This window comes from Pyrus communis, chromosome 5 (assembly GCF_963583255.1).
Source record: "Pyrus communis chromosome 5, drPyrComm1.1, whole genome shotgun sequence".
Taxonomy (NCBI): domain Eukaryota; kingdom Viridiplantae; phylum Streptophyta; class Magnoliopsida; order Rosales; family Rosaceae; genus Pyrus; species Pyrus communis.
Genome location: NC_084807.1, coordinates 18,532,591 through 18,604,679, shown reverse-complemented (window position 1 = coordinate 18,604,679; position 72,089 = coordinate 18,532,591). Strand labels below are relative to the sequence as shown.

Genomic DNA, 72,089 nt, shown 5'->3' with positions numbered 1-72,089 from the left:
TAAACAAGTGTCTCTTTATCCTTAAAAATGTATATAATTACAGCAAAAACTATAAAATAGAATGATATATATATTATGAAGTAATGGAACATAATGAAGGCATGGGGAATAAACATATAATGTGTGTTCATTTAAGTATTCAACAAGTCTCTTACAATTTATTGAAAACAATAAAATGCAAAATGAAAGTTATTTATTTTCTGTCTAAGTGAGTCGCAACCTAGACGAGTGCCTAGACAGGTTTGGGCGGGTGCCGAGGTAGTCTAGGCGGGGATTTTTAGAACAGTGACATGAACATAAAGATTAAGAACCTTGAATATATAATTCTCTTACTATTACAATGTGCAAGTGCAAGAATCATTTAGTTATCCACAAATGATTGTGCAAGAATCATACATTGATTGTTCTCTTATTTTGGTCTTAACTAGTGGAAAATATATAAGTGTTCTGCAGAGTTCTAACTAGACTTGTATATAGCTCAGGTGGGCTCTTATAGCTGGGAGGCTTCCAGGCCGGCAACCGGAAGAAATAGAGAGGTTCTGGTTAATGAGACATGAAGAAGTATTTGCAAGTAGAAGAAGAACAGAGCTTAAGACGACCAATAACAGATACAACAACTCCTGAAGATTTTTCCCTTTTCTCTAGCTAGGAAGTAATTAGGTTTGGCTGTTTAATGTTGTAGCTTACCTATCTGGCTAATTTATTGAAATGAGACTACTTACCCTCTCTCTCTCTCTTGCATATACAAAGACAACATTGGAGAATGATTCGATGAAAGATCTTTGACATTTTACCATGTACATAGCATTAATGGTTTGCCCCCCATACTGATGATTGGTCTCTATCTTCCCCTCGTTGAGTTTAGGGTTTCATTCAAATTATACATCCATGCAACTTCAAGATTTTAACTCTGCAACCACCCCCTTCCCCCAACCCCACCTCCCCACCCCACCCCCACCCTGGTCTCTATCTTCCCCTCGTTGAGTTTAGGGTTTCATTCAAATTATACATCCATGCAACTTCAAGATTTTAACTCTGCAACCACCCCCTTCCCCCAACCCCACCTCCCCACCCCACCCCCACACCCCACCCCAACCCCCACACCCCCCCCCCCCCCCAAAAAAAAACCCCTCCAAAAAAAAAATTGTAAGTATCTCCCTTGTCATGTTAATGGGCGATGCTATGGTCGTTGAAGTTGATCTAAATGGAGGACCATTTAATACTCTTAGAGTATCATAATTTTTTCGCTTGTTTGTATATATAATTCATTCATCTTGGCATTTGATTAATGGAACGTGTAATGAACTTCAGTTTACTTATACATTATTACTGTCACCCGATCCTTATCGCTAACACTCTTATATTTAAAAAAAATGTATACAACCAACGATTAGTCTGCAAATACATGAAACATCTAAGCAATGCAAGATGAACGTAGGGGGATGTGTATCTCGGTTTGCATGCAAGTGGCATCTTATCGGGCTTTACGTGTTTATTAGGCTTAGAAATGAGAGTAACGGTAATGTCCGATTGCTAGAAATGAGGAACTGGGAACTATAATAGAATTATTCTTTAGAACATATACGTCTATGTGAGTGACTTTAAAATATGTGGGAATTGTTAATACCTTGAAAATTCTCATGCTAGTACACTTAATGGATATGACATGGATTTATAAAATGTGTTTTCTGCAAAATCGTTGCTTTTTCATTTATAGATCTATTTTTATGAAATGTGGTTTGCTATACATACCTGAAATGTTTGTGAAATGAGAGGGTTAGTAGAGGATCGTTAACCTAATGTCAAGGGCAGTTGTCACATCGAACTCTTATCATGTCTAGTTCATTGATTTGTTACGAACTATATTCCTAAAATTCTATTAAGTTTCGTTGTGTATTCCAAAACCGTGTTCTGCTAGGGTTTAGTTGAGTGGTCCAGAATCCTACTCCATCTAGATTCTGTTGAGTGGTCTGGAATCTCTCTTCCTCTACGATTATGTTGAGTGGTCCGGAATTGTGTTCTGTTAGGATTCAAAATCCTTCTTCCAATTCGGTTCTGTTAAGTGGTCCAAAGCCCTAACTCCGTTGGATTCTGTTAAGTGGTCCAGAATCTCATCTCCTATTTTCATTGGATTTCGTTGAACGGTCCGACATCCCTTTTCTTATCAGGTTCGTTGAGTGGTCCGGAACCTATCTTCATTTAATTTCATTGAGTAATCCGGAATCCCATTTCATATTTGGTTCCTGTGAGTTGGTCCAGAACCCTAATCTGTTAGGATTCCGTTGTGGTCCGGAATCTCATTCCCTATTTGGTTTAGTTAAGTTGGTCTAGATCCCTCCACTGTTTGGATTCCATTGAGTTAGTTTGGAATCTCATTTCCTGTCTGGTTTGGTTAAATGGTCTGGAACCCTGTCTTCAATGGATTCCTTTGAGCTTGTCCAGAATCTCATTGTCTTTTGGTTCGTTTGAATTGGTTTGGAACCAAATTCCTAGGAATCTTTTTGGGTCCCCTTAAGTTGGTCTAGAAAGCGAAAACTTAGGATGTATAGGCTTTGGCTGAATTGTGTTGTTCTAACCCTTGTTTTTTAGCATATTTCTGAACGAAATATTTGAGAATCTTTGTGAACCGTTTTAGAAAAGCCAATGGATGTTGTGTGATTCCTTTGGGATTTCCAGGGAGTTTAGTTATGATTTTATAAAGTATGGTTTTATGAATTATTTTTTATTTGATTGGTTAATCAATGTGGTTAAAGGTAATTTGTGCATAGCTTGTTCATTGAAATGTTATATGTTGTTGATTGTGGTTTTGTTGATGGAAAACGTTGTGATATATGTGAATGATGAAATCACATATTGATGCATCACGCATGTTAGGAGTTGTTTGGAACTCTGTCTTTGTCCAGTGATGCCATGAGAAATTTCAAACTTAACAAAAATGTGAACTATAAATGGCTTGATCCCCTTTTTTAGTACGTAGGCAATCTAACATAAAGGTTAGATGCAGCCATAAAATAGAAGGAAATGATATCGCGTTGTTGAACTATTGGGTCATTTTAGTCATGCCTTAGGAGCGAGGCGTGTTGTGGTATAGTTACATTATGACGTCACGTGTTGGTCCTAGAAGTATCTCGGAATTTGGGTGTGACAATTATTCTTATCAATGTCCCATGAACTATTAATAGTGGGGCTCGATAATTTTCTATTTGAAGGATGTTCTACAAAATTAATGAATGGTTTGGAACCACTTAGTATTACGATATAGTGTTATTCCTTTTTACTTGTAAGGAAGATATCTTAGATTCAAATCTCATGGACGGCGAGTTCGAAACTAATTTATTCCCCCACCTCATTATTGAAAATATATCATTGAATAAAAACAAAAAACAAAAAACATTTCGGATCATGAGATTACTTTGTTGAGCGTGATTTTTTGACAAAGTTTATTAATAAGTTTTTTGTTTTGGCACATTCTTTTTTTTTTTTTTTTTTTTTTTTTTAAATGTTGGGATTTTGTGGCCACTTCTTCCATGACTGCTAGTTTTTTTCGTGCACAATATTTTACTAGTGCCAATCAGGTGTGCTCTTATTATAAATGGTCTTCTACTTGGCGTGATTTACAACCTTTATTTGTAGATATTAGTCAGAACTCCAAATGGCTGGTGGGCAATGGTGCTTCTATTAACTTTTGGCCTGCAAATTGGATTGGTGATTCAATTGTTAAAAGCTTGGATATTCCGCAATCTCTTGGTAAATTGTTGTTCGCACCTGTTTCAGACTTCATTCATAATGGAAATTGGTTTTGCCCTATTGATATAACTAGTGCCACCTTTTCTGCTATATGGTCTGAAATTTTGACAATTAAGCTTCCGTTGTCAAGATTGGATGATAAACTAATTTGGTTGACTGTTTCCGATGGTGTACTGCCTTTATCTTTGGCTTATGACTTTAAGCATAGTAAGCAAGCAATTGTTCCGTGGAATAGATGAGTTTGGCGTAGATGTTTTCAACCACGTAATTCTATTTTATTATGGCGTTTTCTTCATGGTAAACTTTTCACCGATGATTTATTGCTTCACCAGGAATTCTCTCTTTTGCGTCAAGGTGTTCTTTGTATTATAAGGCTACTGAGTCAGCTCAACATTTATTTTTCGAGTGCTCATTTTCTTTGGAAATTTGGCTTAGGGTTTTAGCCTTATTTCAAGTTTCTACTTATTCTCCGATATCACATCATTTTTTTCTTATCCTTTGCAGGGTGGGTTCGGTACTTAACTTCAATTATTGTGGTGGGGTATGATTGGGGCAGGTTTTTACACACTTTGGCAAGCTCGAAATTTAATCCATTTTGAAGGAAAAATGTTTACTATTGATCAGTTGGTTAATGTCATTTTCTTGCAAGTTTGTGAGGCGAATTCTTGGGGTCTGGGTTTTATGTTAAATTCAATTGATGAGCTTTGCATTCTTAGAATGCTTGGAGTGCATGGAAGGCCTTCAAGGGCACCTAGAATTCATGAGGTTATTTGGATTTCTCATTATTCTTTTCAAGTTAAAGTTAACACTGATGGTGCGGCTCGTGGTTCTCCGAGTATGGCTGGTTTTGGTGGTATTTTCCGTGATCACTTGGGTCATTGTCTTGGATGCTTTGCAGGATTTTTTGGTATTGCTACTGTCTTGGAGGCAGAACTTAAAGCTATTATTCATGTTGTTTATATGGTTTTGGAGAGGGGTTGGCATTCTCTTTGGATTGAGTGTGATTCTTGTTTAGCAATGCATTTTCTTTCTAATGGATCTTCTTAGGTGCCTTGGTGTCTATCGGTTGATTGGACAAATTGTTGTACCATCCTCTCTTCCATGCAAGTTTTGTTTTCTCACATTTATCGCGAAGGAAATCAAGTGGCAGATTGTTTGGCAAACTATGATGTTGATCATGTTGGGGTTCATAGGTAAGATTCTTGTCCGCCGTGTGCAATTGCAGCTTTTGTTTATAATCTTTTGGGGATTCCAAATTTTCATTTCTCTTAGAAGTTCCCTTAATTGATTCTTTGTTTCTAATAATTTTCCTTTTCTTGTTAGGGTTTGGCTTCATGTACCCTTTAACTTATTGTATCTTCACTTTTTTTCTTTAAAATATTTTCACAATAATGTCTTTTTTCATGATAGCAATGTTGGAGAGGATGTGACATTATTGTTTTAATTAAAAAAAAAATTATTAACTACTTATCTAGGCTGGGAATTATTGAAGGTAAAAACAAATATTGAAAAAAAAATTGATAATCAAACTGTATTAGGGAATTGAACCCATGATGGTTCTAAGTAACATTCCAGGATCCTTGTTAGATCTAGGATCCCAGAGATCATTTAATCTTGTCATTTTATCATACATCGTGCGATCAGAAATTATTTTAAATTATATTATTTAAAATTGAACACAAACAGTACCTAACAAAAACTGACCGCACGATGTACAATGAACGAACATGATTAAAGAATCCTTGGAATCCTCATAAAGAGGATCCGGTGAGGATCCTATCTCCTAAGTAACACCATCCATATAGCATTGCTACCAATGGCTGAATATGTAAATTTTTATGACAAAGTTTATTAATAAGTTTCTATACACAACTTCTGCAAAAATATGCCGTTGTTGTGGCCTATTTTATCTGACAAGTTTAGGGTGGCAAGCGGCAAGGAGAAGAGAGAGTGAGAGAGATGTGTTTGTAGAATTGTAGAGAAATGTGTGTTGTTATCCCTCCTATAGTGTGCCTTTATTTATAGTAGTAAAAGAAGAGAAGATATTTCTTCTTCCCCAAGTAATACAAGTTGTGTAATAGGAAAAGATAAATAGAATCAAATCTAATCTAGGATTTACACAATCACACTTAAAGTAGGAATGTTTACAACACTCCCCCTTGAGTGTGTAAATACTCAAGGTAGATTTAGCATCATGCAGAAGTTGAGGAAGTCGACTTGTCGGCACTAATTCCAAGGAACAACGTTTATTCTCAATAAGGTAGGAACTTGCATAAGTAGTAAGTCTCTCTAAAAAACCCTAAGGCTATGACAAAAATCTGAGGACGGACAAAATCCATAGTCTAAGGAAAAATGTATGAGAAATGCAAAGTCAAAAGAAACATCTGCGGGATGTCAACAGGGATATGACTAACCCAAGGTGGGTGCCTCGTTAAAACCTAGTTAGGTAGCAAAAATCCAGTGAGAAAAATGCTTCTAATCATATGGAAAAAAAGTACATTAAGATCAAGCATCTTTAGGATACTCATCCTAAGTTTGACATAATTGCAAAAAGAAATAGCAAAGTTACAACTCAGAAAGTTTATGCATACGAATTCCATGAATAAGCTTATGAAACGTCGTCTTCGGCAGTGATTTGGTGAAGAGGTCAGCTAGATTGTCTTGTGAACGGATTTGCATGACTTCAATCTTTTGATGCTTTTGTTGTTGATGTGAAAAGAAAAACTTCGGCACAATGTGTTTGATGTTGTCTCCTTTGATGTAACCCTTCTTGAGTTGTTCGATGCATGCTGCGTTGTCTTCAAAGATCGTCGTCGGGATATCAATGACGGGATAAAGGTCACAGGAGCTTCGAATATAGCCCACAACTGCTCTCAATGTAAAGCATTCCCGAGTTGCTCCAAGAGATTGCGATGCCTTCAACGGTACAGACATAATCCGTTTGAAAATGGCCTTATGCGGATCAGATAAGTATCCAGTGTCGGCATAGCCAACAAGGCGAGAATCGACTTGAGGAGCATAGGTTACGGCACTATTCGAGGATTCGTAGAGATAGACCAAACCTAAACCCGTAGTATCCTTAAGGTAACGGAAGATGTCATTCATGCCAGTCTAATGTCTGTGTGTTGGTGCATTACTGTATCTTGCCAAAAGATCAACAGCGAAGGAGATGTCGGGTCTAATGCATTGAGCTAAGTATAATAAAACGCATATCGTACTTAGATAAGGATTGATGTACTAGGATTCCATCCAAACAATGCTCTATCTCGAGACCGAAACAGTATCGAGTCTTACCTAGATCTTTCATCTCAAATTCTGACTTCAGGTGTGCGGCAATTCTCACAAGCTCTTCAAGAGTTCCGATGAGATTCATGTCATCGACATATACTGCAACAATCACAAATCCAGAATGTGACTTCTTAATGAACACACAAGGGCATAATTCGTTGTTCACATATCCCTGACTAGTCAAATACTCACTCAGACGGTTATACCATATTCTTCCGAATTGTTTCAAACCGTAGAGTGAACGCCTCAGTTGAATTGAGAGCGTGTTCCAGGGTTTGGAAATATTTGAACCAATCAATATAAGTCATTCAAGAATTTTTATATAGGTTTCTGTATCAAGGTCCCTATAGAGATACGCGGTTACTATGTCCATCAGCTGCATATCCAGTTATTCGGAAACTACCAAATTGATAAGGTAGCGAAAAGTAATCACATCCATAATAGGTGAATAAGTTTCATAATAGTCAATCTCGGGGCATTATGAGAGCCTTGTGCAACAAGACGAGCTTTGTAACGCATAATTTTGTTCTTCTCATTACGCTTCCGAAGGAAAACCCACTTGTACCCAACGGGTTTCACATGTGAAAGAGTAGGAGCTACAGGTCCAAACACCTTATGTTTCGTAAGCAAATCAAGTTCGACTTGGATTGCTTGTTTTCAGTTTGGCCAATCAGTTCTACGTTGACATTCATCAACGAAACACGGTTCAATGTCATCACTCAACATGATCTCAGTAGCTACTGCATATACTAATGCACCGTGAACAATCATCTCATTTCTACGCCACACATCATCTAAGCTAGCATAATAGACCGAAATCTCACGATTCTTCGGAGAATGATTCATCTCTTCAAGGACGCTTCCATAATCTAGAATTTCCTCATGAGTTGAATACAATGAGTAAGTGATAGTCAGATTGACGGTAGGCTCTTCGGGACCTTGTGCCGTGGGTTTCATCTTTCGGGGGTGTGAATCCTTTAAACCAAGGGCTCTGCCACACTTTTGTGTAGGGGCAGATGATTGGCTAGCCGTTAATGTACGTGGATCACCAATATTGGCGTCCTGGACCTTTAGGAGGGAAGTCCGTTATACATTTGGTACATCCATCTTTGCATGCGTATTTGCAGCTGGAATATGTGATCTTGTCACGCGCGCTAGATCAATGAAAGCATTTGGCATGCTTTAAGCTATGCTCTGGAGATCTAATATGCGCTGCACTTCAGTTTCAGACTGAGCGATGCAGGGATCTAAATGAGACAAAGTGGGAGACATCCACGATAATTTGCATTGTTCTTTAGGAATATTGACTTTCTTATCTCCCCCTAACGACGGGAAGACTGTTTCACAGAAGTGACAATCCATAAAATGAACGGAAAACAGATTGTCTATCAAAGGTTCTAAGTAACAAATAATCGAAGGAGAATTATGTCCAACATAGATTCCCATCATTCGCTAAGGCCCCATTTTTGTACATAAGGGCGGCGAGATTGGCAAATATACCGCACAACCAAATATGTGCAGATGCAATATGTCGGTTTAGTATCTGGTAACCAACTGAAGGGCACTAAATAGTCATGTCGTAATAGGCCTCAGGCGGACCAACTTTGCTGCATGCAATATTGCATGGCCCCAAGCAGCGATCGGGAGCTTGGTATATATGACCAATGATCGAGCAATCATTTGTAAACGCTTAGGTACCGTTTGGTACGTGGGACGGGACGGAACAGAGTGGGACAAGGCGTTCCGTCCCACGTTTGGTGCGCCTAAAACAGGTGGAACGAGCTGTTCCACGGGACGAGTTTTGGGTGAATTTTCGTTCCACCTCACCCCCTGGAACGACTCATTCCACATCCGTGGAACACAAAATTATAACATCTCCGTCTCCTTCTTCTTCCTCCTTGTTTCCATCTGAGGGCATCTTTGATCTCGCTCCATTCCGTTCCGTCCTGTCCCGTTCTGTCCCGTCCCATTCCGTTTCGTCCCGTCCCGTCTGCATACCAAACGATACCTTAATGAAAGCCTCTGCCAGGCCATTTTGGGTTTGAACATGGGGTACAGGATGTTCAACTTCAATCCCAACCGACATGCAATAGTCATAAAAAATTTTAGATGTGAATCCAATCAAATAGATTTGATTGAATAATTAGGGTGGTGGGCCCTGAGCTTGATATCCTAATCTAATAGTTTGGAGAATGCAACGTTCCTTGTGGACAACAAGTACATGTGTGACCAACTTGTGGAAGCATCAACCAAAACCATAAAGTATCTAAATGGTGCACAAGGAGGGTGAATCGATCAAAAAATGTCCCCTTGAATATGTTGTAGGAAAATGGGAGGATTCGAACGAATCTTGTCATAAGAAGGCTTGGTAATAAGATTTCCCATTGAACATGTTTGACATGCAATTCCTTGGATCGAACCTAAACTTCGGGTTAGTGGATATCCGTGTGAAGATTTGAGAATACGGCGCATCGTTATTCGTCTAGGATGTCCCAAACGATCATGCCAAAATGTAATTTTGTGCACGATCCCAATAGTAGGGCCAGCCACATAGTGGCATTCGATGAGGCGTATGGTCGTAGTACATAGACCACTCGGGATATGCTTCATCTTCTCTAGAATATGCTTCTGGCGATATTCGTAGGAAGTTATGCATAGAAATTCAACTCCGTTTTCTACGTAGGCTTTAGCGTGGTAATTGTTATCTCTAATGTCCCTGAAACTCAACAAAGTTGTTCCAGAACATGGAGAATAGAGTGCCTTAGCAATGGTCAAGATTGTGTCATTGGACAACATTATACGTGCCTTACCGTATCCTTCTATCAAGTTAGATGGGCTTGAGAAGGTTGTCAGAGGTGCATTCCTAGGTATGAAGTTAGTGACATAGATGCGTTCATTCAAAACTATGTGCACTATCTGTCAGACAACTAACTTTCCCACTAATCATACCTACAATGAAAAATTAATTTGAATCGGTCACATGCATAAAAGTATATAAAAACAAATATCAATTGAAAATAATTTCATTTATTCAAGGATGGTAACTAATTAAAACTTAATATCCAAAAACAAATCACCAAAAATAATCCAAACATAAAAGGAAAATTGTTCAAAAATCAACCAAAAACAAGGAAGGTTCACCCACTAGGTGGAATTCGGCCCCAGTGTGCAATTTTAACTAACTAAAATTGTTTATGTCTAAATTCTAATTTTCCATAGGGGTGGTATCCTCCTGAAAATCAGAAACCTCTATCTTTGTAGTCTCCGGTTCGTCCACTTGCACAAAGTTTGATTCAAACTTCTTACGACGAGAATGATATTCTCGACAACCTTCTTGGGAGTTGGGCAAACACGGGACCAATGATCCTTTGAACCACAGCAATAACACATATCCGCGTCTATGGTTTCAGGTGCTTTGCCCTTATTCTTGAAGTTTGGGGCATTGAGAGCGAGGTTTGGGTGCTTCTAGGCTTTGTTTCCTCCCTTAGATAGGCCTTGACTCTGTTGACCTTGGTGGGATGGCTTCTGGGCGCCATTACCATGCATCTTTCAACATTTTGGGTGTTGGTTTGTGCTATAATGTGCTTCAAGCACAGTAATTACCCCAGTAGGTCGAGCTTGATGATTCTTCATCAACAACTGGTTCTGCTTTTCAGCGAGAAGTAAAACAGAGATCAAATCTGAGAACTTAGTGAACTTCTAAGCTCTATATTGTTGTTGCAAGACAATATTATAAGCAAAGAAGGTCGAATAGGTCTTCTCCAGGAGATCCTCTTCGATTAAAGTTTCGTTGCAAAACTTGAGAAGTGATCAAATTTGACAAACTTCATAATTATATTCATTCATAAACTTAAAGTCTTGGAAGTGCAAGTGCTACCAATCATGTCTTGCTTCAGGCAAGAATATGTCATTTTAATGATCAAAACGATCAGCCAAAGCAACGTAGAGTACACGTAGATCCTCTTCAGCAAGATATTCAGTTTGTAAAGCATCATAGATATGTCTTCAGATGAAGATCATAGCAGTGGCTTTTTCAGCTTTGCTAACAGGGTTGTCCGTCTCTTCTTCAATGGCAGGATGCAAGTTCTTGGCAGTGAGGTGGAGCTTCACATCTTGGACCCAGTTGAGGTAGTTCCTACCAGAGACCTCTAAAACGGTAAAGTCGAGTTTGTTCAAATTCGACATGTTCCTATCATAAAATAAATGGACAAGATGTGGTAAGTGTAATGGAGAAAAATCAATCCATTCACATAGGAGTAGAACATACAAGTTCTAATAGACATATATTGGTTTAATTTTGCATAAAAAAACTTCGAGTTTTCATGGGTGATGTTTTTAAAGTGAAAACTTCAGGTTTTCAAACAAGGCATATTTATAAGAAACTTCAGGTTTCAAAATAATTATGAACTTTAGGTTCATATATTCCTGCAGGTAAACACAGAAAAATTCAACAAGAATGTGCAAAAAAAAAGAAGAAGGATTTTTAGGTCTATAATTATAATTGAATTAAATTATTTGGACTTTGGGCCAAATTAAAGTGTGGGTGAAAAAATATAAAACCCATTGGGTCTAAAATGATTAGGAGAATAAAAATCGGGGCCCAAAGGAAAAAACTAAGCCACATGTGGCTTGAAAAACATGTGGCCCATGTGACTTAGGCCCAAGAATTGGGCTGGGGGATCTCATGTGCAGGCTGCAGGGCACGGGGAAAAAAAGAAAGATTGGGTCGCTGAAAGCGAGCCCTCACAAAAAAAAAAGGCACACGGATTGTGGTTTTTTTTTTTTTTTTTTCTATAGGCCCGGGAAACAATTAGGCTAAGATAGGTGGGCCTAAAGGATTTCTGGGTCACTGCAGGTGAGCCCAAGGAGGAAAGAAAAGCAGGTCGAGGAGGGTTCAGGCCCAAAAAGGTCGTGGGTCACAAACCCAGTTGTGCTGGGTGTGCTTTGCCAGGGAAGAATGCCTGAATTAGTTTCACCGCGTCAGACGGTGTTTCCAGGGTCGGGGCAAGCCATGGTTTGTCCAAGAACCATATGTTTGTCGACGGAGTTGAGTTCTCAACGTCGAGAAAGAGAAAACCAAATGAATGCAATTGAATTTGAAAAAAAAAAAAAAAAAAAAAAAAAACCTTGAAATTATTTTGGAATTTCGAGAAATCGTTGGTGAAAATGATGGGTTTTGTCCAATTTTCACAATTGTCAGTTGTGTTTTGTTCAAAAAACCGACATGGAAGACCTGGGCTTCAAGCCGTGGGTCGGGACGGTGCTGCATCAAACGCACTATTTCGGTTCAAGGCTTGCGGCTTGGGTGTGGTTTCGGGTTGGGCTTGCCAAGCCGTCGCAGGCTACTGGTAGCTTGCACGGTATGGCCCATCGCCTTTGGTAGTGCAAGGCACAGGTTCGAAGAACCCTAGGTTTCCCGATTCCATTTTTTGCCTTTTTTTTTTTTTTTTTTTCAATCCAATTATATGCATATAAATAATTTAATGTAATTCATGTATAGTTCAATTGATGCATATATATATATATATATATATTTGATGCAATTCATGGAAAATATCAAATTCACATAATTCAACAATTATGAATATAATGCATACACAATTTATGTAGAATCTAAAATTCGAAAAACGTAAAGTTAGGTCATGCATTATAGTGAATGTTCATGCTATCATGACTGCAAAAATATCGAGATAAAAGCCGTTGTTTTGAAAGAACCTGATTGCGTGATGATATGGATGTTGGTTTGATGCAGAAAAAAATTTATTCAACATCAGATTCCTGAGCATAGCGGTAGGAGTGTGCTGATAACGTGTTGTGGCCTATTTTATTTGACAAGTTTAGGGTGGCCGGCGGCAAGGAGAAGAGAGAGTGAGAAAGATGTGTTTGTAGAATTGTAGAGGAATACGTGCTATTATCCCTCCTACATTGTGCCGTTATTTATAGTAGTAAAAAGAGATAATATATTCCTTCTTCCCCAAGTAATACAAGTTGTAATAGGAAATGATAACTAGAATCAAATCTAATATAGGATTTACACAATCACACTTAAACTAGGAATGTTTACAACAACCGTTTAATAATAAATAGACATTTTTGACGAATACTAACCATTCTCAGAAATACGTAGACATTCCTGACAAATACTAATTTCCCTTGCAAATATTACATATGTATTTCCAACAAATAAAATTCCCCCTCGAAGGTACGTAGATATTCCGAAAAATACCAAGCCCCATTGGAAGTAGGTGGCCATTTTGGACGGCTGGCTATATCCTTAGAAATAACACTCGTTATTTGTGACGACTATATATTGGTCTATAAAATTGATCGTGAATAGTACTGGCGCCAACTACTCCCGCCAAAACATATTCATTTCCGAAGACAATGAAGCCCTTTTTCGAGCGCATTTTGTGCACCGAAAATAATATAAAAAATTAGTATTCAGTTTCTAGTTAGTAATGTTCATTAATTGAGATCTTATTTATTTTCAAATTTTAATCGAAGTCCATAGTAATGTATCAATGAATTTACATGTCAATTATATATTTTTTTAAACTAAAAATTAGTAATTGATTTAGGGTTTTATTACTCACACATTTATTAAACTCCTAATTAATTCCAATTCAAAACATTTTCAAGATAAAATAAAAATAAGTTTGGACTCATTAATTTTTTATAAAAACAATTTCAATTTTTTAATCTTAAATGTACCCATTCACATAATTTTTCAGTCTTTAATCTTAAACGTACCCATTTTGAAATGTACCAATTTGTTATATGTACAATGTACTATTATTTTAATATAAAATGTACTCATGTTTTGGTACAATAATCTTTTGGTTAATTTTGATGAATGTACCCATGTTTATATATATATATATATATATATATATATGAATGTCTAATATGTTGGAGAGTGTATATATATATATATATATATATATATATATATGAATGTCTAATATGTTGGAGAGTATCATTTATCTTTTAATATTTTCAATCCCACAAACCATGGATTTTTATTTAAAATTTTATTAATATAAAGTAACTATAAATTTCAAATTTTAGTTTAAAAATTATAATAACTTATTTAGAAATGTATTATTGTATTAATTTCAAGGACTTCAATTAAATACGGAAAATAAACAATATTTTAGTAAAAAACGTTGATAAATAGGAATCGCATCCAAAATCATCCAAAATAATATGAACTGTAGTGACTTATTTCCGACAGAAGATGTTTTGCCGTCGAAATGGTGCTTTTTCCGAGGATGTTCAGGATCCTTCGGAAAAACTTGGTTGCAATTTTCAAATGACCAATTTTATGTCTCTCTGTAGCTAATTTATTGAATTCAGACTACTTGCCCTCTCTCTCCTGCATATACAAAGACAATATTGGAGAATGATTCAGTGAAAGATCTTTGAGATTTTACCATGTACTTGGCATTAATGGTTTGGCCTAATATAGCTTTGTCTTGTTCTCCTATTTAAACAGATGATTGGTCTCTATAATCTTCCCCGCGTAGAATATTAGGGACCTAGATCCTCTTCGGATCTTCTTCTTAAGCATTCCAGTAATCAATTAATATCAACCGTTTATAAAAAATCGTGTGACCATAGTTTTTTTTCTTTTTTATATTGTTCATGCAAAACGAGGTTGCCTTATTGTTGAAAAATAAAAAAGAATTTTTTTTTTTTAATGGATGGTTGTTATTAATTGATTCCGAGATCCCCAATGAGGAGATCCGGAGAGATCTAATTCCGAATTTAAGGATTTCATTCAAAATATATATCCATGCAACTTCAAAGTTTTAACTCTCCAACAACCCTCCTTCCCAAAAATAAATTTAAAAAAAAAAAAGGAACCAATTAAAAGTATATCTCTTGTCATGTTTATGGGCGATGCTATAGTCGTTGGAGTTGATTTAAGTGAGGAAGCATTCGATATTCTTAGAGTTTTGTAAGTTTTTCGCATGTTTATATCGACAATTCATTCGTCTTGGCATTTGATTAAATAGAACGCATAATAGACTTTATTTACTTATGCATCGCTACTTCCACCCAATGGTTATCGCTCACATTCGTACACACAACAAATGTATACTACCAACGATTAGTCTACAAATACATGAAGCATGCAAGCAATACAAGATGAATGGAGATGCATGCACGCACTTGATTTCTTTGAGAACCATGAGCATCAATAACGAACACAAATCTCTTATCAAAGAGTATAGTGCTCATTCATTCAAGATCAGGGAGACAAGGGTCACAATTTTGTTATGTCATCGTACGTGCAATACGTAATTAAAGCCACAAAACGATGCAACAATATGAATACAAGTTGCTAAAGCTAGTTGCATGCGGTCTAATATTCTAGTAAATAGAGTATTTAATTTTGACTCATACGTCGCAGGTTTGAAATTTTCTCCTCTTCGTAATTATTATAATAGTTTCGAATCATTTCCTCTCTTTAATAATAATAATAAAATAAATAAATAAATAAATAAGAAGCTAGCAGGCTCGACTGTGTTAATGGGGTCCTTCTTTAGCCATCTTGAATGTAATTTTGGATTTTGTGGTGTCATATAAATGACCTAAAAATAAAGTTACATTTGACCAAAAATATTAGGCACTGTCTACTTTCTGACCACAACCCCCGACCCACCCATCCATATTTCACCACCACAACCGCCCAATCCCACACAAAAAGGAGATCAGGGTTCCATAGTAATTGAAGAGTGGTTTGACTCCTTAAGATTTTTTAACTTTTCGACATGGGATACTTCTACATATTTCTCACGCATCCTAATACTTGAGTCAAACACTTGAAAAATACGTAGCTTGTGATGTGCAGATTTATGAACTAATTTGTATTGATATCATAAGATAATTGAGATGGCACCCTGAAATTAATTCAATTGACAATGAAAAAAATACTCAATTTCATTTAATTTCTGTAAACTTCCTTAATTTTCTGATATAAACAACTTTCCATATGCTCATGCCTCCCTGAGCTAACCCCAATAACTTCCTTTGGAAATTATTATTCCTCGGAAGATGAAACTGCTACTTTTCGACTTGTAAAGGAACTCATTTGGGATTTGGTCTTTCTTTAATATTAGGAAAGTGTTATTAACACTTTAAAAATCTCATTCTACACTCCTCATAAGTATATTTTTCTTTCTAAATATAGAAAGTTCGAAGTGTAGAATGAGAATTTTGAAGTGCCAATAATAATTCTCTAATATTATTCACCACTAAACAAAAGCTATTGAAGAATTTAGTATATTGGCAGATGACGGTTACTGCAGTGGTGAAAAGCAATCATACTTATGCACCCTAATGCAGTCCCATCAATTTCCATCTCCCTTAACAACTAACAAGTTAGCCAACTAATGGCACTTGGGTGTGGGAAAGTTTAAATATTGAATTTGGAAGTGTATGATGACAAATTAGGAGTGTGAATAAGTATTTGTAATCTGGTAGCAATCTATAGCATGGGTTATCATCATAACCCAAATGTTGAATTAAGAGAGATTTAAGATTAAGCCTAGACCATAATGATAAAATTTGGGTTAAAATTCTCAGTAGCTCAAGGCCTAAGAATAAGCCCATTGTGGATGTAAATTTCTTCCTCCTTGCTCTTGGACAAAATTGCACCTACAAAACAAATAACACCTTAAGTCAAGGCCAAGAGCCTCATGCGCTCACGATGAATTGGGGGGGGGGTGTTTTGGCCAAAGAACCTCCGATGCTAAAGTTAGAATTTTGAGGGAAAAATGTTTGGAGAATTTAGAGAATTTAGCAAGAGAATTGGAATTGAGTTTTGGAGAGAATGTGGGGGTTTATATAGGGGTGTGGCCGGCCCCCTTGGGAGAGGAAGGACCGGCCACTTGGATGGTTTTGTGGGTTAGGTTCTTGATTTGTGGTTACTTAGCTAATTAATGGAATAATTAATTAATTAATCAGCTAATTAATATAATAAAAGAGGAATGATTTGGGGGCTACCTTGTGGAGAAGATATGATGAGGATAGATGAAATAGGTTATGAATAAATACCCATTTTGGGCACTTTTGACTTGATCGAGGGATGATTGTCCACTGCTCACGCGTAGGAATTCCGGTGTGCCTCGAGGGTAATTTTGTCTCTTTTACCCAAGAATCCACGTGTTACCTCCATATTCTTCTTGATTATTTTTGGCTCCACAAATGCCCCTACACCTGTTGGGCTACTCGCAGGAAAAGGTAGCAAGTGTAGAGATCTTCTTGCTTTAGGAAACTTAGGCTTGTTTCCTATTTTGATGTAGATTCCCTTTTTAATAGGAAATTAGATCCTTCTAGGAAAGGGAAATAAATTTCTCTCAAAGCCTATTTAAGTCCACCTTAAGTGGGTTATTAAATCAACTTTGGAGAGCGATTTATTCTACCCTACAAGAGAGAGATAGCTAGAGGATATTTGTTCCCCCTCCCCTAGCAATCTTCTACACTTGCTCGTGCAAATGACCGTCTTTCATTGCTTTCTTCGTCTTCTCCGCGCCGCACCGAGGTAAGAAAAATTTAATTTTTCTCGTCTTCTCCTTAGATAATGCAGTCGCGGGGCAGCCGTTGGGGTGGCGCGGCAAGTCGGCTAGTAAGGGCCAGGAGTCGGCTTGGCATAGGCCGAGGAGGTGTTATGGTAGGGACCACTGCTTGGGTTGCTTAGCTTGGCTAGAGCCAAGGGCAACTTGTGCAGCTGGGGCTACGGATTGAGGCGTCGTGGAGCCTACTATGAATGAATATGGAAAGAAGAGATCTTCCTCAACTGCTCAACATATGCCAGTTGAGAAAAAATTGAAAACTTCATTCACTGCTCGTAAGGGTCCGCCTGCTGCCAAAAAACCTGTAATTGACATGACTTCTTCCAATGGGAAGAAAAATGAGGTTGCTAGATCTGAGCATGTGGCACATGTCGTGTCAAGAATGACTAGTACGATTACTGATAGGATTGCTCAGCGTAGAGGTCCTATCATACCCCTAGTGCCAAAGTCTATACTAAGACATCCGTTGGGAGCTAAGTCCGGTTCATCTTTGGAGAGGCTTGCTATTATGAAGAACAATAATGTGGACTCTGCTTCTAAAGTGGTGCCAAGGCCCACTCCCCCTGCTGCTGAGACTGATTCACCTGCTGGGAAGGAGGAGACTGCTTGCGTGGGTAGCTGTGAGAAATCCACTAAACCTGATTCTAAGGAGGTTGCTAAGATATATGTGCTTTTGAAACCAAATTTTCTTGAAGACATGGACACTTGTGCCAAGTTTGTCGATGACGTTAGAAAGGTTGTTTGCCCAAGTTCCTTTGTGAAGTATATGGCCGAGTATAGGAAGACTGCTCTACTTGCAATGATGCAGAAGACGGCTATTCTGGCAGCTGAGTTTATGCTCCTTGACCAAAAGGATACCAAGGCTGCCAAGGAGGTGGCAAAGGCTGTGGTAGCCGAAGCTTATTCTTTTGCCGATAAGATCAAGAGGTTGGAATCTGAGCTCGTTTCTTTGAAGGGGTTTAATATCTCTGCCCCCACTTCTTTGCAGCTTGAGACCGCTCGCCAAGAGATCGTTAACTTGAAGACTAGGCTTGATGCGATCCAAGTTAAGTATGAAAATGCAGAGAATGAGATCGGATGTTACATACCTCATATTCAAGATCTTGAGTGTGTCGTTTCTGAGCTTCTTTCAGCTGCTTATGCAAAGGATGAAAAGTTGACTGCTTCTTATAACCGAGTGATCCACTTCAAGCAAGTCATTGATAGGCTTGAACCCCAAGTGTTAGAACTCCAAGGTGCGCTGAAGATCAACAAAAGTTTGAAGAAATAAGTGGAAGAGCTGCAACGCGTCCATGTTGGTCTGTTCGAGGAGAACGAGCAGATGAAAAGTGAAAAGGCTGGGCTCGAGGCTTTGCTTATTCAGAGTCAGGCTGATTTCTACAAGCTGGGTTGTGTAGATCATCTATTTGGTAGGCCGTCTAACTTCGAGTTTGCTGGGAAAGACTTCAAAACCTTTTTTATTTCTCCGGAAGACTTATTTGCCTGTTCTTTTCTGGCTTCCATTAGTGAAGTAGTCGAAGAAGTTAGTGTCCAAGTTGAGGCAGTCAGGGATGAACCGCTAGATGGTGCCATTGATGAGGGTGTCGTGGCTGTTGAAGATGTGGCGATCGAGTAATTGTGGAACGTCCAAGCTGCTGAGGAGTAGCTTTCTGTATAGTCTTTAGGATTTTCTTTGTTTTCCTTGTTGCTTTTGCTTGAACTTATTCGGTCTTTGCTAGTCGTTTATCAATCTTGCTTGAAAATTTAATAAACTTGCTTCATTCGCTTTTCTCTATATTCGCTTCTTTTGTTCATGCTCTAACCTTTAGACTTTATAGACCAGTGACAGACATGCTACTTTTCTATAAGCAGACAGGTCGCTTAGCCTATGCAGCCATAGGTGTTGGTGTAGAACTTTGCAAAGTTGTTAGCCATCGGGTTAGTAGCCAGACGCCTTACTTACAAAAGCAGACAAGTCCGCGTGACCACTAGGCTGTTAACCTTGGCTTTCTTCAATTCCGTAGGTTGCGTAGCAAGTATCATAACATTTTAGGACTTGGTGTAGGTAATTCCACGCTTGGCAGAGGTGAAGCTTATTAACTACGTAGCATGTCGGTAGTGGATAAAGCTTCGTATATGCACGCTAGCTTGTTTAACCTTTCACAAGATTGTGCGGTTGTATAAGTCTAACGTGGCTTTACTGCTCGAAAGGCAAGCCGTAAACAGTTTTTTGGAAATTGTAGGCTACCTTAGTGCACTCAACAGTAGCTTTAGGGTTCCAGGGAAGCCTTCCATGAGGCATACTATGTAATGTGCCTTATCTGTCTCTGAGGCCAGGTTCCCTACGGATTAGGCCAAGAGACCCAAAATCCCTCAACTAGCTAAGCCTTGAAAAAAGCCATTGTGGCTACTTCTAGGAATCCTGGCGCAAGCCATCGTGCACCTAGTTATACCAGGGCAGCCCCGGCTCATCCACGTCAGGATATTTGGAGTGTAAGTTTATCCTCCCGCCTTTGAAAGTAGACCCATGTGGGTGTCGGGGAATTGGTTTACCTTTTCGCACTGGAGAGCATTTAGTTTATCATCTCACACTAGAAAGCAGACCCATGTGGATGTCGAGGAATTGGTTTACCTTCTCACACTGGATAGCATGGTTGGTCTCTAAGAAGGGCATGGTCTTCTTTTGAAGTGCATAAGTGATCAGTTGTCGTAAACATGCAGCCGAGCCAAGTTGTAGATTACTTCTGAATTCCTCATTGAAAAATGAGCGAAACAAATGAGAATTTTAGTTGTAAGGTAGGAACTGTGTAATAACTAGATAATCCCCGGCTGGTGAGGTGGTGCCCGTCAAGCTGCTTGAGTCTTCAGGCTTTGGTGTTGCGAGAGGTCGTACATGGCTCTTCCTCATATTGTAGGTGTTTCACTATTTTTCGATCTCTTTGTCGTTCATGGTGGCATAAGTGTAACTACTTTTGCCGCCTACTCTATTAATCTTGTACAGACCTTCCCAAATGGCATCCATCTTTTTGGAGCCTTCTCTGCAGCCTGTGATGAAAGATTTTCTTAGGACTAGATCTCCAGGTTAGAACTGTCGGATCTTGGCCCTTTTGTTGTAGCTGGAGATGAATTGCTACTAGTAGGTTGCGATGCAGGTGATGGTCTACTAGCGTTTCTCATCTACCAAATTTAAGCTTGTGGTCATCTCCTTACTGTTCTGCTTAATGTTTGGCAGTAGAGTGCTGATACTTGGCACAGTGACATTTGAGAAGAATGGTTGCTTCTAAATGAAATGCCAAAGAGAAAAGAGTCTCACCAGTTGCTTGTCTTTTGGTGGTGCGATATGCCCATATTTATTTGGGGAGTTCGTTTAGCCATTTTCCCTTCTTGTCAGTAAAGGACTTCTTGAGGTAGTTGAGGATCGTCGTGTTGGATGCTTTAAAGCTTAGAGTGATTGACTGCTCAGGCATTGAACCATCTAGGGTTACAAGGACCACGTCTGTTCCCGAACCTTTGTAGTTGGATGCGCCATCGACATGCAAATGCCAGAAGTCTCCATCAGGTGGAGTAGGCGTGGCTAGGGCATGCTCGGTTACCTTCGGGGTATCTTTGGGCTGCTCTGTTGCCCTACCCAGGCTAGGCATGAAGGTGCAGTAGGGAGCCGTGGAGCCGTCGTTGGGTTACTCTAGAGTTGAATTATGGAGCAAGGGTTGGTTAGGGCCATGTGACACGTAGCAGGAGGTGGTGTTCAACTGCCGGTACATGTTGCTCCTATGTAGAATCTTTTGGGGCAACAAGGACAAAACTTGTTACCGAGTATGTCCTTCTAGTGTTCGTCTACCCTTAGCACGCATTTTGGGCTGAGTTGTAGCTTTCGTAAGAAAGCTTTGCATCTACCAGTGTCTACGTTTTTATCGTCACGCGTCTGGATTGGGCGGAATAGTATGTCATGAAGATGATTGCGTGCATTTGAAGGTAAAACTTGAGCTTCCAGGTTGCAACAATTGTCGTCAAAGTTAGCTTTTGAATAGTGGGCCCCTAACTCTTCTTGTATGATGGTAGAGCTTATTGCTGCTTCAAATACCATCAAACATACGAATAAGTCTTCCGCTGCTGCCAATTTGAATAACAGGGGGGTGATGTCAGGTACTTCTTCAAGTCTTTAAGTGTGTATCGACGAGCTTCGTCCCAAAGTGCATGCTTCTTTGCCAGAGCCAAAGAGTCTACTAGAGTTAGATCTTCTTTCATGATTAATTTTTTGAACAGTGGGTGGTCTGTTGGAAGTCCTTTTTGGAAGGTTGCTCTACCTATCGAGTCATTGCATCTGACTATCTTTACCTTCTCTGCTTCAAACCTTTCACATAGTCACGAAATGACTTCTTTGGGCTCTTCTTGACGTTGAACAAGTGGTCGGACTTCTTCTTAATCGAGTGATAAGATGAATATTCTTTGGTGAAAACCAAAGAAAGTTCATTGAAACTCCGGATGGATGGTGGCTGCAGGGTGTAGAACCAATCTTGTGCCTCGCCTTGTAGAGTGGTAGCGAATATCTTGCACATGAGATCGTCGTTGTTTCGATAGAGGATCATTGCACTTCGGTAGTGCTTCAAGTGTCTCTCCCGGTCTTCATCTCCTTTGAAGGATGTGAAATGTGGTATGCTAAACTTGTGTGGAGGCTTTACTTGCTCGATCTCTTCTATGAAGGGTGGCCTGCTTATGTTGGTCATGTCCCGTCATAGTGCCTTGTCGGTGACCTCATTGATTTGGAAATCTCACAATTCCTTGGTCAAAAGGCTCTTTACTTTTTCCTGAATTTGTTTTTGTTGGGGTAACTCCACTTGTGTAATTTTATCTTACATTGCGAGTCCCAAGCTCAGATAAAGGAGGTGGGGGAGGGCGTCTGGTAATCGACAGCCAACACTCCTAGGCTACGTCAAATCCTTATGAAAATGAATCCAAATCGAAATCGCGCTAAAGCTAGGGTGCAACTCGTAAGTGGCGCGTTGTGTGGCCCGAGTACAGTGATAAGTGAGCAAGAATCGTTGTATCTCCATCTGCACCCGGATGCAGTGTTAAATGAGCAAGGGGTTCATAGAAACTTCTTTTTGAACGACTCCACTCGAAGTTGTTTGGGAGCATATGCTTCTATCAACTTTATACATGACACACAAAAGAAATACTTTGATCCTATTAGACGGGCGAATGTGAAGAAGCTAGGACAGAAGGGTAGAGTTCTAAAGAGTAGAATGTATTTAGGAAGGTGGAATATAGGAACCTTAACGGGAAAATATTTGGAAGTGGTGGAAGTTATGGTGAGGAGAAGGATAAGTATTATGTGCCTACAAGAAACTAAGTGGGTTAGTCTTAAGGCAAAGGATCTAGAAAACACAGGTTTTAAACTTTGGTATTTGGGCACAAATAGAACGAGAAACGGTGTTGGCAACATCGTGGACAAGACCTTGACACAAGATGTTGTAGATGTCAAGAGGGTAGAAGATAGAATTATGGCAATCAAGATTGTAATAAGATAAGAACTCATCAATGTGATTAGTGCGTATGTACCTCAACTAGGGTTGGATACGAGTTTGAAGCAGAAATTTTGGGAAGATCTTGGAGACCTGGTGCAAAGAATTGCTCAGAAGGAGGAGGTATTTATAGGAGGAGATTTAAATGGACACGTGGGCAAGCAAACAGGCAACTATGAAGGTTTTCATGGTGGCCATGGTTTTGGGGAGAGAAACGAGGATGGGGAAGCCATCTTGGATTTTGTAATGCCATATGATCTATTCTTAGCCAACACTTTCTTTAAGAAGAGAGAATAACATACGATCACCTATAAGAGTGGGTCGTCAAAAATATAAATAGATTTTCTTTTAATGAGGAAAGAGGATCGTATAACTTGTAAGGATTGCAAAGTTACACCAAGAGATAGCTTGGCTAATCAACATCACTTGTTGGTGATGGATGCACATATCAAAAGAGAGAGAAAAGAGAACAAGACTTGGAAGTGGCCAATGACTAAATGGTGGAATCTGAAAGGAGAAAAACAAGCCATTTTCAAAGAGAAAGTAATCACCCAATACGTGTGAGATAGAGAGGGGGAAACTAGCCAAATGTGGGATTCGATGGCTAGTTGTATCCGAAAAGTAGCAAAAGAGGTATTAAGAGAGTCTAAGGGCTTTGCTCCATACCAAAAGGAATCATGGTGGTGGAATGAGGAGGTACAAACAAAGGTGAAGGCTAAGAAGGAATGTTGTAAAGTCTTATACAAGGATAGGATCGATGAAAATGGTGAAAGGTATAGAATAGCGAAGCAGGAGGCGAAGAAAGCTGTGAGAGAAGCTAAGCTAGCAGCTTATGATGATATGTATAAGCGACTAGATACCAAAGAAGAATAGTTAGATATCTATAAACTAGCTAGAGCAAGGGAAAAGAAGACAAGGGACCTAAACCAAGTGAGGTGCATCAAGGATGAGGATGGAAAAGTTTATGTGCAATCAAAGACAGATGAAGTGATTATTTTCATAATCTTTTCAATGAAAGACATGAAAGGAGTACTTCTTTGGGGGAGTTGAGTAACTTAGAAGAGTGTAGAAACTACTCCTTTTACCGCCAAATCAGGAAGGAAGAAGTGGTTGTAGCTTTGAAAAAGATGAAGCATAGAAAAGTAGTGGGCCCAGATGATATACCGATTAAAGTGTGGAAAGTCTTGGGAAAGACGGGTATAGCATGGCTCATAGACCTTTTCAATAGGATTTTGAAAACAAAGAAGATGCCAAACGAGTGGCGAAAAAGCACTTTGGTGCCTATTTATAATAATAAGGGCGACTTACAAAATTGCATGAACTATATGGGTATTAAGCTAATGAATCATACAATGAAGCTTTGGGAGAGAGTCATTGAGAATAGATTGAGGCAAGAGACACGGGTTTTGGACAAACAATTCGGGTTCATGCCAGGGCACTCAACTATGGAGGCAATCTATCTCTTACGAAAATTAATGGAAAGATATAGAGATAGGAAAAAGGATTTACACATGGTCTTTATAGATTTGGAAAAAGCGTATGACACGGTCCCAAGAGACATTCATTAGAGGATTTTAGAAAAGAAAGGAGTACGAGTAGCATATATCCAAGCTATAAAGGATATGTATGATAGAGCAAAAACTGTCGTAAGAACTTATAAAAGACAAACGGAAAGCTTCCTTATAACTGTAGGTTTACATCAAGGCTCATCCTTAAGTCCTTACCTTTTTGCATCGGTAATGGATAAGTTAACGGGACATATTCAAGATGACATTCCTTGGTGTATGCTTTTCGCAGACGATATAGTGTTGATGAAACTCAGGAAGGGGTAAATGCGAGCTTAACTTTTGGAGAGAAGTGTTGGAATCTAAAGGTTTTCGCCTAAGCTGATCAAAAATAGAATATATGGAGTGCAAGTTCAGTGCAAATAGAGGCCAAAATGAGTTAGGGGTAAAGATCAGAGATCAAGAAGTACCAAAGAGTGACCACTTTCACTACCTAGGATCTATCTTGGAAAAGAACAGAGAATTAGATGGAGACCTCAACCATAGAATACAAGTTGGATGGATGAAGTGAAAGAGTGCATCCAGCGTGTTGTGTGACAACCGTATGCCACTGAAGCTCAAGGGAAAATTTTATAAGACAGTAATAAAGTCGACGATGTTGTATGGCACGAAATGTTGGGCAATGAAGCATCAACACGTACATAAAATGGGTGTAGCGGAGATGAGGATGCTTCGTTGGATGTGTGGGCACACGAGAAAAGATAAAATTAGGAATGAGGATATCCGAGGTAAAGTAGGAGTAGCCGAAATTGAAGGAAAGATGAAAGAAAATCAGTTATGATGGTTTAGACATGTGCAAAGAAGGCCTACTAACGCTCCGGCTAGAAGATGCAACTACGGGACAGAGGTCCAAGGCTGAAGGGGTAGAGGAAGACCTATGAAAACTTTGGAAGAGACTTTAAGAAAAGACTTAGAGTACTTGGATCTAACAGATGACATGACACAGAACAGAATGGCGTTCTAGGATTCATATAGTCGAGCTCACTTAGTGGGAAGAAGCTTTGTTGTTGCTTTTGTTGGGGTAGCGGAGCTCTCGGTTGCCCCCAGTCGTGACCTGCTGGTCTAGACTACTCTTCCATGTATTCGACTCGTCTATACCGGGGCTACGGTGTATATGGTATGTTCCTAGCAGACGAGCGAATTTCTCGTAAGCTGTCGATTGAACTTGAGCCAAATTGAGTGACTAATTTTCTCCGTCCATCGTGCTACCTACTCCGATGTGAAGTGGATGATGCTTCTTGTGGGCTTAGCCATGAATGAACACTTTACTTGGAAGGTTGCTCATGTTGACTATCGAAATGTGACCCCAACCGTGAATGTATACTCATCTGTGGGCCTAGTCGAGAGTCCCCGCTTCTCTGCGCGCTAAGACGGGAGTATACGTTATCTTGAGGGCCCAGTCTAGAGTGTACACTACCTGAACGCTCGGTTCCTGGCTGGTCGAGTGGCTGCTTGTCGGGACGCTGTTAGAGAGTTATTCATATGCCCTTGTCCTACTTCAGGACACCTCGTCTAGGGCACATTGTATCTCTGTGTGCTATAAGAGCTAGTTTACCAAGGTTGTCTGCTATGCGAAGGCACTTGTCAACTCTCTAACTTGTCGAGAAAAATGTTGTTCTCTATTTGGGTTGGAAGAGCTTGGAATGAATGTATCTCCTTAAGCAGTGGAAGTGTGATAGACTTTGGGCGTGAGATTTGAGTTGGAAAATGTCAAATTCGCAGAAAAATGTGGTGAAAATGCTCCCGGTTCGATCGTCGGTCCGAAAATTTGGAGCCTGGATGGTTGAACTAATCTTGGACTGATTTAGACTGCTTAGAAGGCCACGGGAGCAGGCTGGGCCGCGGGAGTAGTATGGGCCACGTGAGCAAGCTGATCAGCGTGCGGCGCACATGGGTGCGAGGCTAAGGCTCGGCTTGGCAAAACGTTAGGTTCGCGTCTGGTTTGAGTAGCTCGGGCTGTCTTGCCTTGGGCTTGGGCCCTTGTAGGCTTGAATGGCACGACTTGGGCCGTGATTGTGGTGCTGTGGGATTTGCCAAAGGTGGTTGTCGTGGTGGTCACCATGGTGGTTTCCACGGTGGTGCCTCGTGGGGGTGCCGCTCCATTAACCACTATGTTGAGCTTTGTAGATTGCCAAGGTCCTAATCCTTGAACGTTGGAATTTCCATTTGTTAAGGTTTCCAAATCTCTTGCCATTGTACTTTTCTTTTACATTTTATCAATGGATTTTAAACAAGAAACCTTAGATGCGAGAGTCTTCTACGAGCGTGTGACCCAACTCTTAATGAAAGCATCAATTTGTGGATGCAAAATTCTTTCTCCTTGCTCTTGGGCAAAATTGCACCTACAAAACAAATAACACCTTAGCTCAAGGCCAAGAGCCCCACACGCCCACGATAAATGTAATTTTTGGGGGGGGGGGGGTGGGTTTAGCCGAAGAACCTCTGATGCCAAAGTTAGAATTTTGAGGGAAAAGTGTTTGGAGAATTTAGAGAATTTAGCAAGAGAATTGGAATTGAGTTTTGGAGAGAATGTGGGGGTTTATATAGGGGTGTGGCCAACCCCCTTGGGAGAGGAAGGACCGGCCACTTGGATGGTTTTGTGGGTTAGGTTCTTGATTTGTGGTTAGTTAGCTAATTAATATAATAAAAGATGAATGATTTGGGGGTTACCTTGCGGAGAAGATATGATAAGGATGGATGAAATAGGTTATAAATAAATACCTATTTTGGGCACTTTTGACTTGATTGAGGGATGATTGTCCATTGCTCGTGCGTAGGAATTCCAGTCTGCCTTAAGGGTAATTTCGTCCTTTTCACCCAAGAACCACGTGTCATCTCTATATTCTTCTTGATTATTTTTTGCCACACACCCATGTAGGGGTCCAACATCAAAACCTCGAGCCCATCATGAAAAGATCATCGTCCTTGTAATGCTGTGGTCTTGTAAAGTAAAAATTGGGTGGCGGGGGTTTCGGCCGTCAAGAAAGAAGTCCCTTTTATGACAAGATTAGGTGGGGATTGGTTTAGGCCGAAGCTTTGTTGTCATAGTCCCTTAGGGTATGTTTTGGATGAGGATTTTTCGAGTACTAAGGAATTGAGGTCAAGCTATGAATGAATAAATAGAGGGGATTCGAAAAAGGTCCTCCATGAACATTACAATGGCACGTGAGACGGTTTTGTAAATAACACCAGAATTATGCCTTTCCGAGTACGAAGTTGTAGACACCTAGGGTTAGTTTGTCGTGCAAATTTGTAATCAAAGAAATTGTAATCTTAACTTTATTGTACAATTGCGATGATGCTTGGTTTGATCAAGTTTGTTGACTTTTTAGTGACAAGTCTGTATTGTCCTTTTTGAAATACCGATCGTCTTGAACTTTGAATGAAATTTTCATTTGATTCAAAAGATAAAAATTGAAGCTAAAGTGGATATGAACTAATTAATCCAAGATCACCAATATGTGACCCAACTCCCATGCCTAAAGGTGCTCACCTGCTCGAAATTCCATAAACTCAGTTAATGAAATGTTTTGATTTTGATAGAGACCATTTGATAATCATTTGGTTTTTTGTTTTTTTTTTTTTTTGTTTTTTTGGTTTTTTTCACTTTTTGTTTGAAATCTTGTTTGATAATTATTTTCATTTTTTTAAAAATAAAAATAAAAACTAAAAACCAAAAAATGAAAACTGAAGGCCAAAATTTGAAAACTGACAGAAATAGTTTTTAGTTTCCATTATTACTTTTTAAAGTGAAAGTAGTTACCAAATAAGATTTAAGTTTCTAAGTTTTCAAGAGAGTGAAAATTAAAAACAAAATGGTTATCTAACGGCCTGTTAATGTATTAAATCTAATGAGAGCATTTTTGCTCACCATAATAACTATGGTGTATGCTCACCATACACCTAATCAATTGACACATGTCATTTCACCTAACTCTAGTTAACTTTTACATTAAATGTTTGTTTTTCAATTTTGAAAAAAATTAACCAAGATTAAATAAAATAACACGTGTCAATTGATTAGATATATGATGAGTATACACCATAATTTATGACGGTGAGCAAAAATGCTCCCAAATCTAATTAGCATCAATTGATTTCAATTATTCACAACTTATGAAACTTCGAAATTCCCACCAGAGAAAAAGAAAACATGAAACGAATTGGCGAAGTTGAAACGTTTTGGCTTTATAATGATTATTATATATATATATTTGCATGAATAGTTAAGCATATGTAATCAAGGTGTAAATGATTGTAAAAATAGAAACTAGATATTATATTTCTCCTCACCAAACTAGATATAGGCTTTCCAATCCAAACATTTCATGATCACTTAATACTACGGTTCAGTGATATTTTTCTTCACTTGTAAATGAGAAATTTTAGGTTCGATTATCGCCAAAGGCAAATTTGAACCATATTATTGCTAGCCTATTGTGAGGCTAAGCCCACCCCTTCATCTACGTGTAAATAATATCGTTTTTTAAACATTACAAAACAAAAAAAAAAAAAAAAATCTATACAATTCATGTATGTCCTAGAACCTGCAATGGGGTACCCCATATATTAGCTCAGATTAACATTTCAATTAGTAACAAAGTAGTTTGGTTCGAGCTTGACACATCCCGACCCGGAATGTCCACTAGAACTCCAAATTGAGCTATGATGGCCGACACCTAGAAGGTGACGAAGCCATAAAGTGTAGTGATGTGGAAAATGTGAATAAATTTAAACCTAAAAATGCCTAAATATAAGAGTGCGCTGGCGAGCGGGAATGAACTTATTTCACACATGATGTCAGAGCATAAGTACAGTACAGTAAAATAGGGTGAGAATTATACCATCGAAGGAATTCGTCTGCACCAAGATTTGCCAAAAGCTCTGCTACTAGAACCTGGAGGGGCGAAAAATAAGGGTTTATAAAACACATTTATTTTCCAAACATACTAACCCCTCGCTATAAATCATGTACAGTTTCCAAAAAATCGTACTACATATAAGTATGAAACCAAATGCATGTCAACAGTAAATCCAGGAGTATGCCACAACAGAATATCTCAACGGCGATATAAATATAATCATGTGCTCAACAATCTATACTAGCATGCAGGTGGAAGTCTAGGTGGACGATCCGGGTCGAGGTATGTCAGAGCTCATCCAATATTTATTGTAACCTTCATTTGAACTCAATAATATATCAAAAAAATTATCTAGTTGGAAATATACTCACTACTACAAAATTGGCTTATTGTGCCGGTTAGTGGTGGCGATTTTATACTGTTACTGTCAGATAAAATGTTTTCCAACATGTTTGAAAAGTGCCGGAAAATAAAATATTACTGTCGGTTATATCTTACAAGAATAATGAAGTGGGCCCTTAATGTCACATCCCACCTTGGGCCCTACCACATCCCGGGCTCGACTCCACCGGAGCACGATATTGTCCGCTTTGGGCCCCTACCACACCCTCACGGTTTTGTTTCTGGGAACTCACGAGCAACTTCCTAGTGGGTCACCCATCCTGGGATTGCTTTCGCCCAAACTCACTTAACTTCGGAGTTTCGATGGAACCCGAAGCCAGTGAGCTCCCAAAATGCCTCGTGCTAGGTAGAGATGAGAATATACATATAAGGCTTACAAGATCCACTCCCCTGGGCGATATGGGATCTAACAATCCACCCCCTTAGGGGCCCGACGTCCTCGTTGGCACACTTCCAGTCAGGGATTGGCTATGATACCAAATTGTCACATCCCGACCCGAGCCCCTACCACATCTCGGGCTCGCCTCCACCGTAGCACGATATTGTCCACTTTGGGCCCCTACCACACCCTCACGGTTTTGTTTCTGGGAACTCACGGGCAACTTCCCAGTGGGTCACCCATCTTGGGATTGCTTTCGCCAAACTCGCTTAACTTCAGAGTTCCGATGGAACCCGAAGCCAGTGAGCTCCCAAAATGCCTCGTGCTAAATAGAGATGGGAATATACATATAAGGCTTACAGGATCCACTCCTCTGGGCGATGTGGGATCTAACACTTAACTCCATTAGATACATTTTTTAAATAATTTTAACCAATTCTAGCGAATATATCCTACATGAATAAGTAATGTGTCAAATCTGTTAATTATTTTCGAATTTTTTATACTAACTCTGGCGGTTATAACCGACACAAATATTTTCAAATTTTTATACTAATTCTGGCGGTTATATCCGACACAAATTGTGTCAAAATATTATATTATTTTCAATTTTTTTTAACCCATTACTTTTGATTAAACTTTCTTAAAAAATACTATATTATATTAAAATAATAGTGATTTTATTTTTTATAACCGTCGAAATTTTGGGTCCCGGTACCTAATTTTTGAATGTTTTTTTTTTTTTTTTTTTACTTTTTAGACATGCTATCTCAGAGTACATACAAACATATTTGACGGTTGGATCGTTGAAACTAGTTTCGTAGAATGCATATCATGTCAAATTGATAGATTTAACAAACACTTAAGAGTTAATATTATACTTCCATTAAGTATAAAATAAGATTTATCCACTAGTGTAAATATTTTAAATTGAAGATCGAATTCATTCATTGCATTCTTATAGAGTCGAGGAGTGTAGCTGTAAAAAAATCATCAAATTGGAGCTAAAATAACTGTTAAATTGTGATTTTTTGTTTATAACCATCGAAAACTTTTGTCCTGTTACCTAATCTCTAAATGTTTGTTTTTTGCGATTTTTTACGTATGCGACCTCGGAGTGTGTACGAACAAGTTTGACGGTTGGATCGTTGAAAAATGTTTCATAGAATGTGTATTGCATCAAAACGGTAGATTAAAAAACACTTAATGTTATACTTCCTCATCAAGTATAAAATAAGATTTTATGGTATCCACTAGTATAAATATTTTAAATTGAAGATTGAATTCATTCAATGCATTCTTAGACCAACTCCAATGGTGGGCTAAAAGCCAAATTACCCCCCAAAATTTCCCCCCAAACCCACTCCACCCAAGAGGAAATTTTGGGCTAAATGCTAAATGCTAAACCAATGCCAAATTCCCCCCAAAATTTAGCCCAGAAATCGGAGTGGACTCTACCCAATATTTATCGGAATTTAAATTTTTTTAGATTAAAATGTTCATAAAATTAATTTACGATGGTCTACATATTTTTTTTTAAAATTTAATTTAACAAAAAAAATAGCCTAAGTTCATTCTTTAATAATTCCGGGTTAAAATTTTAGGCTAGAACGGTTGGAGCAGAAAAACTATTTCTGGGCTAAAAGCTAAATTTTCCGGGCTAAAAAATTTGGCTTTTAGCCCAACCATTGGAGATGGCCTTATAGGGTTGAGGAGTGTAGCTGTAAAAAATCATCAAAATTTGAGCTAAAATAACCGTTAAATTATAATTTTTCGTTTATAACCGTCGAAAACTTTTGTTCCGTTATGTAATCTCTGAATGTTTTTTTTTTGTGATTTTTTACGTATGCGAACTCGAAGTGTGTACAAACAAGTTTGACAGTTAGATCATTGAAAAAAGTTTTGTGGAATGTGTATCACGTCAAAATGGCACATTAAATAAAAACTTAAGAGTTAATGTTATACTTCCATTAAGTATAAAATAAGATCCACTAGTGTAAACATTTTAAATTGAAGATCAAATTTATTCATTGCATTCTTATAGGGTTAAGGAGTGTAGCTCTAAAAAATCATTGAAATCGGAGCTAAAATAACCGTTAAATTGTAATTTTTCGTTTATAACCGTTGAAAACTTTTGTTCCGTTATGTAATCTCTGAATGTTTGTTTTTTACGATTTTTTATATATGAAATCTTGGAATGTGTACAAATAAGTTCGACAGTTGGATCATTGAAAAAAGTTTGGTAGAATGCATATCGCGTCAAAACGGTAGATTAAACAAACACTGAGAATTAATATTATACTTCCATTAAGTATAAAATAAGATTTTGTGGTATCCACTAGAATAAATATTTTAAATTGAAGATTGAATTCATTCATTGCATTCTTATAGGGTCGAGGAGTGTAGTTGTAAAAAAATCATCAAAACCGGAGCTAAAATAACCATTAAATTGTGATTTTTCGTTTATAATCGTCGAAAACTTTTGTTCCGTTACCTAATCTCTGAATTTTTTTTTTTTTGCGATTTTTTACGTATACAATCTTGTAGTATCTACTAATTAACAAGTTTGATGGTTAGATTATTGAAACTAGTTTTGTAGAATGCATATCTCCGTTAAATTTGCCTAAATTTTGAAGTGGGAAAAGTAATTTATGCTAAATTTTTATTTATATTTTTCAAGTATTGATTAGACAATATTTAGTTTGTGTCATGACATTTTCATTGTACAATTATCTTTTTGCTTCTTTTTCACATATTTTACATGGGTTATTATCTATTAAACCAAACAATTATTTATTTAATTTTTAAAAACGTGTTCTATTTAAATATATATTATTTATTTATTTATTTATTAAACCAAACAATTATTATTTTATTTTTTAAAATCATAACAAAATTTTGGGGGGAATTTAAAATTTTGGGAAGGAATTTTGCCGCCATTTTTTTATGTCGGTTATAACCGACAGTAATGAAAATGTTTTTGTCCGTTTGTATTTAAAAAAAAAAATGTTTCTGTCAGTTTTAACTGACAGAAATGAAAATTTTCCAAAATAAAACCCTTCCATCTCTTCCTTGTGCCGGTGCCTTCTCCCTTCCCCCTTCCTTCCCCCTTTTCTCCTTTCCTCATTTCATTCTCCTTCTCTTCTCCCCTTCTCCTTCTCGCTTCAATCACCATGGATGAACAATTGAGGAGCAACATTCCGAAACCAGTACGTTTTAAATTATTTGTATTATGTTCAGTTTGTGTTGTAAATTTTGATTATGTTATTAAATCGAGTTTGTACTTTGAATCTTGACTTGAGATACCTTATCAAATATTATGCATAAATTGAAAATTGGTCTTTGTTTAGAGCTTTTATGTAGGTTTTCTTTTTGTAAATATGCATTACCAATGTTTTTTTGTTATTAACAAGGAGCAATGCCTCAATGGAGAACTCGGAGCTATGGAATCCCAAATTGTATATTTTTCCTCTGACGAAGAATTGGTGCTTGATTAAGGAAGATGAAAAGGAAGTCAAATATAGGTATATTTTTTCTTTTTTTTTACAAATTGTATAAATAGTAAAAGATTATAATCATAATTAACGAACTGATATATATATATATATATGAATATATGTTTTATTTTTAGTATTATTTATTCAATTATTAGTTTTGTTTATGTTTATTTAAATTGTCCTTTTTATATTTTTTATTATTAATATATTTTCTGTCGGTTTTATCCGAGAGAGAATGCTCTTATTTATTCATTATTAATAAATTCTCTATTGATTATATCCCACACAAGTTCTGTCAGTTTTAGAGTATTTGCTGTCAGTTTTATCCGACAAAGAATGCTCTTATTATTCATTATTAATATATTCTCTGTCGGTTATATCCGACACAAGTTCTGTCGGTTTTAGAGTATTTTCTGTCAAAAAATTCATTTCATGACGTTAGCAATTCTATCGCTTATTATATCCGCCACTGCATCCATTTTCTGTCGGATTTTGCTTAATATCCAACAATAATATATGTTTATTATCAGTTTTCATAGCGACACTAATAAATGGTTTCGTAGTAGTGACTTCCTTGATTTTTATTCTGTGGCACATATGAAATGCAAATGAAAATAATATAGGTAAATATAATTAAGACAGAGATAAGAGAAGTATGACGTTTATCATTAACGGATTTTTAAAAAAATATTACTCATATAAGAAGTGTATAATTAAAATTTTAAAATATCAGTAATAATTCTCTTGTTAAATAACATTATTCTCTCCAAATTGTTCCTTTGCGGAAATTTTATTCAATTAGTGTGTTGCTCTTTGAATAGTTAGATTAGATCAGTACTTTTTGTTTGGCATGGGGCAACTTGACTTTGTCAATGTATTCTATTATATATCTAGCAAGGTACGCCTGCCGTATTTATTTTACAAGGATGGCACAACGAAACTAAGAACTTCAAAAGAGCGTATTTGTCAACCCATAAAAATACAAGTGCCATTTCGAACAAGATTTGGGTAAATAAAGTGTACTTGTTTCTAGATGAGTCATGACATGCGATTACTATTGCAACGTTTTTATTTTGCAGATAAACTTAGGCAGACTAGAAGTTGTACTCGTAATATGGATGCGAGTACTGTCCTTAATTAATCTATTGCTCGATCTTTTAACCGCTTAATCACGAAATTTGGTTAACCTTGTTGACTGTATGGATGAATGATGGATCTAGTTTCTTAATTAATCTCCAATTTGGGAAATGATGTATCCATTTGTTTGTTTGTTTTTTTTCCGAGTAAAAGCAATAGTGATTTATTGATATTTAAGCATTACAATCATCAAGTAAGGCGTCATAGATAATATTCAGAAATCTCAAAATTAATAAAAATCATATTGAGAAAATAAAGTTAAGTTGGCTTATCTACGTGTCATGACGCATATCTGACATGAGTAATGCGATAATTGGATAGAACCCCTAGGTAGAATTTGATATCCATTTGTTTTTTATATTTGAAAAGCAATGTTTTATCATGGAAAGAAAGATAATTAAAGATGGAATCAATGGATTTAAAAACCCTCAAATTCTCCATCTCCTATAAATGAAAGAGTTAAGACGAACCCCTTGAACGCTCTGACCAAGTCTTTGAAACCGAGTCGGAAGGAAACATGTCCAAACGGACTGTGTCGGGTTCACATCTCACGTCATTACAATATTTTGCCTTTTCCGACTTGGTTTAATTTCAATCTCATAAAGAATCCCCAACCGAAAATACCAACAAGAGGATTACTTTTTATTTTATTTTATACAAACAATATTTTACTTAAATCTAATACAAAGTATATAAGTTGAATTCGAATTTACAAAGAAAAACAAGTTTAGTTAATATAATTATGTCCACGTCTGCAATAAAACAACCAACACGGTTTTCATCTAGATCAAAAAGATAAAAAAAGTGGGGCCACTGCGGAACAAGAAAAATGGAACATAGGGAGGGACCCGAAATATTCGTGTTTTATTTCACTATTCTTCCATTTCTGCACAATGACTTGGCAGGTTCTAGGAAATTTATATTAACTCGGTTTTGTGGTCTCTATGATATTGACGGCAACGGAAAGCCATGGAAAAGTTGTTCAAATTTGTATGCATCTGGTCCAATTAAATACCGAGAAAGCAATGTAGATTGAAAGAAGCTTGTTTTGTTTGATAGCCATTGTTTGTTCTAACATGTTTTTCGACCCTAGATTCAAAGATTGTCACAATCTTAATCAAGTTCTTGAGACTTAGTCTTGATATTCACACTATTGATGTGATGTTCTTATACAATATATATCTTTTTGGGCTTGAGATATTAGATTTGGACTGAGATGAGGCAACTCGAGTTGAGAAACCATGGTTCTCGACTCAACGGTGATTCCTCAGGCCAATTAGCTTTTTTAGCTCATAAAGACATGATTCGACCAAGACCTAATGGAAGTAAGATTACTACGCGATTAGACTTGGACGTGGCTCAGTCGAGTCCTGGTTGAATTGAAATTGCTAAAGATCATATCGGATTTTGATAAGATTCGAATTATTCTAGGAATCAAAACCCATGACTAATCAAATAAGAATGAACTAAATGCATAAAGAGACTAGCTAGGTTCAAAATCCTAGTTCAAGTCAAAGAAGCCGAGACCAACTAGAGATCGAGTTTCAGTTCAAGAGGGGATTGAAGAGATAATGTCAAGAATATCCAAGTGGGTGCCGAAAAGGTATAACCCTGTCAAACCTCTACCTCAGTAAGCTTGGTTGAAATCCACCCTTATAAATAGAAGTAGTTGTGCAACGTGAAAAGTCTCCTCAAATCAACACACAAACTCAAATGATCTATGCAGAAGCTCGCTCCATGCAAAACCTTCTCACATCCTTGAGAAAAATACTAATTATTATAACCCTTTCGTCAATACATCTTTAGTTTGGATTAATAGCATTGTGTTGGCAACCGGCAACATCTTCAGTTTGGATTAATAGCAATAGAGCCTGAGAACTAGGCGATCGAGGAGCATCTTTAGTTTGGACTAACAACACTGCTTCTATTTCGATTGGTTACCTATCCAAGTCTCTATCGGCAAGAAGCCCTTGATTCTCTCACTGAAAGAGGTCACTTCATTAGCTTTCTTAGCAAAGTGAGGTGTTACTCAATTTACTTAGTGTTCAACACATTGAAAGCCAAAACTTTATTTATTTAACTTCCCAATAAAGGCAACCTTGTCTTCAAGTTTCTAGAACCTTAGGACAAGAGGTATTTTTTCCTCAACCACAGTTGCTCAAGTGTAGAAGTCAGCAGTGCGTTTGACACCAAACCACCACATTCATTTCAACTGTGTAACTGAGCTCGATCGCGAGTTGGCAAGTCTACATCTACAAGAAATATGTAGTTAGTTTAGTAGTTGGCAAGTCTGCATCCATTTCAATATTGATGAAATGAATCAGAGCAAGAGTGTGTAATACACGTGATTAAAAATATTTAATCATGCACCGAGATTCTGTTTCGTTTTAACCCTTCCTAATATTTTATAAAAATAAGGTTGCAAGCAACAAGAAAAAGTTAACAAGAGGAATAATGCATTGAACTATTGCAATTGCAACAGCTAGTATTAAGGAATAAAAACACTTGCTTTGATGTTAGTATCTTAAGCTTTAAGATTCCCAAATTGCAAGATAAATGGGGAATTCAGTAGAAGCAATCACCACATGCTTTTCATAAAAAAAGAATAAAATTCTTTCTTTAAACCAATTTGTTTCGACAAGTGCACTTCCAACTCATATTAGTTTTATTATTCTTTTAACTACCATGTTGAGAACTCAATTACTTGTTTTATTAAGGTTAAAAATTACCATGCTCAATAATGAGGGCTTCTTTGTTTCTTGGATGAAATGGTGGCTTAACTGGATAAGTCATGTGAAGAATATGTTATATGTCATGTGTTTAAATTTAAGCCCTATAGGTTTATTTGACTATTTTGTTTTTTCAAGTACGTTGAAAAGAACAGAATAAAAAATAAGCAAAGGGACAAGTCACGTATCAATATATATGTTAATATATGTTCTTAAATGAGACTAAAAAGGGAATTGTTTAACAATTTTTGATGGTGCGTGAGGCAAAATATGGTGTATAAAAATAAAACGGGGTGTGTAAAAATTATCACCCTTTAGTGTAAACAAGAGGACATCATCTATGTTGTTTGCAATGTTAAGAAAGTAGGAGGCAAAGCCAATTACTTTCTATCCCTTGAGATAAGACTAAAAGGTTTTAGCATGTAATGGTTTTCTACATGGTACGTAGCAGAGAAAATAGTTAAAAGGTCGAAAATCATGATATATAGGAAAATAACTGTAGTAGATGTTCATATATTGGGATTTGGATCCTCTCCTCTTCTGAGCTCAGAAATTTAAGCCTCCTGATCAAATCACATGAACTGTTGAATTTTGATTCAATGGTTGCAATTATTATAATTTTTAAAAAGATTCCTGTTTGTAACCGTTGGATCAAAATTTAATAATCCGTGTGATTTGGTCAGGAGGCTCAAATTTCTGAGCTCAGGAAAGGAAAGTCCTATATGTTGGATTACAAACTGACAGTCTTGAACTTGACTGTTTGTGCTTTAAAAAATTCGATATATGTTGGTTATTCACTTTAGTTATCTATCTATTTTTTGATGAATTAATTATGTTTTTCCTTATATACTCTAAGCTGCGATTGTGATGTTCATTAATCTTCTAGATGGCTTTAAAAGAAAATTTCTTGCTTATATATATATATATATAGTGAAGTGTTATTAGTACTCCAAAAATTTCATTCTACACTCCTCATAAGTGTATTTTTCTTTTCTAATATAGAAAGTTTGGAGTGTAGAATGAGATTTTTGGAGTGCTAATAACAATTCCCTATATATATATATATATATATATATATATATATATATATATATATATATATATATATATATATATATATATATATCTATGGACGGTTTCTCCTCATGAGCTAGATTGCTAGGTCGTGATAAAATTAGTTAATTTGAAAATGGTAATCCTATCCATGTCTCTTTTATTTTCGACACATTCTTTTTAGTTTTAAACCATTAGATCGAAAAAAACGAAAGAAGAACAAATAATAGAAATTAATTGAGAGTGTGTGAAAAATAAAAATAAATGTGTGAATAGTAAAACCCTTTAAAAAGTATGAAATTTCACATCATCATTAAATCAAAGTAAATAAAAAAAACCAGTAATCAGAAAACAACAAGATAACTTTAAAAACAAGAATTAATGGATGATTACATATTATAAGTGTCATATGATCATCCATCAATTCTTGGGTCTCTCTTTGAAAATAATGTATCTTGATTGTATAAATTTCATAACGGGAATCATTCATTTTCTTAATTTTCATAATTTCATATTGGAAACATTCAATCTTTTAATCTTCATAATTTCATATCGGAAACTATTTAGTCGTTCAAATGTAGAGAACAAAGCAATGATATACGCACCAAGTAACATATTCATGATAAATCGTCTATTTATTTGATGTGTTTGAATAATTAAACGATCTCGAATTCGAATAAAGATTAATAAATTAAACGATTCTAATCGTTGATTTTATTCAATCAAGATACGATATTCGTGAAAAGAGAATATGTGCATCCTACATAGCGGATGCAAGTATTATCCATGTCACAATAACCACCATGGAACTAGCCAGTTGAAGAGTTGAAAATGAAAACATATTATATGTATTATAGTATTTATTTAACATGCAGGCCAGGGGTAATAGAAAAAACAAAGTTTCAAGCAAATATTCAAGTGAGTATTTTATATTCCAATACGAAAAAAAAAAAAAAAAAAAAAAAAAGAAAAAAAGTGGGCGTTTCATATTTGTATTTGCGAGTTCGTGCCTCGCAGGGCTTTGTCTATCAACATCAACGTAAGCAAAAGCTCCAACATCAACGTCATTTTCAGTTTTTTATTATTTATTTCCTATTTTTATGATAAAGTTATTTTAGCGCAAATAAAATTCAATTGACAAAGTTAGTTTATTAGCAACATGGTTAGCATCTCGAAAAATATGTGTATCAACAAAATTCATTTGATAAAAGACGCCATAAGTAATTATTCAAATCAATCAACAAAACCAAAGCATTATAGTTGGAGCCTTATATAAAAAATAAGAACCAAAGTGAACATATGTTTTTATATATAAAAAAGTGATTCCTAATTGCCATTAACACTCTTAAAAAGTTATTATGTATTCTTCAAGTGAATTTGCTTCTTTATGCTTTATAACAAAACAGCGTCAGATATTTTAAAATGTTAATAACAATACTCAAATAGTTGAACAATAATATTTTAAAAGGGACTTGTTGAACCCTACAGGGATAAGACCTAGAAACTTCAAACCTTCTTCCGCGTTGCTTCTCGCCGTCATTACTACAGTTTTCTTTTAGAGAGAGAGAGAGAGAGAGAGAGAGTTTGTGAGTCTAATAATTTTCGGGGTTGAATTGGTCGCCAAGACTTTTCGTACACATTTCTCTTTAAATCTCTACTATTCGTACACATTTCTCTTTAATTCTCTACTATTTTGCCTTCTCTTTAAATCTATTCTTTTTCTTAGGGCCAAAAGAAAATCAAATTAGTTAAGTTTTCTTCAGTCAAATCTGTCTCTTTTCCTTATCTTTTCCCATCATCTTTTCTCATCCCCTTATATCCACCCCCTCTTCTTCCCACTTTCACTAACAAATTCAAGCACACAACGTTTCCCTTCTCTCCATAACATCACAACTCTCTCTCTCTCTCTCTCTCTCTCTCTCTCTCTCTCTCACTACTTAAGCAAACTACCTATCAATCTTCATTTGGGAGCTTTGGTGTTTCTAGCTCAAATTTATCCATAATTTCCATAATTATCACAACTATAGTGCTTGAAGCATTATTTTTAGTTTCTTTTTAAGTTCACTTTTTTTGTAAATGGAGAAGAGGAAGAGCATGGAGTGGGAGCAGAAGAGTCTAACCAATGAGCTAACTCAAGGGAAGGAGCTGGCGGAGCAGCTGCTGAGCCAACTCCACCATTCTTCCCCACAAGAAACAAAAGACTTTCTGATTTCAAAGATACTTTTTTCATATGACAAGGCACTCTCACTGCTCACAGGCAGTGGGGATGGCTCTGATGGAGAATCCAAGCACATCCCAGCTCATGAAAGTATGTTGGAATCACCAACTTCATTTGGCAATAGTAGCCCACTGAGTGGGCTCTCTGACCAAGATTGCAAGGACAAAAATTCCTTCAAGAAGAGGTCATTTTTTTATTTGGTGTTTAATTTTTTTTAAATGGGTAGTTTTTTATTAGTTAAATTTAGTTGTTGAAATTGGATATTGATCAAATTGTTGGGATTTTTTTTGTGTTGCAGGAAAACAATGCCCAGGTGGACTAAGGAAGTGAAGGTTTCCCCTGGAACAGAGTTAGATGGGAGTCTTGATGATGGGTATAGTTGGAGAAAATATGGCCAAAAGGATATCCTTGGAACTAATCATCCAAGGTGAGAACTTTTACTTTTTGAAGTCTATATTCTAATTTATAACGACGGAATCCAAGTTAAGTGCAGAAGCGTGGTCATATTGCATCACACGAGTCAAATCTCTATTTGCTCATAGTGGGAAATTACCTTTTGCTTTTTATCATACGAGTCTGATTTAATCAATTAGTCAGTGACTCATTAATCGGGCTGCTCCTAAAATATATGCAGCACATGAAAATTAATGAAAAACACAAACACCTTTTCTTTTTCTTCTTTTTTGCTATAAAAATTATATCCACAAATTACAGAAAGATGATGATCTCTTTTTCTACAATTGCATGAAGGAGAAAAGTTCTTAGAAATTAGAACTTATCCAAATGTGACTGTAACTGGATACTAAAAGCTTCTGGTTGCTGACAGCTTGGTTTATGTGACACCAATTTTTTTGCAAGTGCGTCTGTCTACAAGTACTGTTTTTTGTCTTTTGTTTGGCCTATAGGTTTGACAATTCTTAAGCATATAGCAGTGCAGCACCTTTTAACATTAAACATTTCTTGCCCTGGTCACTGATCCAAGTCCGAAACCTGTTCTATGGGCGGCCTAAAACTACCGTGTATACACCAAAACCATGTATGGACCACAAAACAGCTGTTTGTGCTTTGGCTCAATTTGGGACCGTTGATATTTACTCAAGAAAATGCCATCTAATATTTCACTTTCAATGGTGGTCTACAATACATGTAAATTTAGTGAGACAAGAAATTAATTTCTAAAGAGGGTTTTTGTTTTCTTGCGTTGCAGAGGCTACTACAGATGCACACATCGTGGCACACAGGGTTGCTTAGCGACCAAGCAAGTACAGAAATCAGATGCAGACCCAACAACCATTGTGCTAACCTACAGGGGGTTCCATACTTGTAGCCAAGTCTCTCAGTCAGCTAGGGTTAAAGAAGAGTTCAAAGGCAACCAAAATAAAACCCTAGAAGTCGAGAAACCGAATCAATTTTCACCGGAGATGTCATTCAGTTTCGGAAGAGCAGGGCTTAGGGTTAAAACTGACCATTTGGACACTAGAGAGAATGATATATTTCCATCATTCTCCTTCCCTTCCACTCCGATTGAATCCGAAGATATTGGGGACCATATTTTTTGCGCAACTATGATGGAGAACAATTTGATGGATAACTATGCTCCAGTATTTGGATCTCCAGCAGCAACATTTGAGTCGGACTACTTGACAGTGTCACCGTGCCATGTGAGCAGTTTCGGACTAGTGCATGATGTGCAGACGTCAGAATCTGGTCTCACGGAGATAATCTCAGCTCCAACTTCAGTCACCAACTCACCAATTGGGGATTTTGATTTCTCAATTGATGATTTGGAATTTCACCCAGATTATTTTGGCTTAAAATGTTAACCTTTTCCTTCTCCACTTTGGAAAGAAAACCCCCACCCCCAACAAAAAAAAAATGCAGAGAGATAAATGAGGCTTGGGAAGAGAGGTTCCTCTGTCTAGGCAGTTATTAGAAGTAGTGTGTTAGATAGCATTTCTGTGTGTCTTTACCTTTCTTTTTCTTCTTTCCACTTTTAGCCTTATTGAATTGTAAATTCTTTGGTCCCAGAGGTTAGTGCTGATTTTAAGAAATAAAATGCAGTCTTGATCAAATTTTGAGTTAATAAGATCAAAATCTTAACAACTACCACAATTGACTGATCAGTGATCAGATGCTTTGGTCTTGGCTGGAAGCATACTCACCCATCTTTTGTGCCCACTTTAGAGTTCCATCCAATATCTCCTTGGCACCAAATTTGTACTTGAATCCAATTTTCTTCAGCTTTGAAGAACCCCAATAAATTTCTCTCTCTATATCTTCAACAAACCTAAAACAAAACAGCACTCAATGAACTTCTGGATGCATAATGTTTGGAACCATTATAGAATACATAAGCTATTACTAGCACACTAAAATGGTCATCAAACACTTTTTTCTTCCAAAAACATACATGAGAAATTGCGCTTTGAGAAGTGCAATATTACTTTTTTAGAATGCCAATGTAGCAATTCCCTAGAGTTTTCATAATAACTTGTGTAGTAACTTACTCTTTAGCAATTCTGATATCTGGATAATTTTTCTCCCAGTGAGATGCTATTTCTGCTGATGACAAATATGCACCGGCACATAGAAATCTGCCGCTGATGGAAGGCTGCTCCATGCATAATATGTGTGCCGTACAGACATCTTCAATGTGAACAAATGGAAGTTTACCCAACAATTCCTCCAAAAATCTCAGGGTTTTGTACCTCCTCTCATTTTTTGTGATCTGAGAAATGAGCACTTTCATGCTGTTAGGCATAGTAGGGAGAAATGTATCCCCTCCCACAAGGCCACAGACAATGCTAACTACTTCAAGCTCATCACTAATGTGCTTCAGCGCTTCTTTCTCTGAAAGGATCTTTGAGTGTGTATACTCCTACAAATACATGTTACCCACTTATTCGTGGTTTTTTTTCCCCGAAAATAATTAAAGTGCTGACAAATGATTGATGATGGCATTCTTAATTAGAACGCAATATGCTAGCATCAGTCATGCATGTAGAAATTTGATCCATCAATGGTGGTGATTTCTTCTTACCCGCTACTTGACAATAGCACTACTTTCTTAAGGGATTTCACAATTTTATTGGTTGTCATAAATTTGATGCTTACCATCATTGGTTGTGTGGCAAAAGGAATTGAAAGATTAAGGGGAGTCCAACAGGACTCATCCATGAATTGTTTGAAGCCGTTTCCAGAATCTTTGACTGGTGATGCAGCTACCACGGAGGCTGTGTAAATGAATCGCTTTATGGTGCCTGATTTGATGGAAGACTTCACTATGCTGTTAAGCCCAGAAACTGCAGCTTCAGATATGTCCTTGAACTATGTTCAACAGTAAACATAAGGAACTGTCTAAGTTAACATAGTAAACATAGTATATCGAATACATATATCAAATATGCTAAATATAAGTGTACATTTTTTTTAACTCTCTTTCTTCTATGGCAAGTGATAACTATAGAAGGAATATCCTGCATCGAATTGCTTAGGAAGTTTCATCAATTCATTGTTAAAACTTACAGTAAATTAAACGTGAGAATAGATCTGTACAGTTGACCTAGTTCTACTTCTAATCCCAAAATCAATTAATGAAACTCATTTTGTTTTTCTTATACTTATCTTAAGTTGTATTTGTCAATAATTTTGTCTTCAGAGACAGTGTTGGGGGTGCGCAAAAGGTGTAGTGGCATTGGGTCTTGAGTTTCCGAGGGCTCCTAAAATTTGTCCTCCTCCCTATATTATATGAGTATAAATTTTTTTTATAAAAAAGTTTTTGACTAAGAAGAAAAATCATCATCATATGATTATCTACATTACAATTGATTAAGTGGAGCCTATAAATAAATAAATTTTCCACTTTTCTTTGGTATTAAAAACTTGTGTATTACTTTCTTCCACTTTTTTATAGTTATAAAAAACCAACTTGTGTATTATTTACTTCCACAAACACAAGCGTATTTCTATATCTTTCTTTCAGTTGTGCTTCTTTTTTTCATTGATTAACCTTGAGTCATAATTTCATGGCAATTTGAAATGATTCAATTATTAAGAAAAAAATGCTAATTTCAATTAAGTTTGAATGTTGATTATTGAATTCTTTATAATATATTGTCCACATTTCTTTCTAAATAAAAATGACATTTTTATTAAATTCGCATAGAACCTCCAAAATGTCTAACACGGCCTGTCTCCCTTACTGTGTCAATATGGTTGTCTATATCGTTAATAAACTTGACTGTACTCTAGAAATGTAGTTAACCTCACCCAAAAAGGATGTGACACTACCACCCTCCCCCACCCCACGAAAAAAAAAAAAAAAAAAAGACCAGTTTAAGGTAATTTAAAATTGTCTTTTTAGCCAAAATTGTCCTTGAAATGATCATAACTCTTCACTTTGGTACCTAAGATTTAAAATGAATAGAACCAGTCCCTGAGTTTGTCCACCATCAATTATTTTGGTCATTTCGTGAAAATTTTCCGTTAAATAAGGATAAAATAAAATAAAAAATACCCTCAATTTTGTCATATCATTTGGTTCATTGTTTATTAAATTGAGTGTATTTTTATCATTTTGATCCTTATTTAACAGAGATTTTTCACAGAATGATTGAAATGATTGATATGGACAAACTTTGAGACCACTTGTATCAATTTCAAATCCTAGGGACCAACGTGAGGAGTTATACTAATCTCAATGATCATTTTGGATAAAAGGTCTTTTAAATCTAGTTAAAGTTAGGTGACTGCATTTTATAAGTATCAATCCGTCCCCTTGTAATGGTAAGAAAACATAGTGGTACCGTCAACTACAATAAACTTTGATAGAAAGGAAGGCCTACCCACAAGCACTACTTAATTCAATGCAAAATGTATGAAATCTCAAACTAACCTCCAACCTTGATCGTTCAACATAAGTTTTTTAGCAGCACTGCAAAACCAAAAGCTCATTTAACTCTTTGTTGAATTCTATAGTTTCCATAGGTTTTGAAAAATTGGATTCTGAAAATTTTGGAAGAGAAGAAGACGAAGTAAGGTGAGCAATGGAGAGTGTGTTGCTCTTTGATTTCTTGGATTTGATTACAACCTCATTCCTTCACACAAGCATGTGTTGAAGGAAATAGGTCAAAGTTATTGTTACACATACACACGCTTAGCTTGTGTAAGCAAGCCAGAGATGACGATGCTATCTGATTTCTTGAATTCAATTACAGCCTCATTCCTTCACACAAGCATGTGTTGACGGAAATATGGCAAAGTTACCATTATATATATACACACTAGCTCATGTAAGGAACCTCGCATGCATTACACGGGTTCAATTTAAAATACAATATGTTATGACAGATGGCACAATCTTAACCTATAAGCTAGTTCTAATCTCAGTCGTCTATTACAAATGTTTAGTTGCAAAGATGAACAATGAACAAAACTGAAACTCTTCATTGCAACCCGACTTCCATTGGTCTTCCTTGACTGCAATGACAGTCTCCATTCTACTATCTATTTTCTGCAACAATCCTTAAGCCTCAACACTACCTTCTAAGGTTGCTACAGCTTTAACATCAAGCAAATTTCTCAAGTAGCATAATTGATCCTTAGGCAATGCTTTTTTGTGAAAATATCTGCTAATTATTCTGATTTATAATACACTAGATTAGGGGTGGGCAAACGGGTCCTGGATTTGCGGGTCAGGGTGAGTCCAAAAATTATAAACACCAAATGAGGCGGGGCGGTTCCATGGAATTAGCAGGGCAGGGCAGGTTCTAAAATCTAGAGAAACAGGGGCCCGGCCTGAACCGTTTCCATGCTTAGCTCCGAGTCCGGCCTCATTAACCTCATATATCTCTTCCTAAATGACAACAACTTCTCCGGCGTTTTCCCCAATGTCGTTGTTTTCCCCAAATCCCTCAAATCCCATGAACCCTCAATCCCTTAACATCGGCAACTTCAACCTCAAATCCCTCAACGTTGGCGTCTTCAACCTCAAATCCCTCAACGTCAGCGTCTTTAGCCTCAAATCCCTCTTCCTAAATGACAACAACTTCCATATTCGACCTCCACTGCCTCAAAGTCGCCGTCATCGCTGGAAACAAAATCTCTGGCAAAATCCCAATGTCGCCACTCGAGCTCCACCACCTCTACGTCCTGTACTTGCAGGAAACAGGTTCACCGATCCCATTCCACTGTCGATCAGTCCCACCAGACAATCTGGTTTCCATCATCGATCAGTAAGTTACTTTTTACCATCTGGTTTCATATATAGATCATAGTTGCAGTCTGATGGATAGAGGATTAAGGTTCAATATATATGATGTGGGCCCCACAGAATTATATGATCTCTTGTGAAGCAATTATGAAATCTGAACCTTCCACTTTTAGTCTCTGAATTATATTGGTTAATCCCTTGTGAAGCAGTTCTGAAAAACTGATTAAGATAATCACAGGGAGCGTGGGCGGGCTCGTGGTGGTCGTAATTTGATCATTTTTGCTGTGGATGGTGTGCCGGAGGAGTCGCGGCAGTGGCGGAGTGGCAAGAAGGAGTAAAGGCATGAGTGAAGATTTGAACCCGTGGGGACCTGTGGGAACTGACTCGTTTCAAAAAGGCCGGGTTAGGTCCGGATCTTATTTTGAAAAATCCAAAACCCATCCCACCCCCACCCTGTTTTATTTACAAACAGGTCCGGTCCGGTTCCTTCAATTTTGGGCCTGGCCCGACCTATGCCTACCCCTACACCAGATTGATGATATTGTTCTGCGATGGATCTTTGATGAAGTGATATCTTTTATTTATGTGTTTTGATCTCTGATGAAACACTGAATTCTTTGTCATGACTATGGCAGAAGTATTATCACAGCATAAAGTTGTAGCGTCATTTTGTAATTCACCAAAATCTTCCAATACAAACTTGAGCCTCATTTATCTACAGAGAGCCTCATCTGCAAGTTCACTACCACATTTTCTTTTCGACTTCTCATTCACTGCAAGTGGTATGCTGACAAGTTTGCAATCCTTTAAGCCAAACTTATCCAAGAGTGCAAGAGCATATTTCCTTTAGTTAATGAAGATGTTATCCTCAGTTTGAATTATTCCCATCCCAAAAGAATGATAAAGTAAGCCAAGATTAGTCATCTCACATTTGTCCATCACATTCTCCTTGATTTATCTAATCAATTCTGCACAATTTTTCAGTGTATAAATATCATCCACATATATGGACACAATTAGTGATTCATCATTTATGAGTTTGATTAAGAGTTTAGCCTCACTAGAACTTCTATGAAAACCACAACTTACTAGATATGATTGTAAACACGAATTTTCCTGAAACAAGAATACGTGTACAAAATAATATGTTTATATTAATTAATGATTTTCGGGTTACAATCTCTTTGTAATTTGATCCTCTGATACGATCTCTATAAGGTGTTGATTTGTGGATGTGTGATTGATCCAAGGGCCGTCGAGGCTTGATCTTGGATAAACGGTTTGAAGTTTCTTCAAGGGGCCTTCAGGGCTTGATCTTTGAAGGTTAATGAACGGGTCTTCAAGGGGGCTTTTGGGCTTGATCTTGAATAATGGTTGTGCGGATTTCTTCAAGGGCTTTTGGACTTGATCTTGAAGGTTGATGGATGAGCGGATCTTCAAGGGCTTTTGGTCTTAATCTTGAAGAATGATTGGATGTGTGGATTTGTTAAGATTGTTGATCCAAAAGGTCATTGGGGCTTGATCTTAGGATGAACGGATGATGAACAATTAACACTTTCTTCAAGGGCCGTCGAAGCTTGATCTTGAGTTGGTGGAAGTTCTTCAAGGGCCGTTGGGGCTTGATCTTGAAGGAGGATTTGACGAAGAACGAAGAGTGCTTTCTTGATCCTTCGGGATTTGCTTGAGCTTTAGAGTTTCAAAGCTTCAAGGTTTTGGTGTGATGTAAATTCCTCCCTTTTTTCCTTTGATGGAGAAGGCTATTTATAGGCCAAGAGAATGAATCACCACCATCCTTTTTTTTTGGTGAAGTGAGTGGATGTTGTAGGTGAGATAAGTGTGTGATGTTGGTGAAGTAAGTGTGTGAGGTTGGTGAAGTAAGTGGAAGTTGTAGGTGAAATGAGTGTGTGATGTAGGTGAAATGAATAAAGGTTGTAATTTTAATACATTGGTCAACATTTATTTCACTGAAATTTCAATGTCTACAATGATTTTATCTCATCATACCAAGCCCTTGGTGCTTATTTCAATCCATGAGTTTGTAGACCTTGTCTTCTGCTCATGGTTTCACATAGCCCTTAGGTTGATCCATATATACCTCTTCTTGTAACACTGCATTCAAAAATGCTAGTTTCACATCAAACTAATTTAACTTTCAATTTCTCTGTGCAGCAAGAGTAATTAGAGTCCTTATTGTATCAAGCCTTGCAACTGGCGCAAAGTTTTCATTGAAGTCAACTCCCGGCTTTTGTGAATAACCTTTGGCCACCAATCTTAGCCTTGTGTTTCTGGATTTTTCCATCAAGATTCAATTTAGTCTTGAAAGCCAGTTTGGCACCAATCACAAATTTCTCAATCAGTCTGTCAACAAGTTTCTAATTCTAGTTTTTCCCAATCATTTCCAATTCAACATCCATAGCTTTGGACCAGGCTTCATCCTTGACTACTTTTTCAAATCTTTCAGGTTCTACTATGCATGGATTGCATCTTACATAAACTTTACTCAAACTTCTCATTTTCACATGTGCTGAACCACCGGAGCTAGATTATCCCAATTTAGTTTGAGAGTCCTAAAATACTTGAGGATAATTGACTCTCCTTCTAATTGAGCAAGATCTTGGATTTCTACCATTCCACTTGATTCAATGCAGTGTTCTAAAAATCGACCTAGGTAACGCCTAGGTGCTGGGCGGTAGAGTGCCGCTGGAATTATAGTAACCTGCATTTGGTAACAAACATCAGAGTGTTCCAATTCTAAAGGATATTCTGCCTCCAAGTTGATTCTCTACATAAAGCTTCTCTATGTTGCTTTCCAATAGCACACCCTAAGCATACTCCATTTTCTTTTGTCAATTCAAGAAGTCCCTAGACCATCTCCTTTTGCTTCAACAATTTCAAACTTGTGAACTTTAAATGTCCAAGCCTTTTGCGCCAATTCCAGACATCATCTTGAATTGTAGCCTTTCTTACAATATGATTAACATTTTTCATGAGCAATGGAAAACATCTACTACCAATGAGTTGAATTGTTGCCACCAAGTACTCCAATTTTTTGTCTTAAAAAAATACCAACTATATCATCACCAAATAACAATAAATAACCACTTTATACCATCTACCTAACACTCAACAAGTTCTCATCTAGACCGGGTACTAACCACACTTCCTTGATATATCTAGTCTCATTCTTGTTTTAAATCACCAAGGTAGATTTTCCTGTAGCTTGCACAAGATCATCATTTTCCATTTTCACCTTGAATGTCATAGATTTGTCAACATTAATCAACAAGGATTTCTGTGATGTTATATGATTTCTACATCCATTATTAATGTACCAAACACTATCTTTGTTCTTCTCAAAGAATTGCAAACATAGAACATAGAGGCTTCTTCTTCTACATGTTTAGCATGATGAATAAGTTGATTCACCTTGTTGTTGCAGTCCTTGGCTATATGACCAAATTTGTCATATCTATTATACTTAAGCTTGCTTTTGAACCAACAAGTGCCATAGTGTAATTTATCACATTATTTGCACACCTCCTTAGGATTTTCCTTATTTCCACCATGCTTCACAAATGCACTTGGTATGTTACCATTCTTAAAACCTCATTCTTCTTCTTATTCCTCCACAATTTCTTTCCCTTAGAACTATTACCTTGTGAACAATATCTAGCAATTTATGCTCAAATCTTTTTAGAGTGGCTACAACCTCAGTAGAAAATCTCATCTAGCTTCTTAGTCCCCTCAATCACAGAGACAATATTATCATACCTAGGAGTAAGACTAATTAACAGTTTCTCAATTATTCTCATGTTTTACAACTCCTCACCATACATCTTCATTTGGTTAACAAAATCAAACAATCTAGTCAAGCAGATATCATTTCATCATTTCTCATTCGAGTATATTCAAAATCTCTTCTATTACCATATAATTTCACAGTTCAAACTTGAGAATCACCTCTATATTTCTGCTTGAAGGTGTCCCAAGCAACCGTAGCCGTTATGACAGATGCCATAATCCTAGCCTATAAGCAAAGCTTACATGCATTGCACGGGTTCAACTTAGAACAACGTATGTTATGACAGATGGCATAATCCTAGCCTATAAGCTAGTTCTAATCTCAGCCGTCAATGACAATTGTTTAGTTACAAAGATGTACAGAGAACAAAACTGAAACTCCACTGCAATCCAGCTTCCATTGATCTTCCTTGACTGCAATGACAGTCTCCATTCTGCTATCCATCATTTACGACAACATTAAGCCTCAACACTCTCTTCTTTTAAGTGATCTTCTAGCCTATTGCCACTCGAGTATCTTTTCACAGATGGTATGCAAGGCTTTAAATAGGCTAGGCTAATCTTACGTGAAAACTGACTGACTTTGCTAATTCCTACCATCAAGGGATCTGATTGATTCAAATTCTCTCATCTTATTTGTCAACTAAAGTCATGCTTGAAGTGGGTTGTTTGATCAATCCTCATATCCTAACTAATTATCAATATAATTAACCAAATATTGATGACTAATATGAGAGCCACCTTTGATGAAAATATTTGGAAGTGTTACCCAGAAGAAGAAAAATTGAGATCGTTTCACACCCTTTCCAGATTTTCTAGATTTCTTTACTTTTCAGTGAACAGATAAGACGACTAAGAAATGAATTAGGATCGGAATAGCTCTGAGTTATCTTTTATGTAACCGTCGGGTCGGTGGGGTGGGGGATAAGAGATAAGAGGTTGAGGAAGTTTTAGAATAAAACCTGATAATCCTTGGGCTCATTCTGCAAAGGGGTGGCCAAGTGAAAAATATAGTTGCAGCCTTGAATTGCTTGTTCAAAGTCATAAGGACTATATATATCTGCTTCAAACAATTTCAGTCTGTTGTCTGCTTTAGGAAGACTTTGAACAAGTCCCACTTTAAATGGATCACCTACACAAATACATATTCACCATATTAATTAACTAATTTCGTGTTTAATTAATCTATGAAAATTAGAGAGCATGAGAGAGAGGAAGAGAACCAAGATTTCTCAGTGTTGCATGGACTGTGTATCCTTTCTCCAAGAGCCTTTTGACAAGTGAAGAACCAAGGTAGCTCGAGGCTCCTGTAACACAAACCCTGCAGCACTCCATTTGCAAATCAGAGCAACTTAGGCAATCCGAGGATTTAATTAAATTTGAACTTTACAATATTTACTTTGTTTTGTCTCTTTTGAGGTACCTATAAATTTAAAATGAGCTTTATTGTAAAAGATTGGCTTTTAAATTGGTGAATCTGGCACTCATAATATAATGCCAAAAGAGTCCTGCTGGATGCACGATTTTTGGAATAAGACTTTAGGCCAATCAGTGAACTGAACTGATGAATATTGTCTTAAGAAAATAGAGCGATATTTTAAACCTCGCGTAAGAACGCAGTAGAGGATTAGGTGAGAAATTGAGCGCCTTTTGTATCAGTTTTACATAAACTAATCACAATGAAGCCACAATGCATCTAGCGAAATTTTCTGATTGCGGCTGATCTATGCGGAAGCAGAGTCACAAAGAGGCCGGTCCAAACGCTCTAGAGTGTGTTGTCGGATTGAGTATCCGCACACAGAACGAAGTCATGCCATCAAGAAGTTGATGTACCAAGTGGAAATCATGCATTGACTACAAGAGGGATAACATGTTTTATGTTGCGCAGAATTTAGAGTCTGGTCTCACTGAGTAATGTGTAAGATACTATCTCTATGTGTGTCATTACCTTCTTTTTCTGACTTCTAGTCTCATTGATTTGTAAATTTTTTGATCCAAGTGGACTAATGCTAGCTGGTTTAAAGAAATAACATTGCAGTCTTGATCAAATTTGACTAAATAAGAGTTTTGAACTGCCACAATCGACTGATCATAGGAAAATAATTTATTTGGCATGTTCATTATTTGGGTACAATAATTTCTTGGCTGAAAGAAAATGAGTAATTCTTTGAATTTGTCATATGAATTAAAAAATTTAAAGTGATTTGTCACGTCAATTTTTTTAAATCATTAATTTGACATCTCACTATAACCCCATTAATTTTTCCGTTGAAAGTAAGTCACATATCTTACATATGATTTGTAAGCAAACGTGTTTCCATATCTCTCTTTCAGTTGTGCTCCAATTTTATTTTTTTTAATAGATGAACTCTAAATCATGACTTTATATTCGAGATTATTCAATTAGTAAGAGTAAAATGCTAATTTCAATTAAGTTTAAATATTGATTGTTGAGCTTTAATGTAAGAATATATTGTCCAATTTTGTTTTTTTTTAAATGAGGGCCTTTTTATCAAATTTGCACAGGGCTCCCAAAATATCAGAGACGACTTTTTAAATAAAAAAATTTACAATGATTTATGACTTCACAATATACAATGAACATATGTGATTTGAGAATCTCCGGAATCCTCACAAAGAGAATCCGGCGAGGATCCTCACTCCTAGTGAAGAACTGATGAGAAAAGGAATGAATGAATGAGCAATTTAGTACTGAAACATCTTCCAAGAACTTTAGGGGTTCAAAGCACTTTTTCTTCAAATTTAGGAACATTTGCTATGTACAACCAATTTTTTTGTAGAAGAATATTTGTGATTTTATTGCGACATCGTAGCCCATGATTGGGGACTCGAAGGGCTTTTGCTTGCCGGCAAAGGTGTGGAAGCAACTCTCAGATGAAGTGATCGAAGAAACAAAAGTGGAATTTTCGGTTTTTATTCCCAGCTGTGTATACTGCTATGTATAAACAATTGGTACAAAGTTGATTCATACTGATGCGAGGATGATATGTTTGTAACGAGTTCACACAAAGTTGTGATATTATTGCTTGTTATAATAGAATTAATTAATCCAGAGAATCCTCTCCATAATTAACAGAATGTAATATAAATTGTCACTTAAATTACAGTCTAGTGGTATTTCTCTTGATTTGTAAGTAAGAGGTCTTAGGTTCGATTCTCGCCAAAGGCGAATTGGAACCATATTATTACTAGTCCATTATGAGGCTAAGCCCACCCCTTTTCCCTAGTGTAAAAAATATCGTTTGTTAAAATAAAAAAAATAAAAAAAAGTACTATAAATTGTAAACAATTTAGGATTTCTACAACATATGGTTAATTTTCTCAAATCTTATTGTCAAGGTTCTAAAAGATGCTAGGCACTAATTGGGCGGCTGGCTGAGGCCTAGCGCCTAGACAGATTTAAGTCAATCTGTTATATTTTGTGTAAATAAATGTTTGTTTATACTTAAATATATATAATTACATCATAAATTACAAAATAGAATGACATATATATTATGGAGTATTGAAACATAATGAAAACATAGGGAACAAGCATATGATGTGTGTTCATTTAAGTATTCAACAAGTCTCTTGTAATTTATTAAAAAAAATAATAATGTAAAATAAAAGTTATCTATTTTGACACATCCCCGCCCGGGCCCTCACCACATCCCAGGTTCGACTCCACCGCAGCACGATATTGTCCGTTTTGGACCCCTACCACACTCTCACGGTTTTGTTTTTGGGAACTCACACGAGAACTTCCCAGTGGGTCACCCATCATGGGATTGCTCTTGCCCGAACTCGCTTAACTTCGGAGTTCTGATGAACTCCGAAGCCAATGCCAATGAGCTTCCAAAAAGTCTCGTGCTAGGTAGAGATGGGAATATACATATAAGGCTTATAGGATCTACTCCCCTAAGCGATGTGGGATGTTACATATTTTTTATCTAAGTGAGTCTCAACCTAGGCAGATGTCTAGGTAGGTATGGGCTGGCTAGGCGGGTGCCTAGTCGGTCTAGGCCAGCGCCTTAGCAGGTATAGGCGTCATGTTCTAAATTTTCAATAGCCCGGGCATTAATTTGGATGGCAGCAAACCACCTAGCGCTTAGGTGGGGATTTTTAGAACAATGCTTATTGAAAACATTGTACATGATTAATTCAAGGAGTTTAAATTGTACATGGTATCATTTGTCTAGGTTCTAAATTCGACATTGTTTATTATAGGTGAGTTTAACAACCAATTGTAAAAGTATTTTTATAAATATTTTATCACTTTTCAAAGAAATAAAAGAGAGTGACGAAAAATTATATTTATAATATTTTTAATTATAAGCGATAAAACTATTCTAATCTATACTAATAAAAATAATTTAAACCTGAAACCCATTAAATTGAAGGTTAATGTCCTATCCAATATGGCAATCTGCCACTTGCAATACATTTATGACTTTAATTTTAAGTACAAGTAGATTTCATAACAAAATAGAGTTTTAAATTTCAAAAAAGAACAAAATAGATAGGAAACAATAGTTTTAAACTATATAATCAATTCGCTTTCTTCAATACAGTATGTTTATGTGCAAGAGTATACTTTGTACACTTTCTCTTTCTCTCCGCTCCCTTTCACCCCCGGTCGTTTTCTGTTTTTACTTTGTTCCTTTGTCTTGCCCCAACACTTTCTCACCACCCCCCCCCCCCCCCCCCAACTCTTTTGTGGGCAACTAGTTGCGGCCACTGGCCTATTTCCCAGATTTTGTTGCCATACAGGGCTTCCTCCCTTATTTGGGGCTTAGATCTACGAGTTTGGATTTGTCTTTAGGTTGTTTTGTGTGTCGGATCCTCCTTGTTTGGCTTGCTTTTTCTGGTTTTTTTTTTTTGGATCTTTTGCCTATTTGGTGTGGCTTACCAAAGGTTTCGTTTTTTCATATTCGTGTAGCTTCTGTTTCCCGGGTGGGGTTGCACATGGAGTGTTCCCAGCGGCGGCTTCCTGGGTGCCTACAATGATTGGTGTGCAAATTTGCCATCAAAATTTTCTCTCGGTTGTTTGGACTTTCCCGGGGCTCTGCCCTTGGAACTATTGTTCTGTCCTCTCTGGGTTCTGGGTGGTCGTGGGGATGGCGGTGCAGCGACGTGTGTGGTCTTGGCTTGGCCTCTTTACCATCCATGTTGTTGCCGCTATTTCTTACCATAATTGCGACCCACACCGGTTGGAGGAAACTTCTACCGACTCTTGGTGCTAACATGTTTTATGCAGGTTCTTAGGTTGTGGTGGCGTTCCGAGGACTTTGGTGGCTCTGGTTGGATCCCCTTCCACCCCACCAGCCCCTTTGAGTTTGTCCCGGCTACAACTGGCATCCCACACCTCTTGACATTTCTGCATGTGCCTCTGCCTCTGCTACTCATGCCTCCTGCCAATTTTGCAACTGCATCTCCATTTTGGACACATCACCTTGTTCTTTTGTTTTTTTAGTTTATTTTTAAATTTTTTTATTTTTATATGATTGGTCTGTGTTGCTTCGGCAAGTGGTTTGTGTCTTCGGCAATTTTGTAGCCTTGCTGTCTTCCGATGGATTTGGTGGGGTTTTCGGTGCTTGGTATGTCGCGTCTTGTTTATAGGGCATATCAATCTAGGGATTTCTTGTTCTAGTGGTGTGAACTGTCTCATGGCCATATAGGGGTTTAAAATTATTTACGTTTTGTGTTTATTATCTCCGGATTAAGAAATTGGTCACTGCAGCATATGTATTCGTCTGGCATCCTTGTAAGTGGTTGTTTATGGTAATAAAATTCTATCGTTTTTGTAAAAATAAAAAAAATAAAAAATAAAAATTTAAACTACTCTTAACCTCAGGAAAACAAAAAAAGAAAGAAAAAAGATGGAACTCGGATCGAAGTTTGGCTAATTGGCCAGAATGGAATGTAAGTTAGCCAGCATCTACCATCAAATGAATTGAATATTGCAGTCGACTTGGAGGTCTGGAGAAGAAAGATAATGTATTACCCAATTAAAGAACTGCACGGGCAGAAGAGCATTTTAAAGTTAAGAAAAGGCATACTCCAATCAAAATAGCCAAATGGCAAACATTATTTTCAACTTTTAAACCTAAAAAATTCTTCATCATGATGCCTATCTTTAATTCGGTCTAAGGTGTTGCGTAGATATCTTCTAGATAAAAACATGATATGAGTCTTGGCTTGAATCATGATTTCTCTCTTTTGCGGCTTCTCAACTCATTTGCTAGACTCTACTTTGATGGGCATCTTTAAAGATTAAGAAACCTATAAGTCTTTATCCTAACTTTGCTACTTTACATGTTTTCAATTATTCCCATCTTTCACAAACAAACAACAAATTATCATAAGTTCCTTTTCTAACAACTAATCATCTACATGTGTTTACAATTATGTGATCGACAATCACTCATGGAATGGCCTTCATATTTTAGAACCTACTAGATCAATGTATCGATTACGATCACGTACGTGAAGATTGGATTTAATAAAGCTATTACTAAAAGCGAATGCAAATAGGTACTAGCCTCTTATTCACTTTAGAATTTGAGTGTAAATCTACTAAGCATTTACTACTTTGAGCCCGTGTTTTATCGCTTTCCGTGTCGCTTTCATCAAAGATAAATTAATAATGTTATATTAGGCTGAAGAAAGTGAGTATGATATTAATATATTGAGCTCATATAAGAATCACATTTTGATCGTAAGCTGAAAAATTTGAGTGTGGTACTAATATATTGAACTCATGAGTATATATTAAACTCATGAGTGTGATGTTTATAAACTAGTAGGTTTTAAATTATGACTCTCATAGTTATTCTATTCACACTAGTGTAGCAGTATTGTTATAAGTATCAAATTCGGATTACCTGATTCCTATATAATATGACACTCACTAAAACTATTGTGCAACACACAAAATTGATAACATTGTTGACAATTTCTAATAGAAATAAGTCATTTTATTGTATGCAAGATCACCTTATATTAAGGTGTGTATATTAACCATATGAACAATATTAAAATTGTGTTAGAAAATTTAATTATTATTATAATATTTAATTTATTAATTGAATGAAAATTAGAAGTGGAGCTTTGATAGAAAGATGTGTCTATTCAAATGAAGAGTTGCAACTTTTAACTCTTCATGAATAGTCACATGTTTTCCAAAGAGGTATTTCAACTTCTATAAATAGGGGAGCCCCCTATAATCACTTAATAACTTTTCATTGTTTACATAATCATACATAGAGTGCACTAAGTATTAGAGAGTCTCATTGAGTCCATATCATGAGAGAGTTTTCAACAAAATCGTGGTTCATGGAGCCTTGTGATTTGGAGAGCTACTATTACAAGGACTTGGTTGTTGTATCTTGGGAGATAAGCGTTGATCAACCATGAGCACCGTAGTTGGGTGTAAACTTGTCTTAAGGACAAAGTATCCAACATTTGCCTTGACCGTATTTCCAGATTTTTTTAATCAACATGTCATGTTCATTTAATATTGGTTACTCATGTGCATGTATTATTTCCATTGTCTTAAATATGTGTTTTGATTAGAAATTGTGTTTATAATGTTCATTTGTATTGCATGACAGAAGATAGTAACTCCAAAAACTTTTAGTCCATCCACATTTGCGCAACGGTCGAAGTTTGAAGAATACCCTTCCGGAAACTGTACTGAAGATAGAAACTCCAAAAACTTTTTCCTCTTATCCAACTTCACTGAAAATGATGCAAGCTTCTTTCTGGCTATATCTTCATCCCTTGTCATCCATAAACCTAGCCTAATGCCCATTTTTTCCAAATCGATCCGAGCTTTTATTGTGTCCTTTATTTTTCCCCCGATGTCTAGTATAGTTCCTACAAATGTATCACATTTTACTCAACATGCATGACATCGATGTTGTGTCTTAATTTTAATTTGGACTAGTACGGGAGCTTGAACAACGTCGTATTGTCTGTCCAGTTCAGATGTGCCTTTGGACCATTCTCTGGGTCTTGGTCGAAGCTCTATGCCGTTGAAGAATGTTGTCTCATTCTGACGCAACTTGTGGTCCTACGGCAACCATCTACGATGCCTTAGGTAACAAACTTTTACTAAGTGTTCTCTTTGCAAACTGGGCATTCGTAATAACCCTTAGTGCTCTACCTAGACATCATAACGTATGCAAGAAAATCATTTATGATCCACATCATTGCTGCTCTCAAAGTGAACATCTTCTCGGTAGATTTGTTGTACGTGGGAACACGATTTGCCTTAATTCTTTTAGTTCATCGACCAACAATTGTAAATAAATATCAATAGACGTGCTTGGAACTTCCGTTATCAACAATGTCATCATCATATATTCTTTTTTCATGCACTTCCAAGGTGACAAATTATACAGAATTGCAAAGATTAGCCAGGTGCTATGATTTTGGTTTAGAATCCCGAACAGATTAAACGCGTCTGTTGCAAGTCCTAATCTAACGTTCCGGGGCTTACGTGAAAAATTAAGGTATAGTCAATCAAACTCTTTCCAGACATCTCCATCTGCAGGATATCTCATAACATTGTCATCCACTCGTATGTCCTTATGTCACCTCATGTCACTTGCAATGTGCATCGACATATACAATCACTGCAACCTGAGCTTTAATGGGAGATAACACATTACTTTTTGTGGAATCTTCATTGTTTTATTTTGAGAGGTCATTTTAAACCGCGACTCATTACATACAGGGTATTTATCCAACGCTTTATTTTTTTTGTAGAATAAAATGCAATTATTTTTACATTGCAACCTAGGCTTTAATGGGAAATACACATTACTTTTAGTGGAATCTTCGTTGTTTTATTCTGAGAGGTCATTTTAAACTGCGACTCATCACATACAGGGTATTTGTTAAGATCTTCTATATGGGTCCTGATGCAAGCAAGGAGTTTGGTAGTCAATTCTTTTTGGAGTGGCCTACTTTGGATGATGATGAGTTTAACTTGGATGGTTTTGGCGAGATTGGTATTAATCAAGTAACTGACACTAACAAAGGCGAGCAAAATGAAGAAAATGATGACGACTTTGTTGTTAGTGAGTACGAGTAGAGTGAAGATGATGATAAATTGTATGAGATAAATGTTGAAGAAGGGCTAGAGAATTTTGAGGCAGAGCCACCTTTTGAACATACTGGAAATATATCATCGGATGAAGTAAACTTTGAGGATTTTGACAGCCTTGATAAGGGTGAAGATAATATTGAAGACATTGAGTCAAATAAGAAGAGGAAGAAATGAAAGCTGAAGTTTAAAACATGGAAGAGGCAAACGGACCTTAAAAATCCTCAATTTAGAATTGGCATGATGTTTCCAACAAGAAAGAAGCTAAGGAGGCTATGAAGCATCATTCTATAAGGACTAGTAGAGTTATTAGATTAAAAAGAAAAATTACAAGACGAGATTGAGGGCTATATGTGAAGGGTTAGAAACTTGCCCATTTGTGATTTTAGCCATGAAGAAGAATCCAAGGTTGGATACCTTTGTTATAAAAACCCTGCAGTTAGAGCACCAATGTGGGAGGGTTGACAAACTTTTATGTGCAAATTCAAGATGGCTTTCAGAGCACTATATAGACATACTTAGAACAAATCCAAATTGGGATGTCAATGACATCATGGCCGAGGTTAGAAGAGAGTTCAACTTGGTGGTTACTAGAAACCAAGTTTTCAGAGCTAAAAGGCTTACCAGAGAAGTGATTGAAGGTAGTTATGTGAAGCAATATGCACGATTATGGGACTATGTGGAAAAGCTTAAGAAGGCCAATGTAGGTAGCACAATCAAGGTGAAGACTCAAATGCACGGTGATGATATTCTTTTTCAAAGGATTTATGTGTGTTTGGCAAGGTGCAAACAAGGATTTTTGGAAAACTATAGGCCTGTCATAGGAGTTGACGGTTATTTTATTAAAGGCCCTCATTCTGGATAGATTTTGACAACTATTGGGATTGACTTAAATAATGGTTTATTCCCAATAGCTTATGCAATTGTTGAAATAGAAAACAAAAGCACTTGGGTTTGGTTTTTGGAGCTTTTGAGTGCTAATTTGAAAATTAAGACTGGCCTAGCATGGGCTTTTGTAAGTAACAAGCAAAAGGGTTTGGAATCAACAATAAAAAATTGCTCCCAACTGCTAAGCACAGGATGTGTGTTAGGCACTTACATCAAAACTTCAAAGCTTCTGGTTTTCAAGGATTGGAAATGAAAAATATTTTATGGGTAGCAGCAAAGGCAACAACAGTACTATGATGGAAGGAAAAGATGGCAAAAGATGAAAAATCTATATGAAAAAGCATGGGAATGGCTTAATGATAGGCTTGCTAATAATTGGAGTAGATCTCACTTTAATACTCACTATAAGTGTGATGTTCTACTTAACAACTTATGTGAGAGTTTTAATTCTGCTATTCTTGTGGCAAGGAAGAGACCTATCTTGGGACTTCTAGATAACATCAACAAGTACATCATGCTTAGGATGGCCAATAGGAGAGCTGCTGGGAGGAATTGGAAGCATCCCGTTGGTCCAAGGATTTTCAAGATAATTGAGAAAAGCAAAGTGGAAAGTACTTATTGTATTCCTAAGATGGCTGGTGAGGAGTACCTAGTACAGCACTTAAGTGGTAGACAGTTTGTAGTGAACTTGAATGAGTCTACTTGCTCATGCAGGAGATGGGATTTATGTGGGATCCCATGCTCACATGCAATTGCTTGTATATTCGCCAAAGATGAGAGTGTTTACGCCTATGTCTATAACTGCTACAAGAAGGAAGCTTACTTGAACTCTTATGATCCTATGATCCACCCCATTCCTGGAATGGATTTGTGAGATAGGACGGATTTAACTCCATTGAAACCTCCAATATGCAAGAAGCAACTTGGCAAGCCAAAATGAAAGAGAATTGCATTTGTAGGTGAAGTTGAACCACAAGCACACTATCCCCCACCACTAACTAATCTATTGGGTGAGCATAATGACACACCACAACTGTAGAGACTTAGAAAATGGTTTGTAGAGATAGCTTGCAGTAAATGCAGAAAGTTGGGGCACAATAAAGTAGGATGTGGAAAATCACAACATGCGGATGCAACAAATAAAAGTCAGGTACATATTTCTGCTTTAGTAAATCCTAAAAAACCAAACCAGCCAGTGTTGTAAGTTGAATTGTAGTTTAATTCATTCTTGGGTTAATGCAGGAGACTCAACAAGTAAACACTCGAGCAACAACTCAAAATGCCAAACAAACTCTCAAACTTCAGGGACACAAATTTCTCAAGTGAACACTGAAACACGAGTTCCAATTAACTCTTAAGGAAAGAAAAAGCAACATGTATGTTCTCAAGCAAGGCAACAAGGAAAGGGAAAATAACCTGTAAGTTTATCTTTGATTATTTTCTCATACATTATATGCCAATTTGATTTGATTCACTGAATCAATTCTTTGATTTAGGTGAGAAGGGGTAGATACAATGGGATGGGGAACCAAGCAAGACCAGATTTACATCGATTTGTGGGTCAAAGTTCTGGGGCACAAGCTTCAAGAAAGATGGGAAGACCATGGAGGCTTTGAAATATATAATATTGCTGCTTGTTTTTTTTATGTTCATGGACCAAGGAGACCTTGATTAGTTGATGTTACCAGTTGTTTTCTGATAGAAGATGTGAAGACCATGGTGGTTTTGAAATAGATGATGTTGATGCTTGTTTTTTGATGTGGATAGACCATGGAGAACTGGATTAGATGATGTAATCTTTTTTTTAGCAGTACATAGTCGTAGACCATTGAGGCCTTATGAATTGTATTTTGATGACTTAAATTCATGACCGGAATGGTTTGTTTAATGTATTTGATGACAAGACATGTTTGATTAGAGTGTTATTTTCATGATCATGATTAAGAATTTGAATGGATGGTGAATGTACATGGTGGGAATTTGAGAATTGGGCGTGGAGGAAAGCTTGGGTATCAACTTCAACCTGGGAAATAATATGTTTCCTTAATTGCCCCTACAGTTAGTGTCATGTGCTAGGCACATGATTGAATTTAACGGAGTTATTGACGGTGTTAAGGAAAATGACCATAGCTACATATTTTGACAAGTTGAGAGACCAATGGTAATTGCTACAATTTCCTCTACTTAATAAGCACGAAAAAAAGTAATTTGCTTCTTAAAGGAGATAATAAAAATATAGTTGATTAGTTCAACTTGACGGTTTTAAATAATTCATGTAAAGAGTAAATTTAAGGTATTGAAAGGTTAGAGACATTCCTACAAATACATTAATTTTGGGGGAAAGAGGGGGGGGGGGGGAAATGTACTTCACTAGAGAGTTAGTTGTATCATCGAGGGGAATAGATTAAAAGCCCGCAATTAGAGAAGTCATAGTGGAAACCTAACCTAGTTGACAGGAGATCCCAAGATCTAGGTTCAAAAGGGACAAGTAAATTACGACAACTCGGAGATGCACTATAAAGATATATTCTCCTTCTATCCATGTTTGATGATGATAACAATGTTGGTTGCCACTGAGACTAGGTTAAGCTTTACACTTTCAATGATTCCTATAGCTTGGAAGACTTGGAAATCCAAGTGGGGTTCACTGATTAGCCAAGTAAATCTGATAGTAAGCCAAAAGTTACCTATCCCGATGCGGTACTTTTTCAACTGAGTTCTCTCCCTAGTGTCTGCATAGTCATTTGCTTAGTGTTGAGTCAATTTCCATTCATGCAAGGGATTGTTAGAAAAGTTAAATTATTATTATTATTATTATTATTATTATTATTATACTATTAAATTTATTAATTGAATGGAAATTAGAAGTGGAGCTTTGGTAGAAAGATGTGCTATTCAAATGAAGAGTTCCAACTTTTGACTCTTCATGAATAGTCACAAGTTTTCCAAAGAGGTATCTCAACTTTTATAATTAGGGAAGCCCTTTATAATCACTTAACAACTTTTCATTATTTACACAATCATAAATAGAGTGCACTAAATATTAGAGAGACTCATTGAGTCCATATGAGAGAGTTTTCAACACAATCATGGTTCATGGAGTCTTGTGATTTGGAGTGCTATACTATTACAAGAACATGGTCATTGTATCTTGGGAGATAAGTGCCGATTAACTATAAGCACCATAGTGAGGAGTAGCTAACGCAATGACTTGCTAATAATAATGTGTCGTTTATTGTAAAAAAAAATGTGTGCAATCTCTTTGCAAGAATCTTCCACAGATGTACGTGTATATCGTTTGTAATTTTGTGTTCATGACACCTAGAATATTAAATAAAAATTTAATTCAAATTATGCAATACAATAGGCATCTTTGTGCAAATTAGACAACGAAACCTTATTTGACTCGATAAAATTATTTCTTTTGGAAAGGGGTTTTTTTTTTTTTGTTTTTGTTTTTTTTGGTAGTGAATGTTCGGACGTGTTCTATGTATTTACACGACGTCAAGTGAAAGAGTTAAAACTTGACGTATGAGAGCTAAGTTTGAGACATCGATATCTTGATGCCTTCGTTTCATGTATGTCGTCCTTTTTTTCCTGTTGCATTTGCCGTTTTGTGTGATATTTAAGAGAATAGCATTATAGATATAATCCTACTTCAAATAACAATATTAGAATAAATTAAGTACTAATCACACGTGTTTGATCTGCTTTTCTTGCCAATCAAAGTTTTGAGCCTAAAAGGCGGTTTCATGCTCAAGTCATACACGATGACAGCCAGATGTGATGTGGGGGTACATACTTTTCCTCTTAAATGTCACTTTCTCTAGTATTAATTGCCATACTTGCCCCGCGTCCAATGGCAGCCACCTCCAATCCTCCATCCATCTCTCATCTCAACTGAGTGCCCACGACTTTGTCGTGATGTAAGAAAATTCTTCCCAGTTGGGTCCCCACCCATTACATATGGTGCCTCTGCCTATGAGGCCTACCAATGCAAGAATAAACACCTAAAAAAGTGGCCGTTATACATGCACCATAACATCTTACAGTCAACCAAGAACAATTATATTATCATTTCACCCTTTTGGACAACATAACTGGAAGGGTAAAAATACGAAAGTGAAGTGGGTGAGACGCATGAAGATACTAAAACAACATTTTAATTTGAAATTTGGGTTTTCAACTTTGTGACCACATCAGATAGTGCCTTTGTAGAAGCCCCATCATCACTAAGAGCTGTAGCACCAGCATCCTTCAGGTCCTTCATTCGGCTTCTGAGTTGCTTACCTTCCTCGCCTTCCATGAGAGCTTGAACCACCATCGCAGTCTCCTCCCTTCCAACCAAACCATATTCATCGGGCTTGGGTCTCAGTGCCACCCTTACGTCTTTTGTAAACAAATAAGCATTCATTTTTTGTTCAGCATATAGTGGCCAAGCAACAAGAGGTACACCATTTACAATACTCTCCAAGGAGGAATTCCAACCGCAATGGGTTAAGAACCCTCCTGTTGACTCGTGACTTAGAATCTGAGCCTGTGGTGCCCAATTGGGCACAACCAGACCCCGCCCCTGGGTCCTATCCATAAACCCTTCGGGAAGAAACTTCAAAGGGTCATTTTGGCTGTGAGCAGTAAAATAAGTGGCATTGGCAGCTTTGTCACTGGGACTCCTCACCACCCATAGAAACCTTTGCTTGCTCATTTCCAACCCTAGAGCCAACTCATTGATCTGATCAAAAGAGAGGGTCCCACCACTTCCAAAAGAAACATATAACACAGAGCTACGTGGCTGCTCATCCAGCCACTTCAGACACTTGGATGACTGGTCATCCAAAACGCTACTGAACTCCATTTTTACTAGCGGTCCAACCGGGTAAACCGGCGGCTTACCCGGTTCTTTCTCCTGTAACGCTTTCAAAGCACCTCGCTCCAACTCCGTGAAGCTATTTACCATAATCCCGTCGGCCAAACGGTACCGTTTCGCATGATGAATAAACCATTTGTAGGCCTCATCTCTACGGTCCTGAACCGGCTCGAGCAACTCGCTGCCGGGAATTGGGATGCACCCGGGAATCGTGACGGGATCGGAGAGGTCTCGATACTCGCACGACACCGTTTCGTGGAGCTCCGGCGCATAGAGGACGAGAGAAAGGAGCATGGCCGTGGACGGGAAGAAAATGTAGTTGAGGAGGTTGAATTCTTTGGCGACGTCGAAGGCGTCTGTGCCGAAGAGATCGACGACAAGCCCAACGAGCTTGGCGCGGGAGGCCAAGGAGCTGAGAGCGTCGCGGAGGGAGGCAAGGGATCGGGCGACGGTGAGGGAAATTATTGTTTCAATTTTGGAGCCTTGCGGGAGGTCGTCAAAGCAGACTGGCGGGAGGAAGACATGGTCAATGGCGGTTGGCAGGGCGTCTAGGACGGACTTTTGGGCTTTTGTTGGAGGGCCGTCGCAGGGGACTACGAATGTTACGGTGAAGTTGTGGCGGTGGACGAGTCGTCTGGCGAACTCGGCAAGTGGGATGAGGTGGCCCATGCCTGGACTCGGGAGAATTGCTATGTGAGGTGTTTGTGATTTTTCCATGGTGGTTAGCTTGTGCTTTTTGGGTAAGTGCTTTTAATTTGGTGAAGAGAGAGAAGAGGAGTTTGCTGGGAATGTAATGAGAAAGAATCAGGTGAGCTGCTGCTTTTTATAGATGTGAGGTGTTTTGGGAAGAGAGAGAGAGGGAGAGAGAGAAAGAGAGAGATTAATAGTTAAATGGGATTAGAGAGGTACTTAATGTAGGTTTGTGTTGTTTGGTTGTGGTTGAGGGAATATTATATGAGGATGTAATATGAGAGAGAGAGAGAGAGAGAGAGAGAGAGAGAGGAGGGGGGGACGGCACCTTCCAGAGAGAATTTTTGTTGGGAATGGCCAGCCATGCAATGAACACATGTATGAGTGATGTCAACTCAAACGTAAGGCTTACGTTTATCATCAAATCAAACTTTACATGGTACTGCTAGGAAAGTAAATTTATAGACTAAATTTACAAACTAAATAATGTGTCACAAATAAGAACTATGCATGGTAATCAACACTTAAATAATAATTCAATATTTAGTTTTCATGGCATTTAATGTTTACAAAATATAATCATCCTAATATTATTCGTGTATATGCTTATGATATACATACTGACCATGTCTAACCTATTTGACGAACATAATTTTATCGGTCTGATAAATCAGACAATATCAGTCATAAATCTTCACAATACGGACTATAATATTGTGAACATGAAGTCAGTCTATACGTACTACTTTGTATACATATTGTTAAGCAAAATATGGACAATTTATGTACTCGAAGAACACAAGTACCAGTAATACTCCATTTCCCACAAAGGTGTGTCAATCACTCACCCCACAATTTATCTACATGTAAATGATCAATGATTGACAACCGTTTATGTACAAAGTAAGTTATTTTTATTTATTTCTGAAATAGTTAAATTAGAGATAATAGAGAGAAATATTTTATCTACTAAGACAATCCACTCATTACATTTAAAAGAAACATACACATAAATACAATGGAATTATCATATATTAATTATCAAAGGACCCAACCAAGATGGTCGAAAATGTGCTCTTAGGGAAACTGATAATTGAGCCATCATTTAAGGACCACATGCATGCATCCTAATTACTGGTCATGTTTGTCCTGCCAAATCAATATCTTCTTTTCTTTTCTGTCAACATAACCCAGTTTATGGTATTTTTATGGAAAAAAAAAATCATCTTGTACCCATCATGTTACGTTACCACTCTTTCCCTAAGAAATTTACAATTCTTCCATTCTCTCTAATCAATGGAAACGGGTACTTAAGGCGCGCCGTTGACACAAAGCAGTTATATGTGTCAACTTACATCAAAGAGCCAAATTAATGAACTTGTGCCTAAACCTAATTATTCTAGTGGTGTTTTATCACTAAATTGTTATAGCACTCTATTATTAAAGAGCCAAATATCGATTTCCGCACACAATTTTTAATTTGGATCATAAGTAGTTACAACATTCTCTTTTCTCCTCTACATACTTATTTAAGAGAAATGCTAAGGAGACTTTTTTAAAAGTTAGGCTCTTCACGGATTTTCTGTCATCTCATATTTTTTGTACAATATTTTTTAATGTTGATACATGAATTGATGTTAAATTATGAGATGGTAGAGAATACAGTCCGGTATACCAATTATCATAATACAAGTGGTTGGATAGTTTAAAAAAAAAATCTCAACCACTTGTGTAGCATTTCTCTTAAATAAGCTTAGATATTTATGAGAAAAAGTTGGACCCGGATGATGTGTCTTTTTTTTTTTATCAAGCACATGATTAAGATGTCAATTTTGAATGGAGTGTGTCTTCACTTTGGAATCAAACTTGAATTACTTTGGAATTAATATGGAGTTTGTTTTTGTGATGATGGTATGGAAACGCATTTCTTAATATATGTCAACATTCTTTGGAACTAATTGGCGAAATTAATCTAATGAATTATATATAACATATATTTCATATTGTATACATGACTTGGTCCAGTAACTTGCTTTTAAACAGAGAGGTGATTTATCTTGGGAAATTGGCATTATGATGACTTTACAACTTTCAAGTGCCAATCTAACTAATCCCAGAAAAAAAAAAAAATTATAGAAATAAATAAACTCCCACGCGAAATGAATGTGTACCGTTCTAAATTTCTTGTACAAAGTTCATTTATGTTTTTCTTACGTCCCCCTCAGCTGTTCTTACTTCAAAATCCAAGCCTTTGTATAAGAAGGCTTTGTTAACTCATTCAGCATGAAAATTTGTTTCAAAATCCCCTCCCTATAGTTTCAATGAATTTTTTATAAATTATTCCTTCGTTTAGTAAAATAAATAAAATAGAAAAAAAAAAGAAAAAAAAGAAGGAAGATGTTGATATTGGCGTGTGGAAAACGTGAACACTCCAAATAGTGGATGTTTGGGTCTACAACTCATCCCAATTTTTCCAACCATCCAAAGTCTACTACGCTCCTCTGTTTTTCCACAGGCCAATTTTTTACAATCAAGCCTCTATACCCTTTCCATGCTATGAAGCATAAAATGTGAAAAACGTGTGTTAGGTAAACTTCTGTTTTACCTAAAAGCCTAAAAGGGTGGGGAAGATGGTCAATTTTTTAAAAAAGAATTGAAATTTGAAGTCGATAAAGGATACTGTTAGTTGAGAAATACTGGACTAGCTGGTAAACAATTATTTTCCAGTGTGTGTGTGTGTGTGTATTCGTACGTATTCATATCCATATATAATCCATGCATGCACTCAATTACGGTGATGAAAACATGACGCTGGAAGAAGTTCTAAATTTGATGTTTGAGTCTTTCGCACCAGCCAGCGGCCCGTGGATCCATTATTGAGTCGGAGATAATGAGGTTGATTACTCGCCAATAAATCATTAATAATTAAGATTGTCGTATTAGAATCTTTTGTTATACGTGGGGTCATTATCTATGTGTCAATTAAATTTTAAATTGGCTCTGTAATCTTCAAAGTTTGCAGGTACACGACTTTCTTAGATTTTCAGTATTATATGTTCAACAGAATATTTAGAGAATATATGTGTGTGTCAGTGTGTGTGTGTGTGTGTGTGTGTGTTTGCAGGTACAGAACTTTCTTAGATTTTCAGTATTATATGTTCAACAGAATATTTAGAGAATATATGTGTGTGTGTGTGTGTGTGTGTTTGCAGGTACAGAACTTTCTTAGATTTTCAGTATTATATGTTCAACAGAATATTTAGAGAATATATGTGTGTGTGTATGAGATTGGTGGCATCATATTTTTTACACAAATTTTAAATCATTAGATTATTTCACTATCAATGATTAAGATTTAAATCTAATAACTAATTAATTATACGGTAAAAAAAAGAAAGCTAGTTAATTATTATTAATTTCTCTCATAAGAAATTATTATTTCTTATAACATATTGATTTGACCCTCTAAGCGGGACACCACCTCATAGCATGTTGCTGTCAGTAGCCCGTATTTCTTCTAGAGAATCTCTTAATTGTTCCCGAGGAATTAGAAAAAGATTCCTTAACCAGAAAGAATTCAGTTCAAATGTAAGATATCTATCCAGAAGTTTTCGCAACTCAATCATGTGTGATGGAATTCAATTCAGATGTTGGCAAGGCGTCTAGGACGGACTTTTGGGCTTTTGTTGGAGGGCCGTCGCAGGGGACTACGAATGTTACGGTGAAGTTGTGGCGGTGGACGAGTCGTTTGGCAAACTCGGCAAGTGGGATGAGGTGGCCCATGCCTGGACTCGGGAGAATTGCTATGTGAGGTGTTTGTGATTTTTCCAAGGTGGTTAGCATGTGCTTTCTGGGTAAGTGCTTTTAATTTGGTGAAGAGAGAGGAAAGGAGTTAGCTGGGAATGTAATGAGAAAAAGTCAGGTGAGCTGCTGCTTTTTATAGATGTGGGGTGTTTTGGGAAAAGAGAGAGGGAGAGGGAGAGAGAAAGAGAGAGATTAATAGTTAAATGGGATTAGAGAGGTACTTAATGTAGGGTTTGAGTTGTTTGGTTGTAGTTGTGGGAATATTATATGAGGATGTAATATGAGAGAGAGAGAGAGAGAGGGGGGGGGGGGGGGGGGGGGGGACGGCACCTTCCAGAGAGATTTTTTGTTGGGAATGGCCAGCCATGCAATGAACACAAGTATGAGTGATGTCAACTCAAACATAAGGCTTACGTTATCAAATCAAACTTTACATGGTACTGCTAAGAAACTAAATTTGTAGATTAAATTTACAAACTAAATAATGTGTCATAAATAAGAACTATACATGGTAATCAACACTTAAATAATAATTCAATCTTCAGTTTTCATGGCATTTAATGTTTACAAAATTTAATCTCCCCAACATTATTCGGGTATATGCTTATGACATACATACTGACCTTGTCTAACCTATTTGACGAACGTAATTTTACTGGTCTGATGAGTCAGACAGTATTAATAATAAGTCTTCACAATACAGACTATAATATTGTGAAAATGAAGTCAGTCTATACGTACTACTTTGTATACATATTGTTAAGCAAAATAAGAACAATTCACAAGTACCAGTAATACTCCATTTCCCACGAAGGTGTTGTGGATGTAAATTTCTTACTCTTTGTTCTTGGACAAAATTGCACGTACAAAACAAATAACACCTTAGGTCAAGGGCAAGAGTCTTGCTTTGAGCGCTGTTGGAAAGTTGATCATCTTGTCATCGCTTTGAGCGTCGTGGATCGTCGTGGTGGGGCTACGTCTCGTCCTCCATTTGATCCGGATCTTTGGAATGTAGGAAGTTTCGTTCATCGTGGTTTTCGAATTTCCCGTCATTGTATTTTTTCCTCCCCACTATTCAAAGAATTAAAAAAATTCTAGGAATAAGAAAGCATGAAAAATTTACGAACGAACGAGAAACGAGAAACTAGAAACTTTGAATGCGAGAATCTTCTTCGAGCATGTGAATCAAACTCTCGATGAAAGCACCAATTTGTGGATGCAAATTTCTTCCTCCTTGTTCTTGGACAAAATTGCACCTACAAAAAAAAAAATAACACCTTAGGTCAAGGCCAAGAGCCTACGCGTCCACGATGAATTTGGTGGGGCGGGATAGGGGGGGATGAGTTAGAATTTTGAGGGAAAAGTATTTGGAGAATTTAGAGAGTTTAGCAAGAGAATTGGAATTAAGTTTTGGAGAAAACAAGGTGATATTTATAGGATGTGGCCGACCACGTTGGGAGGAGATGGACCAGCCACTTGGATGGTTTTGTGGGTGAAGTTCATGATATGTGTTTAATTAGCAAATTAATTGAATAATTAATCAATTAATTAGCTTATTAATATAATAAAAAAGGAATGATTTAGGGGTTACCTTTTGGAGAAGATAGGATGAGGAATAGATAAAATAGGTTATAAATAAATACATATTTGGGCACTTTTGACTTGATTGAGGGATGATTGTCCACTACTCACGGTAGGAATTCCAGTGTGCCTCGAGGGTAATTTTGTTCCTTTTACCCAAAAATCCACGTGTCG

The 72,089-nt window shown here is 37.1% G+C and overlaps 4 protein-coding genes across 4 annotated transcripts in view; 2 read left to right on the top strand and 2 right to left on the bottom strand.

Moving 5' to 3' along the window:
* LOC137735256 (transcription factor CPC-like) overlaps positions 1–728 on the top strand; it is a 2,478-nt gene extending 1,750 nt beyond the window's left edge. Inside the window, exon 3 of the mRNA XM_068474666.1 lies at positions 483–728. Within this exon, the coding sequence (XP_068330767.1) occupies positions 483–624 (142 nt within the window). The 3' untranslated portion in view covers positions 625–728. The remainder of the gene's footprint in view (positions 1–482) is intronic.
* Positions 729–40,468: 39,740 nt separating this feature from the next.
* LOC137735464 (probable WRKY transcription factor 53) lies at positions 40,469–43,030 on the top strand. Its single transcript, XM_068474891.1, has 3 exons — positions 40,469–41,142; positions 41,257–41,385; positions 42,166–43,030. Exons 1-3 carry the CDS (start codon positions 40,817–40,819, stop codon positions 42,779–42,781), a joined length of 1,071 nt encoding a protein of 356 aa, XP_068330992.1. The 5' UTR covers positions 40,469–40,816; the 3' UTR covers positions 42,782–43,030.
* Positions 43,031–43,066: 36 nt separating this feature from the next.
* Positions 43,067–52,374, bottom strand: LOC137735465 (NADPH HC-toxin reductase 1-like). Its single transcript, XM_068474892.1, has 5 exons — positions 52,194–52,374; positions 51,933–52,102; positions 44,073–44,285; positions 43,466–43,836; positions 43,067–43,245 (listed from the first exon to the last, which is right to left on the bottom strand). The coding sequence occupies exons 1-5, from the start codon at positions 52,303–52,305 to the stop codon at positions 43,086–43,088; spliced, it is 1,026 nt and encodes a 341-aa protein (XP_068330993.1). The 5' UTR covers positions 52,306–52,374; the 3' UTR covers positions 43,067–43,085.
* Positions 52,375–65,019: 12,645 nt separating this feature from the next.
* On the bottom strand, positions 65,020–66,692 carry LOC137733809 (hydroquinone glucosyltransferase-like). Its single transcript, XM_068472999.1, has one exon. The coding sequence runs from the start codon at positions 66,555–66,557 to the stop codon at positions 65,136–65,138; it is 1,422 nt and encodes a 473-aa protein (XP_068329100.1). The 5' UTR covers positions 66,558–66,692; the 3' UTR covers positions 65,020–65,135.
* Positions 66,693–72,089: the final 5,397 nt, after the last annotated feature.

Bases quoted from the DNA above. Each gene is read 5' to 3' on its own strand.
- LOC137735464 (XM_068474891.1), top strand. From the start codon at position 40,817: ATGGAGAAGAGGAAGAGCATGGAGTGGGAGCAGAAGAGTCTAACCAAT. The intron at 41,143-41,256 runs GTCATTTTTTTA...TTTGTGTTGCAG, and splicing joins AAAAATTCCTTCAAGAAGAG to GAAAACAATGCCCAGGTGGA. The intron at 41,386-42,165 runs GTGAGAACTTTT...CTTGCGTTGCAG, and splicing joins CTTGGAACTAATCATCCAAG to AGGCTACTACAGATGCACAC.
- LOC137735465 (XM_068474892.1), bottom strand. From the start codon at position 52,305: ATGGAGTGCTGCAGGGTTTGTGTTACAGGAGCCTCGAGCTACCTTGGT. The intron at 43,837-44,072 runs GTAAGCATCAAA...ATGTATTTGTAG, and splicing joins TTGCCACACAACCAATGATG to GAGTATACACACTCAAAGAT. The intron at 43,246-43,465 runs GTAAGTTACTAC...GTTTTGTTTTAG, and splicing joins GATATCAGAATTGCTAAAGA to GTTTGTTGAAGATATAGAGA.
- LOC137733809 (XM_068472999.1), bottom strand. From the start codon at position 66,557: ATGGAAAAATCACAAACACCTCACATAGCAATTCTCCCGAGTCCAGGC.